Here is a 60,948-nt window from a genome sequence, read left to right on the forward strand (position 1 = left end):
ATATTTATACACGTAAGAATATTGTTGCCATTTCGAAATAAATTTTCCCGAAATCTCGCGAGACTTTGGCCTCCTCCAAATATTGATATTATTATACAAGCGAAGTGCTAATCGATTCACACCAGCTCTATCGTATGTGTACGGTTCCGCGATAATATAATTTACGCAACCCACCTGTTTATTATATCAGATGATTATATATGAGCTATAATGCACATAGTCCTCGTCCGTCACCGTTTTTCTCGAGCATAATACGATGTAACGTTGTTATGATATTGTATTATGTTATTTAATAATAATGCTATTATACTTTAATATAATATGTTATCTCCCTCGTCAGTGACAGTCTTAAGGGATTTAGCTCGGCCGGGTCTCCGAGGAAATCCTTCGTTTCTTTTCGTATTCCTCTATTTTTTTCTTTCTTTATAGGTCTTACGCGGACACTTGACACTTTGCAAAATCTCAAATGTCTCGTCTGATTTTTACACCGACGTAAAACTGTTCAACACTTGTTACACGTAGTCTCGTCGACCCTGTGTCCGTGAATAATACCAATGTTATATTTATATGCAGTGGCGGCTCGTGATTTGGACGACGGGACAATCGCAACCCCTACTAAAATTAATTGAATGAAGAAAATTAATTGTATAATATTATTAATTTTACATTTTTAAAAAATATTGCAAATTTTTAAATAGTGAAATAGTTATAAATTACCCACTAGTTACTACCTACTCTACCTACTCTATTTTTCTATTACATTTGTCGTGTGCGAACATTAAATTTGTTTCTCTGGTTATTTCTCTCAGATACCAGGAGCATATTATGGGTACGCATGTACACACGAGCAGTGTTTGGACGACCGGCAGCGGGTACGTTTAGGCTGGTTAGTGGTTACACACGGAGCGATCCGAACGCGCGCGTACGTGATTTTCAAATCGCGGCAAATATATAAACGCGTAGGCGTACGCTTACACACGAACGTTTAAGCGATATTATAAATACGGGTTTGGACGACCGGCAGCGTCGTCCATTCAGTAAAATATTTATATATTACTATATTGGGTAATTTATTTTTAAAATTAACAGCGTTGTCGGTTGCTAATCGCTATTATTATTATTTTAATTACTTTTTTCTACTGCGACCTGCGACTATATGAAAAGTAAGATGCATGACAAAATACATTTCTTTTGTCATGGTAAGATGTATATTTTCGTATATTTAAATAATTTGTTATACCTATGGCTACCGATATTATATTTAAAATCGCACCCCAACCACCAGCACCCACGAGCCGCCGCTGAATAAACAGGTTACAGGTATTGCAATTTGCGAGCGCACTACTCGTAATTTACATTTTGGATCATTGTTGGTCAGTATCAGTAACTATATTCCATGACCTAAAAATAGTGAAATGTATTGGTAATCACTAATCAGTGGATCATAGATCAAACGTTCTACTTACAACATTTTATTTTAGATAGCTGTTTGTTATTTTTTTTTTTTATTGCTAAAAACAAAAATTAGTTTTTTTTATAAAAATATTAATATTATTTAATTTTCTTTCTTTTAAGTCTTATCTACTACAACGTATTTTGTAAGCATTATTCCATATTTTTTTTGATCTTGGAAAACATATAATAATAAAATAAACAGAAAATTCTAAATAAAATATTATTGTTATATTATTATTTATTGATATTAGAATCATGGAGGTATAATTGTTTTCATTTATTTTTTTTTTCATAAATATTAGAAATATAATAAACTTTAATAATACATTTATATTTACAATCAAAACTTGATTGGTATACTTTTGATTGTAAGACGTTGTTGGCATATATAATGCATGATTTATTATGATTTATTATAAATAAATATTATAATATTATGTTTTATAATATCCAACTTGCTTTCCATAAGAGCTGTATAGTAGTTTAATTATTAGGATTAGGGGACGTAAAGCGAACGCAGCCCCCCCTCCGGTTCTCGAAACCACAAAAAAAAAATTATTAGGACTAAAATATAGACGTAATATTCTAAAATTATACATGGATAAAATTACTATAAATAATAAATAGTGACCAGGATACCATGCCACAGCAATATTGACAGGAATGAAAAAGTAGATGTAATGACAAAAGAAACAGCATTTTGCGACCAAATGGATGAAATATCAATTTAATAGGTAGGTACACAGCGCGTAAGAGGATATCACAAGCCACATTAATATTAAAATTGATACTCAATGATTATCCGAATGGTAGAGAAAATAAACCAAACTCAGTGAAATAAAATGGTCTACTGAATGTTGGCCAAAACCGGAATATTTAAAAAGAAAAGAAGAAAGTCATCCTTATGTGACTAAGAATAGGACATACCACTCGATACTCTTACGGCTTCCTCCTGAGCAAAGAAGATCCAATTCAATGTGGGAATTTGTGTAAGTCAACTAACAGTCTTTAATATCTCCTCGTTGAATACAGACAGATGAAAGCTGCTATATAAAATAAAAATGTTCCTGATGACCCTAAATCCCTCAATCCAGCATTATGGTAAAATTTAATGGCTGACAAGGAAGTCCTGGAATTCTTACAATACATTAGCTTAGATAATTCACTATAACCTGTGTTGTAAACATTTCTAATATCATTATTTCATTGGGTCACCATTATTATTATTATTATAAATATATAAAAAAACCAAAATAAACAGTAACATCATAGTCGTCAACATCAAAAAAGTAAAACGTTATTTTATTTAGCATGTATATATTAATAGGTACATGCGGAATTTAGATTATACTAACGTCTGAAAATCCGCTGTCTTAACATTGTCATTGTGAAGGGTATGAAAAACATGTTATAATATTATAGCTTGATTCGGAATAATATTCCAAAAATGAGGTGTGAACGTTTTGCAGACGAACGCGGGCGCCCGATGTTATATTATTTTCTTAAGTGTCTATGATAATAATAATAATAGTATAAACACTTTTCGTTAAAAACTAAATTATACGACAATTTATTGATCAATCGATAACAACTCTCCCCCCTCCTCTCACCATTTATACAATAATTATAAATTTTAGATTCTGAGCGAAGCGATGAATGTATTGATTTTACAATGATGTGTGTTTTTTTTTATTTTTGTGTCTGTCATCACCTTTTAGGACAGTAAAAGTGCTTGGATTTTCTTCAATAGTAACTTTTCTGATAGGAAAGTGAATCTAGTTGGTACTTTGGGGAGTCAAAAGTAAAAATTTCCTAGTAGTTTTCACAAGCGACGTGAAAAACAAAAGAAAAATTAAGAAAAAACAGGAATTTTTACGCAAAATCTGTTTTCGAGAAAATTGATTTTGGTTTTTGGTGTAACTCTAAAAAAAATGACCGTAGGGACATGAAATTTTGACTGAATGTTTATATTAGCATTTTCTATACACCATAAAATTTACAAAATATTTTGACGCTTTTTGAGCTGTTTACGGCCATTGTCAGTTTTCAATATTTTTAGTTTTTTTTCTATAAATATCAATAAAAATTTAACTGTTGAGTAAAAGAGCTTGAACATTTAATAGAAGGCTCATAGGTTATTGTTTCAAAGGCAGATGAAAAAAATTAAAAATCCTTAGTCACCGTTTTTATTTATAAGCATTTAAAGTTCAAATTTTGACAAAATACGGAAAAATCACGAAAAATAGCAAATTATTTTGAGTTGAGAATTCATAAAAATTTTCTTTTTAAATCTAAGATTTGAAAATGTAATATAAGATTACTCATAAGTTTGTCTACCTTTATCAAAAAAAAATGTCTAGAAGAAACTTAAATTAAATTTTTATGAGCGTCTGAAATTTATATTTTTACAACATTTGATATTTACTCGATTTCTCATGTAACAATTTTCTTATTTTATTGTAATTAAAAAACAAATGACTGTAGATACTTGAAAATTTCACTGAATGTTTATATTAGCATTTTATTATACACCATAAAATGTTGAAAATATTTTGTCTTTTTTTGAGCTGTTTACGGACATTGTCAGTTTTCAATTTTTTTAGTTTTTTTTTCTATAAATATCAATAAAGTTTTATTTGTTGGGTAAAAAAGCGTGAAAATTTAATATAATGCTCCTGATATATCGTTCTAATAGCAGTTGAAAAATATTAAAAATACAGATGCACAATTTTTTTTTATAAGCATTTAAATTCAAATTTTGACAACATTTATCAAATTTATAATTTATAAATTATTTTGTGTAATACTTTTATGGTTAAGGATTGAAAATTTAAAACAAGGCTCCACGTAAATAGGTTATATATAAATTACTTTATTCACAATAATATCATCAAATTACTTGGTAATATCATAGGCTGACTGACTGTTTTCGCTCAGAATCGTTTTTCTTATACAATGATATTATATCATTGAATTCAAATTAAACACCATCCATTACAGTGACTCACTTGTAACCTACTGTACAGCAGAGCGACATCCACTTATCCACCTTTTTTATATTTGGATATAGTAATTTATAATATGCATTTATATACAATATACAATATATACATATACCTAACTAAAGTATAATATTATTTTATGCATAATATTAATAATTAGTAGTAGTATAATTAGGACATAATTAGGACAAAATAATTGAAGATTTATTGTAATTTCCGATATTATTTCCATCTGAAGGACTACGAATAAAATTACTCAACATTACACTATTTCCAATACAAAAATATTGTAAAGGAAGTTATCAAGTATCAAAAAATATAAACATTGTTTGCGATCACTTGCGTATGAATGTATAAAAATAATTTTGATATTATAAGTAGGTATATAGCTGTAAAACTAAATTATACTAAATTTCAGACAAAAACTTAAGTTTATGAATTAACTGGTGAAAATAAATAATTATTTTACAACAAGAGTTGACATCAATATTTCCTGATGTATATATCGGTATAATAATTTTTTTGACTATACCAGTGACATCTGCTTACGGAACTGAATCGGCCAAGAAAGACTTTCAAGTATAGCTTTGCTCAATATTGAAAGACACCAAACAAATTATATTAACATAAGAAATATAATTGACAATTTTTCAAACAAAAAGGCAAGAAAAATGATTTTTTTAAAGTGAGTACAGTATTTATTTATGAGTTTCTAACTGACTGTATGGTATGTTCAATTTATTTGTTATTTTATAATTTTTTATATTTAAAATAAATAAAAAGGCTACAAATTATTACATTTATTTATTTGTAAATACATAGGTAACTACGTGTTTTAATTATGTTAACCTTATTTTGAATAGTCGTCAACATCAAAACAGTAAAACGTTATTTTATTTAGCATGTATATATTAATAGGTACATGCGGAATTTAGAATATACTAACGTCTGAAAATCCGCTGTCTTAACGTCGTCATCGTGAAGTGTATGAAAAACATATTAAAATATTATAGCTTGATTCGGAATTCCAAAAATGAGGTGTGAACGTTTTGCAGACGGACGCGGGCGCCCGATGTTATATTATTTTCTTAAGTGTCTATAATAATAATAATAGTATAAACACTTTTCGTTAAAAACTAAATTATACGACAATTTATTAATCAATCGATAACAACTCTCCCCCCTCCTCTCACCATTTTTACAAAAATTATAAATTTTTATATTTGGATATAGTAATTTATATATACATTTATATACAATATACAATATACATATACCTAACTAAAGTATAATATTATTTTACGCGTAATATTAATAATTAGTAGTAGTATAATTAGGACAGTTCAGACCACACACCCCCACATCCCACACCCACACCCCACACCACCACACCCCACACCCCCACACCCACACCACCACGGGTTATAAATACCCTGAATATTGTAATTATTAGGCCATTCCGTTGCAAGGCGTGTAAGATTATTAAGATATTTTAGGCAAATTTAACAGTATAGTGTAAACTAATAATATTATACATGAATCACACACGTATACTATACACACGTGTATTATAATTCTAGTCGATATGAATCTTTTATTTTTGTTTTTACTCTCTCATACCACGCAAATACCCTATATAGATGACCGGCCTTCGTACGATTTCCTGCTTCCTGTATCTAGGTTGGTATCTATTTCAATATGTGAATCATATAATGCGTAGTGGGCTATTAATTAGTACAATTATTATTCCATAACCACATTTCAGGATGTTGTGCAAATAATTCATTGAAGTTTTTTTTAAAAAATATATACAGTATATACATATAAATATTTCACAAAACATTTTTTTGCTAATTATACACACATTTTTAAAGTAGGTAATTTAGGTTGATATAATATCAAAACACAGCGTATAAAAAAATTAAATGCATTGAATGAATACACTGATTTCACGGCAACCAATAATTATTATTATAATAGTTTTAAAACCCATGGCAACCATTTATAAACAAAAATTTCTAAATAACTGTTTGAGCACATCCCCTGGTTAGACCTAGGGGGATGATTTGCAGCGGTGCAACACGATTGCGCACTTTTTACCTTTTTACCTGAAAAAAACACAACACGATTGCGCACTTTTTACCATTTTATATTTATGAACTTATAATTTTTTTTTTTGTTTGACGTGCGATCAATATTTCCTACTAGGTATACCTTACTAAATTATTATTATTTTTAATATCATTATGAGTAAATCTTATTTCTTTATTTTTCTAGACGAATACCGAAGATTATTCCTTTTTTTAACGCGTAATAATTGTGATGTATTATAATATTATAATTATTTATTTTTGACTTTACGTTATTGTTAATGTTGGGAAATTTTTTGAATTTTTATTGCGTATTATTTGTATATTATATTATACTAAGTTTTAATATAGTAAGTAAATCATTAAAGATATTATAGGACAATTATTGTTAATTTCTCTAATTTATTCCAAAAAAACAAAATATTTGTTTTGCACAATCTTTGTTGCATTTGCTCAAATATTAAAGGTAAAAGGTGCGCAATCGTTTTGGGTTTTCTCAAAGATAAAAAGGTAAAAAGTGCGCAATCGTGTTGTGTTTTTTTCAGGTAAAAAGGTAAAAAGTGCGCAATCGTGTTACGCCCGATTTGCAGTGGTGGATAGGGCCCACCGGGAATTCGGGATTTTCCCTGTAGGCCCATCCTGCGTTGATGTATGGGGGCCCTAGGAGTGGCTAGGACCATGTATCAAGTAATGAACCTTGTGTAAGGAAGATTGAAAATAATTTTAATAAACATGCAAATTGACTAATTTAATATTTTTAACCACTCTACAAGAAAATACCATAAACATTAAGCTATACGGGCAGTTAAACAGTTGAAACATTCACAAATAAATAATAATTAATAATAAATTGTTGATTAGTTAACAGTAAAAATATTACGAGAATACTTTAAAAAAATTATATGAAAAGTCATCAACAGCTGTGTGATGGAGTATGGACATCGAGTACCAAAGCACCTTGTTGAAATACACAGATATACAGAAGTTAAAAGGTAAATAATAATATAATCGGATATATATAATATAATAATAAGTATAATGATACGATGTACAATAGTTTTACAAGGCGTAATATAAATCAACGACTAACTATGTATACCCGGCTACACTACGCAGGACATATATGCCGTAGTATATAAAAATGTATAGTCAGCGTCTGATGAACTACAGTGTGAATATATTACTTATACACTACATTATATAGGGTGTTTTGTTTATAATTCCAACACTTTCCCTTAAACAATATACCCTTATACATCAATATTTATAACTCCTAACATCTCCCTTAGCTCATTGAACCGCGTTCGTGGAGTTGGTTTTGTCATAATGTCCGCAATCTGCTCCTTGCTGGATATGTACTCCAATGAAAACAATCCCTCATTGAACTTTTCTCTTATATAGTGGTAGCGAACATCTATGTGCTTCGTTCTTCTATGAAACTCTGGATTTTTTACGAGTTTAATCGCACTTTGATTGTCTCCATACATTGTTGGCACCGTTTTTGGCTGGTCCAGCAATTCACCTAAAAACAATTTTAACCAAGTTAATTCTTGTACTGCTTGACTTAAAGCTATGTACTCTGATTTAGTTGTGTTAAGGCTAACACACTGTTGACGACGTGAACTCCATGCTATACTTCCAGATCCTAATGTAAATACTGACCCTGATGTTGATCTTCTTGTATCCAAGTCACCTGCATAGTCAGCATCACTGTATCCTTTTAACATGAGTTTTTGTCTAGAACTAAATACCAATCCAAAATTAATAGTTCCCTTTAAATATTTTAAAATTCGTTTCACTGCTGTCCAGTGTTGTTCCTTTGGATCCTCGATGTATCTACTAACTAGATTTACTGAAAAAATAATGTCCGGTCTTGTAATCTGACTGAGATATAATAAGCTTCTGACTGCTTCACGATATGGGACTTTACTAGTTAAATTAGTATTTTGTTGCTTGTCATCTAATGAATGTTGAGGGTCTGCTGGTATTTGAACTGATTTTGCTTCAGTCATATTGAACTTCTCCAATACTCTTTTACAATACAACCCTTGGTGCATTACAATTGATCCATCAGATTTTCGCTCAATTTCTGTACCTAAAAATTGATTCAATTCTCCTTCGGTAATATTGAAATGTTGTCTCAAATATTCCATTAATGCATCCTGACTCGATGTAGCTGCAACTAGACCATCATCAACAAATATAGCGACGATTAATACTTTGTTATTTTCTCTATTAACAAAAACACAGGGATCTGCTTTTGTTTCTAATAGATTAAAGTTAAGAAGAAATGTTTTGAACTTTATGTTCCAACATCGTGGTGACTGCTTTAGGCCATATAAACTGTGTTGAAGTCTGCACACCATTTCGATACCATCGTTGAACCCATCTGGTTGTCTCATGTAAATTTCTTCGTCCAAATCTCCATATAGAAAGGCTGTTTGAACGTCAAATTGTCGAAGTTGTAATTGTTCTGCTGCTGATATAGCTAATATAGACCGAATTGAATCGAACTTTACTACAGGACTAAAGGTTTCATTAAAATCAATACCGAACATTTGACTATACCCTTTTGCTACTAGCCTAGCCTTGTATCGATCAACATGTCCATGAACATTGTATTTTGTTTTATACACCCAACCACAATTTACAATAGTTCTGTCCTTAGGTAAACTTACGAATGACCATGTTCCGTTTTGTTCCAGAGATTCCATTTCTTTGTTCATGACTTCTATCCATTTTTCTGAATTTTGTGACTCCACAGCTTCCTTGAAATTCACTGGATCGGATTCGACTACGAAAAAGGCTGAATTATCATTACGTAATGGTTTCTTAATATTACTTCTGTCTCGCAAGTTGTACACGTTGACATTTGATCCATTTTCTTGTTCATATTCTTGTTTTTCATTGTCATCTACACTTATTGACCCAAATTTATTTTCCATGACTTCATCTCCTTCTGATTTATTGCTGTGTTCTAAAGAGCCGTCTTTGTGTAAGCTAAGAACATCAATGTTATTACTATCATTTAAATTATTAGAACATTCTACACGTTGGTCATTTACAACACTTTCATCCTTGAAAATAACGTCTCTAATAAGTGAGACCTCGTTATTTTCTTTATACCAAATACGATACCCTTTTGAAGCTTCTGAATATCCAACAAAGTATCCTTTTCGACTTTTTGCATCCCACTTCTTTCGTCGTTGTTTTGGAACTAAACGATATGCATTTATTCCAAATTCTACGAACTTTTCTATTTTAGGAAGTTTATCAAACCATAACTTATATGGAGTTTTACATACTTTCCCTGAATTACCAGTATAATTGAATGAGAACACTACTGTATTGACTGCTTCTGCCCACAGTGATTTTGGAAAATTCTTGGCATATATCATTGTTCTGGCTGCCTCACAAATAGTCCTCATTGAACGTTCAGCTCTTCCATTTTGTTCAGGAGTATAAGGTACACTTGTTTCATGCTTTATTCCAAAAATATTTAGAATTTATTGAACTTCAGAATTCTTATATTCTAATCCACAGTCACTTCTAATAGTTTTAATAACATTTTTAGTTTGAGTTTTAACCATACTCAGAAAACAATTAAGTTTTTCTTTAACCTCAGATTTATGTTTCATAAAATAAACATAAGTATATTTAGAATAATCATCTTTAAAAATAATTAAATATCTTTTACCTCCTAATGAATTCTTTTCCATGGGTCCACATACGTCGCTGTGTATTATTTGCCCTGGTTCAATAGTTATTGTTTCGCTCTGAGTGAACGTCTCCTTATGCTGTTTGCCATAGATGCATGGTTCACAGAATAACTGTCCTTGTATATCTGTAAATTGTATTGGATTGTGTTTTAAATACTCACGAACATGTTTGACATTCTGATGACATAGTATTTTGTGCCAGTGTTCTAATGTTAATTTCTTAACTGCAACGTTAGCACAGAGTCCAATTTCCTGTGAAATATCTGTTTTGATTAGCATTGAAAACAATTTATTCTCTCGAACACCGACTGCAATTACACGATTATCCATTTTAAATGTACAACCTTTACTGTCTGTTACCATTGTAATTCCTTTATCAAGGCATGCCCCACAAGAAAATAAATTTACTTTTATATCAGGTACATATAAAACATTTTCTAAGTAGCCTTTTATCCACTTATTGTTAACATAAGTATGAATATTTATGTTACCTTTTCCGACTGCCATAATGTGCTTACCATCTCCAATACGTACAGGCGAATGCACATCAACATTTTTATAATCGACGAACCACTCTTTCCGATTTGTCATGTGGTCGCTCGCACCTGAGTCCACATACCATTTGTCTGAGTCGTCGATTTCTTCAATTTTTCTTTGTACACCAATAAGCGCCAAACCGGAAGTTGATTTCTTTTCTTCTTGTTCCCTTTTGAATATCCTGCAGTCCCTTTTCCAGTGTCCTGGTTTTTTACAGTGGTAGCATTTTCCTGGTTTTGTATTATCATTTTTATTCCCGTATTTTTGACTTTTAATATAATTGCCTTTGTTTGCAGTCAAATCAATACTTTCAGCACCATCGTTACGGACCTCCTGTCCTTGCACTTGTCGTGTTTCTTCCACCATCAATCGAGTGGTTAACTGTTCTAGCGTTCTATTTGTACTATTCATTGAGTCCCATGCACTGTAGAAGTGCCTATAGCTATCAGGTAATGTCATCAACATTTTTGTAATCAACATTGATTCTGAGATAGGTTCTCCCAATTGTTTTAGTTGTCTACTTAGATTTTCTAGTTTCGAAATATGACCGGCTATATTGTCCTTAGGATCCATTGTATAACGATAGAATTTTTGTTGTACTATTGTTATGCTTGTGTCCGACATCTGTTCGTACACACTAAGTAATTTGTTCCACATACCATTTGCTGTGTCACAGTTCATAATGTATTGTAGAGGTGGTTCATCTAGCGAAGTGACGATATATTTTTGAGCCTTATTATCTGCCCTTTTCTATTTTGAAAAATCAACACTATGCCTTTTTCTCGCTTCATCTTCAGTTTCATTACCAATTTTTGCTAAAATTGGTTTCTTTGATTTTCCTGTTACTACATCAAATATTTCAGCTGCATTCATGATAACCTTAATTTGAAATTTCCACATGTCCCAATTTGATGCATCTTTGAGTTTGTTGATTTTATGTTGTTCGTTTTCCTTATTTAAACAAAACGTAGATGTACACTATCTGCACACTAAGAAACGCACGCACACTACACTGCACTTACTTCGCGAATTATTATTGCTGTACACTGTCTGTACACAAAAAACACGCAATTCGTTAATCAATTATTATTTTACTAATTATTCACGACTTTATTATAAAGACCTTACTCTGGGCCCATAACCTGTTGAAGTACACAGATATACAAAAGTTAAAAGGTAAATAATAATATAATCGGATATATATATAATATAATAATAAGTATAATGATACGATGTACAATAGTGTTACGAGGCGTAATATAAATCAACGACTAACTATGTATACCCGGCTACACTATGCAGGACATATATGCTGTAGTATATAAAAATGTATAGTCAGCGTCTGATGAACTACAGTGTGAATATATTACTTATACACTACATTATATAGGGTGTTTTGTTTATAATTCCAACACACCTAATGATTCCATTTTATTAAAAGATTGAAAGATTTTTTTCTGGGTGTATAAACAATATTTATTTTTGTTCCTTGTATCGGCTGTATCATTGGGAATATTGAGATTTATTTTTAGATTAGAGTCACGGACTAAGATATAATGGACTGGAAACGACAAGGTGTGCGGGTGACGGACATAGATAATATAAAAATGGATAGGACATGCCTATACCAGTTCCATATGGGGCCGTGTGCTTTTTTGGGGAAGAGAAAACGTAAAGAGAGAAAGACGATATGGGGCTTTTTAAGGTTATTTGCAAAACTATTTTATTAAATAATAATGATAACATGATAGTTATATTTAGATATTTGTCAGTTTGTATTTTGATTGTTGTGCCACTTGTGCCTGGAAAATTACTCTAAACTTTGTTATATAATTAAAATATTTAAAATATTTATTATTATTTATCAATTATCATATCAATATTTGCCCCATATAATCTCAGCGCTACCAATGGTTTTATTTATCGTCAAAATTTGTATCTTAGTCCGTAATTTATACAGATGGCGTCTTTTTTACATATTTTCGAGGCCACTGATAATCTGCTCGTTCAGTCCATTATATCTTAGTCCGTGATTATAGTTATAGAAAACCGTATTTAATATCGGTAGATTATAGCTGTACTATATAATGTACCATTGCAGAAGTTATACGCTTTTATAGTTTTTAAAATTTTTTAAATGTGTGGTTTTTAACGCTGATTTCGAAACTGTTTGAATTAATTGCGGAAACCATTGTTTTGGAAGTTACAGTCATCCAAAGTTTGCAATTTTACGTTTATACGCATGTACGCAACACTACTTTAATGTTGCGCGGAGGAACTCGTGTTTGGTGTTTTTTCGATTTTTTTGTCCGAGCGCAGCGCAGCGAGCAAGTGGCAACGTTGGTCGATTATGTTCTTTTTAACAACTATGTTTAATTCCGAGGCCTACCCAAGGTGGTTTTACACAGCAAAATGGGGCATATTTTTGATTTTTTTTGTCCTAGCGATACCAATTCTAAGTATTTTTTTTTTTAAAAATTAGTGTTACGAAAAAGTTTTAGTTTTTGAAGTGTTTTATCAATAACTTCAAAACGAAAAACATTCTTAAAAAGCACCCTTAAATACACATTTTGAAAAAAAAATATTTTAAAAATTGGAAAGATGCTAAACCAGAATCGTTCCCAATTCTGTACTAAGAGAACTTATATTACATATTATATAGTTGTGTATTGTATTCTTATATCAAAATAAAATTTCGCTCGCGTCTAATTTTTTGGGGGCCCCTTTTCAAATTACACCCTGGTAAAAAAATGTTAGTCTATCCGCCACTGATGATTTGTGAATCTAAACAATTTGGGTCGTCACCCAAACGAATACAAAAAAATTCATTCAAATCGGTCCAACCGTTTAGGACGAGTTCAATCATAACACACGTACAGTAGATTTTTTTTTTTTTTTTATTGATCATTAAATTACATAATTAAATTTCCGCTTCGTCAACATGGGCTATTAGCGTTACATTTTTTTTTACAGACAGAACAAAATAAATAAATAAAAAAAAAATATAGTTTATGTATAAATCAGTAATGAGTACAATATACAACTATAGATTCTACAAAATGTTGGTTATAATGTACAGTAGGCTTAATATTATTATTGTTTTGAAAAATTCTATTGTGTTGGCTTCATTTTTGGGGTTTGGACCTAGGCTTGTTCCGATGTCGTGGCTTATGTTAAGTTCTTCTCTTTGTATTTGGTATATTCTGCATTCGTCAAAAATGTGTTTAATTGTGAGTGTGACGTTACATGTTGGGCATATTGGTGGTTCGTTTTTGCCATTAAATATCCGTGAGTCAATTTTGAGTGTCCAATTCTAGCTCGATTCAGTTTTTTTTCATTGGTGGTGCAATGGTTGGTTTCTTTTCCATCTTATTACTGTTTTTTTAATTTGGTTCAATTTGTTTGTTTGGGTATTCCATATGTTTTGCCAAAGGGAAATTGTGTTTTGTTTAATCTGTTTTCTTACGTCAGTGTACCGAGAGATATTTATGTATTGTGCGTCATTTGAGCAGATAGCAAGTTTGGCTTGTTTATCAGCCCTTTCATTACCATCCATTCCTATGTGTCCAGGTATCCATATAAGAATTATAATATTGTTTCTTTTTTTAGCTTCCTCTAGTCTGTCTTGTATTTGTATTGCTTTGTCACTGGGATTACATTTGTTTTTTACGCTAATGCGGGAGCATAACGAGTCACTTAGAATAATGTATTTTTGATTCTCGTTGTTGTTAATGAACTTAATGGCCAGCAGTATGGCTACCTATCGCTTCGGCTGTATATATGGAACATGTTGGAGGTAATTTGTACGATGTTTGTAGATTTTCTTTTACTGATGATATTCCTACCCCTTCATCAGTTTTGGAGGCATCAGTAAATATTTTATGGAAATCATTTAGATGTTCAATGGTACTTTTTAAAAGATTTTTTGTATATGTTTATGTTTGTGAGAATTTTTCTAGAGTTAGAAGCCCTATTTTTGATATCTTGTTCCAATCATCCAATAACCATGGTAAATTAACACGTTTTTTAAACTTTTTATCGATTAATTACATATTTAACTAATTAATAAAAATATCGAAAATCGGACGGCTTACGATTATTAAAAAAAGTTCTCCTCCACAATTTTTATGATAGGTATTTTTACTGTAAACCACTTCAATAAGCCATATTACTTGAATTACGAAACCTCTTCAGTTGGAAAACATAAAAAAAACACTAATAGTACCTACAGTGTAATTTCTAAATTAAAATTAATTTTTTTAATAATTTACTAAAATATCTCAAAATGAATTACCTAATATTTCATATCAAATGTTTTCATTGTAGGTGTTGAATAAGGGTGTATACGAATTAGACAAAAAATGACTACCTAATTACAATTTATAAAGATAACAAAGCTTTTGAACTTCATATGAACTTCACAAATATTAATTTTATTTTTTATTTTATTAAAACTGTTAAATATATATATAAATTAAAAGGAATAAAATGCTTTTAAAATGCATGGATTTATTCTTATTACTTTGAAATTTGGTCATGATTTTTTACATAATTCATATTTTGGGTGCATAATTTAAAAATGTTAGGGCATATAAATTCATATTATCGAACTTTTTGTATATATTTTAATGCATATTTTGACAATTTTTAGTGCATGAGGTTACGAGCCCTGGACTAATATTAATCATATTGCGTGACTAATTGTAGCCACCGCTCCGAGCCAAACCACACAGATTATTATCATAATATCATACAATAATTATGAAAATTATTATGATAGAATTAAACAACAGTACCTATTAAAAAATAATATAATATACCAACAGTCATCATTTTTATTTGGACACAATTGATTATATACATTTCAAATTAAAATATTATAATATTAAAATAAACTATTAACTAGCTTGTTGAATATAATATTTATCAGAAGCACATGATATATGACTTTAACTCTGACATTACACCGTCATTCGTTTGTGAACATTTATTACATTTTCAGATCATAATTCACACTAATTAACTATGAAGTATTTTTTTATACTTTTAGCAGATTTTATGATTCTTGTCAATTCTGAATTACAAGATGTCAAGTTCCGCCCAAATTTTCCACTAGTAAGTAAAAATTGATTAATAAATAAAATATATTTTCAACTATATAGAATCATACTAAATCATTCTAAACTTCCGTAAAAACTAATATTTCAGAATAACTTTATAATATTAGATCTTCTATGTATCTATTCAATTTTTCTATCTGTTTTAAGCAAACATTCCTTATAACATAATATAATTTAATATTTTTCTCAAAAGTATTAAATTCTAACATAATCTTATGCATTATTGTTATTTTTACACAAAATGTCCTGCTTATGAATCCAGTAGTTACCCTCCATATCTGTGTAGGTGACGATATTCTAAGACATATTGTCATGTATTCGACATATTGTATTGTAAATACATTCTAAGTTTTGCTTATATTAAATAAGAAATATTCAATGCCCTTGCGTAAAATATTGTTGAAGAAAATACTTGAAACTATTCAGTAACCTATCTTTAATATCAGACATTTGGTGTTAATCATTTTCAAAATGCGTAATATATATTGTATACGTTATGTTTAGTTTTTATGAAATCATAATACGTGGGTGTATTTAGTATGATATTTACTTTAAATACTGTCGACAAGCGAATCAAGCCGGAGCAATACATATTTTAATCTATACAATTTTATATAATGTTATAAAATGTATCTTTGTATACAATTCGTCTATTGTTAATATTATTTTTTGTTTATTGAAAGTAACATCATCGGAAATTTCGGAAGTTTTTAGCAAAATAGGAATCTTACTAAACTAATTTGAAAAACATTAGGAAAAAGATATGATAATAAAAGTATGGATGAAAATTTTAAACATGATTTCAGGGAGAATATCGATTACATTTCAACTCTATTCAACGGTGTAATCAGAAATGCGCTATTCAGTTTAATTTTTATTTATTCAAGACATCTAGAACTAAAGTTGAACTAAGAGGAAATATGACGTCTGCAAATAAGGCATTTGATGATAGTTTATGGGTATGTTAGTAAAATAAAATTGACATTTGATATACAAACAATTATAGTTATCAAATTGGCATTGCTGATTTATAAGTAATATAATATAATATTTTCATATGTGATCATACAAATATTTATGATTTATAATATGTAAACCTATACGATTTTATATAAATTACAGAGTTATAAGACTTTTGAAGGACTTAAGAATTGTGAAGCATTTTAATGACACACAACACTTTAATAGTTATTAAAATGTATTCACTACCTAGTTTTTTTTTATTAACTGGTCATAATATATAGATGAATACATATTGTGTTATAGTTTAATGGTGCTATGTCAGTAAAAGATAAAATTGGTACATGGCAAAATAATGCGTACGTTTATAAATCGCCCCATGCTTACAAAACTTTAAAAAAAATTCTTGGAGGTGAATTTAAATTTTTTTCAAATAGCTTTGGACTCAATGACACAGAACAAAATTCATTTCCACCGGTAAGTGGTTTTTTTAAAAATATTTTTAAATTTTTATATGAACATAATAAAATAAATATTTTTAGGGAACATATGTCACCAAAGGTTATGATTTATCGAACTATCCATCAAATACAAATTTGCCAAAACAAATTTTTTATGGAACTTACAAATTTAATATTAATTATACGGAAAAAAATGGCGATGTAGTTGCATGTTTTATGGTTTTCATTGATGTAAAACGTCTATGGGAATCGGAATCGGAATGAATTTGTTATTTTATGCTTAGTGTTGGTAATTTGTTAGAAATATACGTTAAACATTTAAAAAAAAAAATTAAAATTAAAAAAAAGATTCAATTAAATGGTTTTTTTGATATAATTATGTTTATCTAGCTTATAATTGTTATTACAGAGATATTATAATTTCCCAAAAAATAATTATAATCGTAAATTTCATATGCCTATAAATAGATCAACGTGAGACGAAATATTTTTAAAATGTTATGGTTTATAGAAAATTCTATAATATATAATATTATGTAAAAATCCAGTGGACATTTTATGTATCTAAAATCTAAGGTAATTTTTTTTAAAGTTACACCTGAAACCAAAATTGATTTTGTTAAAAACCGGTATTGCGTGAAAACTGCCGTTTTTCCTTAGTTGTTTTTTGTTTTTTCTGGAGCATTTACAAACTAAGTCTAAATTGTTGACCTCCCAAATTTACCTAGATTCATTTTCCTACTGAAAAAAAAATACTAAAATCGAATTCGAAGCATTTTTTCGAACCTAACCTAACCTTGTAGGTAAATCGCAATGAATAATACTTTTTGTTCTGAAGTCCAGCCATTAATATGGCTTGCTTTATTGTACTTCTGGATAAATAAGTGTACACTTTCATTAAAAGCTCCCGAAAATTTGGTCGGTTTATAAAATGGTAGTCTTTTAGACATGTTCAGATTTTTGTGTATTAAGTTTTAAAATTTTTACGATGTTCATTAAGTTGTATGATACATTTTTATTTGCTATATAGATATGAAATTTAGGTTTATATTATAACATATACGTTTGTAATATTTTGATTTATTATAGAATGGATAGTATAATATGGTTTAGCGATTCAGTTATTTTAAATTGTTGCGGCTAGATTATTTATTTTTATATTTAGTTACTATTTAATTAATATTTTATTTAATTCTTTAAGTGATGTATGATTTTTAATATTATATATCATTATTTTTATTATGTTTGTGTCGAATTGAATTTTTTATAAATTATGTAGTTTTTATATTTATTGTGTTTAAATAACAGTAATTTAGTGCGTTATATGTTTAGAATTATTTTTGTTGTAAGTTTTCTGATTAGAAGAGTCTAGTGCATTTTTTAAGGAATTAAGAATATTATATTTTAAACAAATAAATTTTAATAAGATATCGATGGTCAACATTATAATTGTTTTATGGGAGTAATATTGTTGTATGATTTTTTATTTGAAACGGTTATTGTAAATATGTATAAATATATTATAAAATTAATTTAGATAATTTATGTGTGAGGATGTATAGGTATATTGTAAACATTTAATCGTAATAATAACGTTACCAGTTGGGCGCCATTTTTGTAGTAAGATAAATAAAATAATAGAGAGATGGGTAGGTCGAGAAGTGCGGAGTAAGGTGGCAAATTATAAATGACATGGAAAATTATGATGCTACGCATATCGGCACTTATATTACATTATTTTATTTCTACTTCAGAATATTATTAGTTGAGTTCGGAATTGATAATTTATCATAGAGTGTAAAATATATGTGTGTTCATTTACCTCGTATAGCTGTGAAAATTATTCGTTGATCTTTGTTAGAATGGATATATCTCTGATTGGTGTGGATCGATTTACGTTACTATTATTATTTTACGACTTACTACTTTCACGCATCTCATAGGTCTGTCCGGTCTTTTGCTCGAGATTTAAACTGCATATAAATTTTGGCAACCCAACGTCTAGGAGAGACAATGAATTGATAAGCAGTATTTGAAATTAAGTTTATGTAGAGTCTTATAAATTGAGATATATTTTATGTAGTATTTGTAATTTTGACTAGATCTTCGGGAACGTAGCGTTTGGATGTGGATTGTGGATGTATGGATACCTTCCCTACATAGCTTAATATTATTGAAGGATCATAAGGCCTATAAAGAATTGGAATAACAGTACTGTCATGGTAGAATAGTAGAGTGGATATATCAAAAGTGAATTCATACCTGCAGGTGTTAGAACAAACGCAATAGTTAAGTTAACTGCATGGAGAAAGATTAATTTCAGACTACGGTAACACGTAGTTTTGCTGTGGGTGGCGTTGTGACGACGTCATGTGAGTTGATTGCAGCAGCGTACTGCGCCGACGTGGCACATCGTATGGTTGTTGTGAGTAGCACCGTCTCAGGATGATGATTGATTGATGGCTGAGTGATGTGTGCTCTGTGCGTTGCGTTTATATAAGGAAGCTATAATTGTGTTGTGTGAACTGCGCATGTGTGTACATTTTATGTTGTATTTTGCACATTTTCGTTGGTTTTCGGCAATATATTAAATTTTAATACGAAATTGGAAAAATTCTATATTTACAAAAAAAAAATGTACGTAATTCGTATTTGATAGACGTGTAAGAAGGCCTAAACGTATATATTTCACCATTTCTACAATAAATGATTTCACAAATTAAACTATATTATAATATACATATACCTAATAATATAATTGGTAACTTAAATATCGTCTTAAAAAACCTAAGACGGACATAATATAATATTTAACTATTAATATCTTATATGTACAAAAAATAATAATAAATAATATGTTAATATAACAATTCAGTACAAACATTTGTATTTGTATTTTTTTATATGGGTTATGTAATTTGTATAATATATAATGTATAACCTATAATTAATAAATATTGAAAAATTCTCAAATAAACTACAAAAACTAAATAATGAGGACAACAAACTCTTCACATGCGTTGTATCGAAGTGATGCATCACCATATCAGAGGTTAGGTACTATTATTATTACTATTACAATGCATACCTTGGTATACTTATAGTTAAATTATGTTTAAATATATTATTTTTAATATAAACACTGCAATCGATACAAAACAGGAACAATAATTAGTTAGAAATGTCCTTATTTGGTATGAAATTGGGTATAGAATATAAATATTATAATGGATATTGGTTATACTTAAGTTTCCTTGACTGAGTCGAAATTATTTTTTTAACGTTGGACAAACAAGAACTTTTAATAAAAACTATTGTCTAATTGACATCGGTATGATTTTCCAAAATACATAGAATGTATTTAAAGTACCACCTGTATCACAATTATTTTTTTAGTAGGTATTAGGCTGTAAGTCCATTTGTTGGGTCGCAAATATTTTTTTTCCTAAAATGGCACAAGCTTAAAAATAAAAATAATAATTTTCTAATCCACAAGTGTATGGGTTTTTCTTTTAAATTTTACTTAACACATTTTAAAAACACAAATAAAGCAAAAACGAATGGAATTAATATTGTTTCGAAATTCCAAAGTGGGGGGGGGGGACATGGTGCTAAGTTATTTGAACATTTTCAATTAACTTATTAACTTAAGTTAAGTTATTTTTAATTGTTTTTAATATCTATATAAATATCCAGTAATATGGTTTAAAATAATAAAATCATAAATATTAATAAACACAGGAAATAGCCAATAGCTTATCTATACATAGAATTAAATTATTAGGTAATGAATTAATGGAAATTATATAGTAGGTACCAAAAGCATACGAATTTTAAAATGACGAAGTAAACACAATCTTTTGATTTATAAATAAATAAATAACTTATTTATGGCAAAAATATTTTATAATATGTTTTTGAGAATTGTACATTTGTGATTTGTATTTATATCAATATAATAAGATAATATTATCATATTACTTATTAGTTATTAGTATTTATTAATTAGTATTATCACAATATGCCTGTATACCGCAGTATGGTATTTATACCTATAAGAACACCTATAAGAATTTTATTTTCCACAAAAACTGCTCAATCTAATATCAATCAGTGTTATGGAGACCTTGATAAGGGTTCAGGTGGGAAATTCAATAACTGACCCGGTTACAGTGAACTCGGGGCTAAGACAAGGCGATTTGTTGTCGCTGATTCTGTTCAACTTGTTTTTGGAAAAAGTAATTAGAGAAATGAAAATTGGACTTAATGACTAATGAGGGTATTAGACTACAAGACACGTCGATAGGTTTACTTGTTAATGCAGACGATATAGTATTGATGAAACAGTCTCAGGATAGCATCAAAAGTAGGGCTATGTGTTAAAACGCTCCGTTAATATTCAAATTAAAAAAATAAATATCATTCTCAACTCCTATAATCCATAGCAACCATCGTAAATCTCAAAATTCCTGTTTGAGCACCTATTGGTGGTATAATATTATAATTTATGCAACCCACCTGTTTACCAAATCAGATGATTATATGAGCTATAATGCACATAGTCCTCGTCCGTCATCGTTTTTCTCGAGCATAATACGATGTAACGTTGTTTTGATATTGTATTATGTTATTTAATAACAATGCTATTATATTATAATATCTCCCTCATCAATGACGGTCTTAAGGGATTTAGCTCGGCCGGGTCTCCGAGGAAATCCATCGTTTCTTTTCGTATACCTCTATTTTTTCTTTCTTTATAGGTTTTACGAGGACACTTTGCAAAATCTCAAATGTCACGTCTGATTTTTACATCGACGTAAAACTGTTCAACACTTGTTACACGTAGTCTCGTCGACCCTGTGTCCGTGAATAATACCAATGTTATATTAATATGCAGGTTTCAGGTATTGCAATTTGCAAGCGCACTACTCGTAGTTTACATTTTGGGTCATTGTTGGTCAGTATCGGTAACTATATTCCACAACCTGAAACATAGTTTAAAATGGATTGGTAATTAGTGGATCGTAGATCGAACGTTCTACGTACAACAGTTTATTTTAGATAGCTATTTGTCAATTTTTTTTTATTGCTAAAAACAAACATTAGTTTTTTTCATAAAAATATTAATGTTTATTTAATTTAATTTACTGTATTTCAGTGTTATCTATTACAACGTATTTTTTAAGCATAATTCCATATTTTTTGATCTTGGAAAACATAAAATAATAAAATTAACAGCAAATTCTAAATAAAATATTATTGTTATATTATTATTTATTAATATTAGAATTATGGAGGTATAATTGGTTTTATTTATTTTATATTTCATAAATATTAGAAATATAATAAACGTTAATAATACATTTATATTTACAATCAAAACTTGATTGGTATTTTCGATTGTAAGACGTTGTTGGCCAGTACCGCAAAAACCGGGTGTATTGCAGCGTGTGTCAAACTATGTTAAAAATTTAAAAATATATACAAAGAAAAAATATAAGACCATTTTGTTATAATAATAATTATTAATAAAGCTTGAACAAGATTAAACAATAGATTTTTAGTTTTGTTTTGTACACAACATTGTCATCAGTGGCGGCTCGTGGTTAGGACGACGGGACGATCGTACCCCCTACTAAAATGAATTAAATGAAGAAAACTAATTGTATAATATTCTTAATTTTACGTTTTTAGAAAACATTCCGAATTTTTAAATAGTAAAATAGTTGTAAATTACCTACTAGTTACTACTTACTACATACTTTAAATTTGTCTATTACATTAATTGTCGTGTGCGAACTGGTTATTTCTCCCAGATACCTGCAGGAGCATATGGGTACGCCGTACGCGTGCACACACGAGCAGTGTTTGTACGACCGGTGGCAATCGTGTGCGTGCGGGTATGTTTAAGCTGCGTTCTTATATACGGATATTGGATAAAGGGCAGCGCCGAACAAGTACTGTTCAAAATTCGTATATAATAACTGGGGCTCGGATTTTGTAGCCAATGCTTCTTTTGAGGGGAGTGTGATAGAAAGATAATTCTTATATAGAAATACATTTGAATCGTTCTGATTTCAATGAAGTAAACTTTTTTTTGCTTTTTTCCACAAAACCTGATTTTTATTGCTTTTCCCCCTATTTGGTTTTTTTTTTTCTGAATTTTTACATATTTTTCTAGAGAAGTTGGCTTATTTCTATGTATATTATACGTCTTGTACTATATTATTATTACCAGAAATTATAAAACCAGTGAAAAAACCAGTAATAAATATATAACTGATAAAATAACCGTCGTAATTGTGCCGAAATAGTTTTATCTATAATTATCTATAGTTGTATTTACGACTCAAGCAAAGGGAAAATTATCTGAATTATAGCTGCGTATTTGTATAGAACGTTCTAATACTTTAATTGGCGGGTAAATATCAATCGACAATCAGTGAAGTATAGACGTATAGTATTCTAAATAATTTCTCTCATCATCAAAATGCCAAAAGTTAAAAATTAAAATTAAAAATTAAAAAAAATCGTAAGAGAATTCGGTGAAAATGTGCTTATGACTGACGGAAATATTATATTTTGTAAATTGTGTGAAGTCAAAATAAATTCAGATAAAGAATATAACGTTCAACAACATATTGGCAGAGAAACACAAGTAACTTGACTAAATATATGGTCGTAAATTCCTTTTTAGATTCTGAGCGAAGCGATGAATGTATTGATTTTACAATGATGTGTGTTTTTTTTATTTTTGTGTCTCTCATCACCTTTTAGGACAGTAAAAGTGCTTGGATTTTCTTCAACAGTAACTTCTCTGATAGGAAAGTGAATCTAATTGGTACTTTGGGGGGGTCAAAAGTAAAAATTTCCCAGTAGTTTACAAAAGCGACGTGAAAAACAAAAGAAAAATTAAGGAAAAACGGGATTTTTGAGAAAATCGATTTTGGTTTTTGGTGTAACTCTAAAATAAATGAACGTAGGGACATGAAATTTTGACTGAATGTTTATAATTGCATTTCCTATACACCATAACATTTTCCAAATATTTTGACTTATTTTGAGCTGTTTACGGACATTGTCAATTTCCATTTTTTTTAGTTTTTTTGCTATAAATATCAATAAAATTTTACCTGTTGAGTAAAAAAGCTTGAAAATTTAATAGAAGGCTTCAGGTTATTGTTTTTAAAGACAGATGAAAAAAATTAAAAATCATTTGTCACAGTTTTTATTTATGAGCATTTAAAGTTCAAATTTTGACAAAATACGGAAAAATCACGATAATTACCAAATTATTTTGAGTTGAGAATTCATAAAAATGTTTTTTTAAATCTAAGATTTGAAAATGTAGTATAAGATTACTCATAAGTTTGTCTACCTTTATCAAAAAAAAAATGTCTACAAGAAACTTGAATTAAATTTTTATGAGCGTCTGAAATTTATATTCTTACAACATTAATATTCATTCGATTTCTCATGTAACAATTTTTTTATTTTATTGTAATTAAAAACGAATGACTGTAGATACTTGAAAATTTCACTGAATGTTTATATTAGCATTTTCTATACAAGATAAAATTTTGAAAATAATTTGACTCTTTTTGAGCCGTTTACGGACATTGTCAGTTTTCAATTTCTTTAGATTTGTTTTCTATAAATATCAATAAAATTTTATTTGTTGGGTAAAAGAGCGTGAATATTTAATATAAGGCTCCTGATATATCATTCTAATAGCAGTTGAAAAATATTAAAAATACATGGCACAATTTTTTTTTATTAGCATTTAAAGTTCAAATTTTGACAACATTTATCAAATTTATAATTTATTAATTATTTTGTAGTTAAAATTGTAAAAAATGTTTATCATTTATGGCTAAGGCATGAAAATTTAAAACAAGGCTCCACGTAAATAGGTTATATATAAATTACTTTATTCACAATAATATCATCAAATATACTTGGTAATATCATAGGTTGACTGACCGTTTTCGCATAGATTCGTTTTTCTTATACAATGCTATTATATCATTGAATTCAAATTTAACACCATAAATTACAGTGACCCACTTGTAACCTACTGCACAGCAGAGCGACATCCACTTATCCACCTTTTTAATATTTAATTTTATGTGTAATTGAAATTTCGTTTTTTTAGAATTTAATTAATAAATGCTTTTCTTGCTTTTTTTGGCTACTTAAAATGCTTTTTTAAGGATTTATTTTGCTACAAAATCTGAGCCCTAATAATAACTTATAGGCAACGCACGCAATCGTATCCCTGTATCCTATACTGAGTTAGCATATAGATTTTGATGTCTATTAACATTTTTTTAACCAAAGTTATAAATTTTTTATTTCCTGTTTGAACCGTCGACGCCGTGGGGACTGCTTTCGCATTCTTCCGCGAAACCAAAGTTATAACTACTTGAATGCGTTGAATTTGTATTATATTCGTAATTTTTCTGAATTTGTGAGAAAGATATTTATTTTTTTTTCTGGTTTAATATTTTTTTTAATTTTATATTAACTGATTGGGATTTTTTAATGGGGGGGGGTTTGAGCCCCCCAAACCCCTCCCTTACCTACGCCCCTGTAAATATGTATAAATATATTACAAAATTAATTTTTCTGAATTTGTGAGAAAGATATTTATTTTTTTTTTCTGGTCTAACAATATTTTTTTTTATTATAATTTGATTTTTTAATTTGTGCAATAGGTCTTGTAACGTGAACCAATTTGTAAAATATTTATATTTATATATATTTTTTTTGAAGATAAAATAATTGAAGGTTTATTGTAATTTCCGATATTATTTCCATCTGAAGGACTACGAATAAAATTACTCAACATTACACTATTTCCAATACAAAAATATTGTAAAGGAAGTTATCAAGTATCAAAAAATATAAACATTGTTTGCGATCACTTGCGTATGAATGTATAAAAATAATTTTGATATTATAAGTAGGTATATAGCTGTAAAACTAAATTATACTAAATTTCAGACAAAAACTTAAGTTTATGAATTAACTGGTGAAAATAAATAATTATTTTACAACAAGAGTTGACATCAATATTTCCTGATGTATATATCGGTATAATAATTTTTTTGACTATACCAGTGACATCTGCTTACGGAACTGAATCGGCCAAGAAAGACTTTCAAGTATAGCTTTGCTCAATATTGAAAGACACCAAACAAATTATATTAACATAAGAAATATAATTGACAATTTTTCAAACAAAAAGGCAAGAAAAATGATTTTTTTAAAGTGAGTACAGTATTTATTTATGAGTTTCTAACTGACTGTATGGTATGTTCAATTTATTTGTTATTTTATAATTTTTTATATTTAAAATAAATAAAAAGGCTACAGATTATTACATTTATTTATTTGTAAATACATAGGTAACTACGTGTTTTAATTATGTTAACCTTATTTTGAATAGTCGTCAACATCAAAACAGTAAAACGTTATTTTATTTAGCATGTATATATTAATAGGTACATGCGGAATTTAGAATATACTAACGTCTGAAAATCCGCTGTCTTAACGTCGTCATCGTGAAGTGTATGAAAAACATATTAAAATATTATAGCTTGATTCGGAATTCCAAAAATTAGGTGTGAACGTTTTGCAGACGGACGCGGGCGCCCGATGTTATATTATTTTCTTAAATGTCTATAATAATAATAATAGTATAAACACTTTTCGTTAAAAACTAAATTATACGACAATTTATTAATCAATCGATAACAACTCTCCCCCCTCCTCTCACCATTTTTACAAAAATTATAAATTTTTATATTTGGATATAGTAATTTATATATACATTTATATACAATATACAATATACATATACCTAACTAAAGTATAATATTATTTTACGCGTAATATTAATAATTAGTAGTAGTATAATTAGGACAGTTCAGACCACACACCCCCACATCCCACACCCACACCCCACACCACCACACCCCCACACCCCCACACCCACACCACCACGGGTAATTATTAGGCCATTCCGTTGCAAGGCGTGTAAGATTATTAAGATATTTTAGGCAAATTTAACAGTATAGTGTAAACTAATAATATTATACATGAAATGTAATATTTGTTTTTTACGCTAATGAGGGAGCATAACGAGTCACTTAGAATAATGTATTTTTGATTCTCGTTGTTGTTAATGAATTTAATGGCCAGCAGTATAGCTACCTATCACTTCGGCTGTATATATGGAACATGTTGGAGGTAATTTGTACGATGTTTGTAGATTTTCTTTTACTGATGATATTCCTACCCCTTCATCATTTTTGGAGGCATCAGTAAATATTTTATGGAAATCATTTAGATGTTCAATGGTACTTTTTAAAAGATTTTTTGTATATGTTTGGTGGTGTGTTTTCCTTGGGCATAGAGTTTAGATCTGTGTTTATGTTGTATGTGCTTGTCCATGCTGACCTAATTATTTTTAATTTTTTAATTATTTGTGGTATTTTGGGGTAATCTTGGTTATTATGAAGTTCTAGTGTTATTTTGTTTTCTGATGCTGTACAGTAGAATTATAATATATATAAAGATAAGTAATAAATAGTAATACATTTAACATATTAAATTACTTTTCTCAAAAACTTATTGGTAGACAATCGGTTGTGGTTTTGTAATTTATTCAAGTAATACTGCTTATTGAAGCGTTTTACAGTATAAATACCTATTAAAACAATTTTAGAGAAGAATTTTTCTAGAGTTAGAAGCCCTATTTTTGATATCTTGTTCCAATCATCCAATAACCATGGAAAATTAACACGTTTTTTAAACTTTTTATCGATTAATTACATATTTGACTAATTAATAAAAATATCGAAAATCGGACGGCTTACGATTGTTAAAAAAAGTTCTCCTCCACAATTTTTATGATAGGTATTTTTACTGTAAACCACTTCAATAAGCCATATTACTTGAATCACTACTCAACACCAAAGTTAAAATCGAGAAACCGCACAAAAAGCTAAGCCCTCCGCAATGTCACAACTGCCAATTATACGGACACACGAAAAACGGTTGCAGTCATAAGCCTAGATGCGTCAAATGCGGTGAAAACCACCTGACGGAAGACTGTTCCAAAGACTGCAACAGCCCCGCCAAATGCGCCCTATGCAGTGGGGACCACACTGCCAACTTTAAGGGATGTCCTGTATACAAGGCAGCTTCTCAAAAACCTGCACCAAAAATTCCTCCAACTAAGCACCCTGAATTCAAAGCTCACTCCACAACAAAATCTTACGCAGAAAAGACCAAACATGTGGAAGCCACAAAAATTCAATTATCACACACGGAGAATAATATCGCCGACGCTATATCAACTTTTATTTCAAACATAAACTCATTAATTGGTCCCCTTATCTCCCACCTCACGTCAGTCCTAAACGCACTTAAAGCTTAAAGCAGTATTCCATAATCTTATCTCTTCCTTTTATCATTATATTAATAAATATCCTCATTAACTATCCAAAACGTCAAATTGTATTCCCAATAACAATCTCAATTATTATTTTACCTAAATACTAATTATTTATTATCAATATAACTTATGTTACTAATTTTAAAAATGGTTAAAATACTTGTAAAAACACCCAGTGTGTTGAAACATTTTAAGTTATAATAAATGAAAAAAAAATATTATTTTCTTAAGTGTCTATAATAATAATAATAGTATAAACACTTTTCGTTAAAAACTAAATTATACGACAATTTATTAATCTATCCATAACAACTCTCCCCCCTCCTCTCGCCATTTATATAATAATTATACATTTTTATATTTGGATATAGTAATTTATAATAATATACATTTATATACAATATACAATATACATATACCTAAATAAAGTATAATATTATTTTACGCGTAATTTAATAATTAGTATCTGTATTTTATTTTCGTAAGTATAGTGATAGTATAAATAGGTGTAGGTACGTACATGATAATGATATTATAATACCCTGAATATTGTAATTATTAGGCCATTCCGTTGCTAGGCGTGTAAGATTATTAAGATATTTTAGGCAAATTTAACAGTATAGTGTAAACTAATAATATTATACATGAATCACACACGTATACTATACACACGTGTATTATAATTCTAGTCGATATGAATCTTTTATTTTTGTTTTTACTCTCTCATATACCACGCAAATACCCTATATAGATGACCAGCCTTCGTACGATTTCCTGCTTCCTGTAGCTAGGTTGGTATCTATTTCAATATGTGAATCATATAATGCGTAGTGGGCTATAAATTAGTACAATGATTATTCCATAATCACATTTCAGGATGTTGTGCAAATATTTCATTGAAGTTTTTTTTTAAAAATGTAATACATTATATACTTGTAAATATTTCACAAAACATTTTTTTGCTAATTATACACACATTTTTAAAGTAGGTGCATATAATATCAAAACACAGCGTACAAAAAAATTAAATGCATTGAATGAATACACTGATTTCACGGCAACCAATAATTATTATAATAATAGTTTTAAAACCCATGGCAACCATTTATAAATAAAAATTTCTAAATAACTGTTTGAGCACATCCCCTGGTTAGACCTAGGGGGATGATTTGCAGTGGTGGATAGGGCCCAGCGGGTATTCGGGATTTTCCCGGTAGGCCCTCTCCTGTGTTGATATATGGGGGCCCTAGGACCATGTATCAAGTAATGAAGCTTGTGTAAGGAAGATTGAAAATAATTTTAATAAAAATGCAAATTGACTAATTTAATATTTTTAACCACTCTACAAGAAAATACCATAAACATTTAGCTATACGGGCAGTTAAACAGTTAAAACATTCACAAATAAATAATAATTAATAATAAGTTGTTGATTAGTTAACAGTAAAAATATTAAGTGGCACGAGAATACTTTAAAAAAATTATATGAAAAGTCATCAACAGCCGCGTGATGGAGTATGGACATCGAGTACCAAAGCGTGCAGACGGTGCATCGCTGTATTATCCGTTGGCGCCGTCTTGCGGATCGCCGTTATCAAAATATAAATTGTTAGTTAATAAATAGTTCGAGAAAATTCCAGTCATAAATAATAAAAATAAACTTGGGTGTTTCATTTAATGCAGATAAATGGCATAAAATAATTATACCAAATACGTAATTGTATTGATTTTAAGACAAATCTAGTGCTTACAAATAAATACTCATTTGTAAAAAAAACGGATATGATAAACTTATAAATATTTCACACTATTCTTTAAATTAATTATACTTTTTTTACATTTAAGTATATTGTGTGCATGAAACGAATCTACGGACTTGTTCTAAACAATTATTTTTCGTAAATTTAATTGAGTTATCTTTAAATTATGGATATTAATATATTGAATACGGATTTGTTTTAAAGATAAATTGATTAATTTAATACAATTCAGTATTAATTCTAGTTAAACCGCTGTACTTAAAAATAATGATTCCATTTTATTAAAACATTGAAAGATTTTTTTCTGGGTGTATAAACAATATTTATTTTTGTTCCTTGTATCGGCCGTATCATTGGGAATATTGAGATTTATTTTTAGATTAGAGTCACGGACTAAGATATAATGGACTGGAAACGACAAGGTGTGCGGGTGACGGACATAGATAATATAAAAATGGATAGGACATGCCTATACCAGTTCCATATGGGGCCGTGTGCTTTTTTGGGGAAGAGAAAACGTAAAGAGAGAAAGACGATATGGGGCTTTTTAAGGTTATTTGCAAAACTATTTTATTAAATAATAATGATAACATGATAGTTATATTTAGATATTTGTCAGTTTGTATTTTGATTGTTGTGCCACTCGTGCCTGGAAAATTACTCTAAACTTTGTTATATAATTAAAATATTTAAAATATTTATTATTAACTATCAATTATCATATCAATATTTGCCCCATATTATCTTAAAAATATTATCACTTAAGTTTCATGTGATAAGTTCTTATGTCCTATCCATTCTTGTATCATCTATGGCAGCGTTTCTCAAACTGTGCGTCGCGACCCATTGGTGGGTCGTCAGTCAATTTATGGTGGGTCGTGAAAAATTGTTTGAATTATATAGATTCCAAGAAATTTATATTAAAATAATATTAAATATACTTATATTATTATAGTAATATAGTACCAAATATTACGTGGGTAATAAATAATAATTTGTTGTATATTTATTTGATAATCTGCTCGTTCAGTCCATTATATCTTAGTCCGTGATTATAGTTATAGAAAACCGTATTTAATATCGGTAGATTATAGCTGTACTATATAATGTACCAATGCGGGGGTTATACGCTTTTATAGTTTTTAAAATTTTTTAAAAATGTGGTTTTTAACGCTGATTTCGAAACTGTTTGAATTTCTTTGCGGAAACCATTGTTTTGGAAGTTACAGTCATCCAAAGTTTGCAATTTTACGTTTATACGCATGTACGCAACACTACTTTAATGTTGCGCGGAGGAACTCGTGTTTGGTGTTTTTTCGATTTTTTTGTCCGAGCGCAGCGCAGCGAGCAAGTGGCAACGTTGGTCGATTATGTTCTTTTTAACAACTATGTTTAATTCCGAGGCCTACCCAAGGTGGTTTTACACAGCAAAATGGGGCATATTTTTGATTTTTTTGTCCTACCGATACCAATTCTAAGTATTTTTTTTTTAAAAAATTAGTGTTACGAAAAAGTTTTAGTTTTTGAAGTGTTTTATCAATAACTTCAAAACGAAAAACATTCTTAAAAAGCACCCTTAAATACACATTTTGAAAAAAAATATTTTAAAAATTGGAAAGATGCTAAACCAGAATCGTTCCCAATTCTGTACTAAGAGAACTTATATTACATATTATATAGTTGTGTATTGTATTCTTATATCAAAATAAAATTTCGCTCGCGTCTAATTTTTTGGGGGCCCCTTTTCAAATTACACCCTGGTAAAAAAATGTTAGTCTATCCGCCACTGATGATTTTTGAATCTAAACAATTTGGGTCGTCACCCAAACGAATACAAAAAAATTCATTCAAATCGGTCCAACCGTTTAGGACAAGTTCAATCATAACACACGTACAGTATGTTTGTAATTTACAGTAGGTTTAATATTTTTATTGTTTTGAAAAATTCTATTGTGTTGGCTTCATTTTCGGGGTTTGGACCTAGGCTTGTTCCGATGTCGTGGCTTATGTTAAGTTCTTCTCTTTGTATTTGGTATATTCTGCATTCGTCAAAAATGTGTTTAATTGTGAGTGTGACGTTACATGTTGGGCATATTGGTGGTTCGTTTTCTGCCATTAAATATCCGTGAGTCAATTTAGAGTGTCCAATTCTAGCTCGATTCAGTTTTTTTCATTGGTGGTGCAATGTTTAGGTTTCTTTTCCATCTTATTACTGTTTTTTTAATTTGGTTCAATTTGTTTGTTTAGGTGTTCCATATGTTTTGCCAAAGGGAAATTGTGTTTTGTTTAATCTGTTTTCTTACGTCAGTGTACCGAGAGATGTTTATGTATTGTGCGTCATTTGAGCAGATAGCAAGTTTGGCTTGTTTATCAGTCCTTTCATTACCATCGATTCCTATGTGTCCAGGTATCCATATAAGAATTATAATATTGTTTCTTTTTTTAGCTTCCTCTATAGTCTGTCTTGTATTTGTATTGCTTTGTCACTGGGATTACTTTTGTTTTTTACGCTAATGCGGGAGCATAACGAGTCACTTAGAATAATGTATTTTTGATTCTCGTTGTTGTTAATGAACTTAATGGCCAGCAGTATGGCTACCTATCGCTTCGGCTGTATATATGGAACATGTTGGAGGTAATTTGTACGATGTTTGTAGATTTTCTTTTACTGATGATATTCCTACCCCTTCATCATTTTTAGAGGCATCAGTAAATATTTTATGGAAATCATTTAGATGTTCAATGGTACTTTTTAAAAGATTTTTTGTATATGTTTATGTTTGTGAGAATTTTTCTAGAGTTAGAAGCCCTATTTTTGATATCTTGTTCCAATCATCCAATAACCATGGTAAATTAACACGTTTTTTAAACTTTTTATCGATTAATTACATATTTAACTAATTAATAAAAATATCGAAAATCGGACGGCTTACGATTATTAAAAAAAGTTCTCCTCCACAATTTTTATGATAGGTATTTTTACTGTAAACCACTTCAATAAGCCATATTACTTGAATTACGAAACCTCTTCAGTTGGAAAACTTAAAAAAAACACTAATAGTACCTACAGTGTAATTTCTAAATTAAAATTAATTTTTTTAATAATTTACTAAAATATCTCAAAATGAATTACCTAATATTTCATATCAAATGTTTTCATTGTAGGTGTTGAATAAGGGTGTATACGAATTAGACAAAAAATGACTACCTAATTACAATTTATAAAGATAACAAAGCTTTTGAACTTCATATGAACTTCACAAATATTAATTTTATTTTTTATTTTATTAAAACTGTTAAATATATATATAAATTAAAAGGAATAAAATGCTTTTAAAATGCATGGATTTATTCTTATAACTTTGAAATTTGGTCATGATTTTTTACGTAATTCATATTTTGGGTGCATAATTTAAAAATGTTAGGGCATATAAATTCATATTATCGAACTTTTTAGTATATATTTTAATGCATATTTTGACAATTTTTAGTGCATGAGGTTACGAGCCCCGGACTAATATCAATCATATTGCGTGACTAATTGTAGCCACCGCTCCGAGCCAAACCACAAAGATTATTATCATAATATCATACAATAATTATGAAAATTATTATGATATAATTAAACAACAGTACCTATTAAAAAATAATATAATATACCAACAGTCATCATTTTTATTTGGACACAATTGATTATATACATTTCAAATTAAAATATTATAATATTAAAATAAACTATTAACTAGCTTGTTGAATATAATATTTATCGGAAGCACATGATAAATGACTTTAACTCTGACACAACACCGTCATTCGTTTGCGAAAATTTATTACATTTTCAGATCATAATTCACACTAATTAACTATGAAGTACTTTTTTATACTTTTAGCAGATTTTATGATTCTTGTCAATTCTGAATTACAAGATGTCAAGTTCCGCCCAAATTTGCCACTAGTAAGTAAAAATTGATTAATAAATAAAATATATTTTCAACTATATAGAATCATACTAAATCATTCTAAACTTCCGTAAAAACTAATATTTCAGAATAACTTTATAATATTAGATCTTCTATGTATCTATTCAATTTTTCTATCTGTTTTAAGCAAACATTCCTTATAACATAATATAATTTAATATTTTTCTCAAAAGTATTAAATTCTAACATAATCTTATGCATTATTGTTATTTTTACACAAAATGTCCTGCTTATGAATCCAGTAGTTACCCTCCATATCTGTGTAGGTGACGATATTCTAAGACATATTGTCATGTATTCGACATATTGTATTGTAAATACATTCTAAGTTTTGCTTATATTAAATAAGAAATATTCAATGCCCTTGCGTAAAATATTGTTGAAGAAAATACTTGAAACTATTCAGTAACCTATCTTTAATATCAGACATTTGGTGTTAATCATTTTCAAAATGCGTAATATATATTGTATACGTTATGTTTAGTTTTTATGAAATCATAATACGTGGGTGTATTTAGTATGATATTTACTTTAAATACTGTCGACAAGCGAATCAAGCCGGAGCAATACATATTTTAATCTATACAATTTTATATAATGTTATAAAATGTATCTTTGTATACAATTCGTCTATTGTTAATATTATTTTTTGTTTATTGAAAGTAACATCATCGGAAATTTCGGAAGTTTTTAGCAAAATAGGAATCTTACTAAACTAATTTGAAAAACATTAGGAAAAAGATATGATAATAAAAGTATGGATGAAAATTTTAAACATGATTTCAGGGAGAATATCGATTACATTTCAACTCTATTCAACGGTGTAATCAGAAATGCGCTATTCAGTTTAATTTTTATTTATTCAAGACATCTAGAACTAAAGTTGAACTAAGAGGAAATATGACGTCTGCAAATAAGGCATTTGATGATAGTTTATGGGTATGTTAGTAAAATAAAATTGACATTTGATATACAAACAATTCTAGTTATCAAATTGGCATTGCTGATTTATAAATAATATAATATAATATTTTCATATGTGATCATACAAATATTTATGATTTATAATATGTAAACCTATACGATTTTATATAAATTACAGAGTTATAAGACTTTTGAAGGACTTAAGAATTGTGAAGCATTTTAATGACACACAACACTTTAATAGTTATTAAAATGTATTCACTACCTAGTTTTTTTTTATTAACTGGTCATAATATATAGATGAATACATATTGTGTTATAGTTTAATGGTGCTATGTCAGTAAAAGATAAAATTGGTACATGGCAAAATAATGCGTACGTTTATAAATCACCCCATGCTTACAAAACTTTAAAAAAAATTCTTGGAGGTGAATTTAAATTTTTTTCAAATAGCTTTGGACTCAATGACACAGAACAAAATTCATTTCCACCGGTAAGTGGTTTTTTTAAAAATATTTTTAAATTTTTATATGAACATAATAAAATAAATATTTTTAGGGAACATATGTCACCAAAGGTTATGATTTATCGAACTATCCATCAAATACAAATTTGCCAAAACAAATTTTTTATGGAACTTACAAATTTAATATTAATTATACGGAAAAAAATGGCGATGTAGTTGCATGTTTTATGGTTTTCATTGATGTAAAACGTCTATGGGAATCGGAATCGGAATGAATTTGTTATTTCATGCTTAGTGTTGGTAATTTGTTAGAAATATACGTTAAACATTTAAAAAAAAAAATTAAAATTAAAAAAAAGATTCAATTAAATGGTTTTTTTTGATATAATTATGTTTATCTAGCTTATAATTGTTATTACAGAGATATTATAATTTCCCAAAAAATAATTATAATCGTAAATTTCATATGCCTATAAATAGATCAACGTGAGACGAAATATTTTTAAAATGTTATGGTTTATAGAAAATTCTATAATATATAATATTATGTAAAAATCCAGTGGACATTTTATGTATCTAAAATCCAAGGTAATTTTTTTTAAAGTTACACCTGAAACCAAAATTGATTTTGTTAAAAACCGGTATTGCGTGAAAACTGCCGTTTTTCCTTAGTTGTTTTTTGTTTTTTCTGGAGCATTTACAAACTAAGTCTAAATTGTTGACCTCCCAAATTTACCTAGATTCATTTTCCTACTGAAAAAAAAATACTAAAATCGAATTCGAAGCATTTTTTCGAACCTAACCTAACCTTGTAGGTAAATCGCAATGAATAATACTTTTTGTTCTGAAGTCCAGCCATTAATATGGCTTGCTTTATTGTACTTCTGGATAAATAAGTGTACACTTTCATTAAAAGCTCCCGAAAATTTGGTCGGTTTATAAAATGGTAGTCTTTTAGACATGTTCAGATTTTTGTGTATTAAGTTTTAAAATTTTTACGATGTTCATTAAGTTGTATGATACATTTTTATTTGCTATATAGATATGAAATTTAGGTTTATATTATAACATATACGTTTGTAATATTTTGATTTATTATAGAATGGATAGTATAATATGGTTTAGCGATTCAGTTATTTTAAATTGTTGCGGCTAGATTATTTATTTTTATATTTAGTTACTATTTAATTAATATTTTATTTAATTCTTTAAGTGATGTATGATTTTTAATATTATATATCATTATTTTTATTATGTTTGTGTCGAATTGAATTTTTTATAAATTATGTAGTTTTTATATTTATTGTGTTTAAATAACAGTAATTTAGTGCGTTATATGTTTAGAATTATTTTTGTTGTAAGTTTTCTGATTAGAAGAGTCTAGTGCATTTTTTAAGGAATTAAGAATATTATATTTTAAACAAATAAATTTTAATAAGATATCGATGGTCAACATTATAATTGTTTTATGGGAGTAATATTGTTGTATGATTTTTTATTTGAAACGGTTATTGTAAATATGTATAAATATATTATAAAATTAATTTAGATAATTTATGTGTGAGGATGTATAGGTATATTGTAAACATTTAATCGTAATAATAACGTTACCAGTTGGGCGCCATTTTTGTAGTAAGATAAATAAAATAATAGAGAGATGGGTAGGTCGAGAAGTGCGGAGTAAGGTGGCAAATTATAAATGACATGGAAAATTATGATGCTACGCATATCGGCACTTATATTACATTATTTTATTTCTACTTCAGAATATTATTAGTTGAGTTCGGAATTGATAATTTATCATAGAGTGTAAAATATATGTGTGTTCATTTACCTCGTATAGCTGTGAAAATTATTCGTTGATCTTTGTTAGAATGGATATATCTCTGATTGGTGTGGATCGATTTACGTTACTATTATTATTTTACGACTTACTACTTTCACGCATCTCATAGGTCTGTCCGGTCTTTTGCTCGAGATTTAAACTGCATATAAATTTTGGCAACCCAACGTCTAGGAGAGACAATGAATTGATAAGCAGTATTTGAAATTAAGTTTATGTAGAGTCTTATAAATTGAGATATATTTTATGTAGTATTTGTAATTTTGACTAGATCTTCGGGAACGTAGCGTTTGGATGTGGATTGTGGATGTATGGATACCTTCCCTACATAGCTTAATATTATTGAAGGATCATAAGGCCTATAAAGAATTGGAATAACAGTACTGTCATGGTAGAATAGTAGAGTGGATATATCAAAAGTGAATTCATACCTGCAGGTGTTAGAACAAACGCAATAGTTAAGTTAACTGCATGGAGAAAGATTAATTTCAGACTACGGTAACACGTAGTTTTGCTGTGGGTGGCGTTGTGACGACGTCATGTGAGTTGATTGCAGCAGCGTACTGCGCCGACGTGGCACATCGTATGGTTGTTGTGAGTAGCACCGTCTCAGGATGATGATTGATTGATGGCTGAGTGATGTGTGCTCTGTGCGTTGCGTTTATATAAGGAAGCTATAATTGTGTTGTGTGAACTGCGCATGTGTGTACATTTTATGTTGTATTTTGCACATTTTCGTTGGTTTTCGGCAATATATTAAATTTTAATACGAAATTGGAAAAATTCTATATTTACAAAAAAAAAATGTACGTAATTCGTATTTGATAGACGTGTAAGAAGGCCTAAACGTATATATTTCACCATTTCTACAATAAATGATTTCACAAATTAAACTATATTATAATATACATATACCTAATAATATAATTGGTAACTTAAATATCGTCTTAAAAAACCTAAGACGGACATAATATAATATTTAACTATTAATATCTTATATGTACAAAAAATAATAATAAATAATATGTTAATATAACAATTCAGTACAAACATTTGTATTTGTATTTTTTTATATGGGTTATGTAATTTGTATAATATATAATGTATAACCTATAATTAATAAATATTGAAAAATTCTCAAATAAACTACAAAAACTAAATAATGAGGACAACAAACTCTTCACATGCGTTGTATCGGAGTGATGCATCACTATATCAGAGTATTACTATTACAATGCATACCTAGGTATACTTATTAGGGGGGTCCTTATTTTTTAACTTCCAAAATTTAGATTCAGGTACCCGCCATTTTGTTCATTATAATGAGTAAGTTATTTGGGCTAAATTTGGTCATGATGACTCACCCCCTTCCCGTGCCTCAAGAGGGTTGAAAATTTGCCATAGAGGGTAGTTTTGTAGTTTTTTTAGTTTAACTCAAAAACTATAGTACTTAGCGCAAAAATGTATAGAGGGTTGATTATATATTTTAGTATTCCTCATAAAAAATATATTTACAAAATTTGTGGTAAGTCTGTTATTTTCCAAGAAAAATAGTAAAGTATGAAATATTTTATTTATGTTGCAAAATAGATTTTTTACATTTATTCAAGTGTATTTGATAAAATATTAAAAAAAACAATACAATTAGGTGATTGCTAAATTTGCAGTGAAGTGACCATTGTATTGTAGTAATATTTGAATTATATAATATTGTAATAATAATTTCGGAAATAATTATCTTTAGCAAATCGATAGAAGATATAGGTAGTAGATTTGTTATCATTTTCAGTAATAAAGATACTTGTTTGCGATATCTATGTGTTGAAAACGATTTATGACCAGACCACTTAACTTTATCGTCATCAATATCGGTGTCTTAAATACCTATTAGGTATTACCTAAATGAAATTAGCCTACATGTTTAATTTTTCGTTATTCACTGAGTGTACAGCGGTGTGGTTAAACGTATAGTGATTGTAGTAATGTTATTCTAAAATATTGTTTAATATTGTTTTACATTTAGTATAAATTTTAATTTACATATTTAATTATGTCAAGACAGTTAATTTTTTTGGTTGGTGTTATGAAAAATCAAATAACCGGTAGTAAGCTTCCATCAAAAAGAGATATTTTGAGTGTTCTTTTTTACAATATGCGTACAGTCAAACTAACATTACACGATAGCGCTAGTCTTGTGTTTGATGAATGTCAAATTTTTTGGATAAAAGCACGTATACCTATTCAAGATCGATCAAATTGCGTAACAAAAATTAAAAAACTATATGACGAATGGAGACAATTAGATAAAAATAAAAATAGAAAAACGGATACACAAAAAAAAAATATGAATACATTTGAAGACAATTTAGATGACTTATTTGACATTGCGCATAGTAATGCATTAAATATTATAAAAATTCACGAAGATAAGCTATTTTTAATAAAACAACGTGAAAAAGGACGTCACGGATGCATGATGGGTAAAGACTCAAAATTAACCAGTCTTGAATTTCGAAAATTGTCTTTAGAAAAACAAAAGGCCAAATAGAAAGAAAAACACGAAATTACATCGACATCAACAGGTAGTTTATATATTAATTTTAATTTATAATTATATTTTTAAAATTAATGTAAATTAATAATTTTAAATAATGACTTTCAAAAACAATGTTTCTAAGGACTTTTTATGTTACAGTTATGTCTATGGACTATGTATCAGATGAAAACTTAACTGATGAAGAGGAAATTATGAATTTGGAAAGTCCTGGCCCATCAAAAATCAAGCGAGCAAGAAAAGAAATTATAAACCACCGCTTATCGGCTGCATTAGACAAATGCAAAATAAGTGACCGAGATGCTGTGCATTTACTTACAGCTGCAGCTGAATCGTTTAATGTCAATACTAGTGAGTACATAATTAATAGATCTTCAATTAAAAGAGCTCGAGAAAAATGTCGTGAAAAATTGACGAACAAGAAAAAGACTCTCCAAAAAAAATTGTTTTACAATTCGATGACGTTCAACATTTTGTATGTAAGGATCTTCCATTTGAATTAATATCAAATAAATCGATACAGTTTTTTCAAAGATTTCGGATTTCTTCGGACTTTTTACATAAGGATCCAAGTTTATGGGAAATAACCACCGAATATAAAGAAGCAAAGGATATTATAGCTACAATAAAAGTTGTCAATGATAGTGCAGAAAGAGGTGTCAAATTGATGGAGGAGTTCAATGACAAATTTACAAAACAAGAGGAACAGAAACAATACGTGTTACAGGTAATTTTTTAGTATTTTTTTGCTCGTGGAATAATTAGGAATTTATTAAAATTTATTATTTATTATTTTAGATTGTTCAATATTATAGGAAGCAATACCCGGGATTCAGTCGTGAAGTTTTAAAACAAACTTATAATAAAATGGAATAATTAAAATACAATTTTATAATAACTTCTATATAATTTGTCTAATTTATAAATGTAAAAAATCTATTTTGCAAAATAAATAAAATATTTCATACTTTACTATTTTTCTTGGAAAATAACAGACTTACCACAAATGTTGTAAATATATTTTTTATGAGGAATACTAAAATATATAATCAACCCTCTATACATTTTTGGGCTAAGTACTATAGTTTTTGAGTTAAACTAAAAAAACTACAAAACTATCCTCTATGGCAAATTTTCAACCCTCTTGAGGCACGGGAAGGGGGTGAGTCATCATGACCAAATTTAGCCCAAATAACTTACTCATAGTAATGAACGGGTACCTGGCTAAAAAATATTTAAAAAAAAATTCTTCTCCTACTATAACTAAGGTCCACCCTAATACTTATAGTTAAATTATGTTTAAATATATTATTTTTAATATAAACACTGCAATCGATACAAAACAGGAACAATAATTAGTTAGAAATGTCCTTATTTGGTATGAAATTGGGTATAGAATATAAATATTATAATGGATATTGGTTATACTTAAACTTCCTTGACTGAGTCGAAATTATTTTTTTAACGTTGGACAAACAAGAACTTTTAATAAAAACTATTGTCTAATTGACATCGGTATGATTTTCCAAAATACATAGAATGTATTTTTAAAGTACCACCTGTATCACAATTATATTTTTAGTAGGTATTAGGCTGTAAGTCCATTTGTTGGGTCACAAATATTTTTTTTCATAAAATGGCACAAGCTTAAAAATAAATAAAATAATTTTCTAATCCACAAGTGTATGGGTTTTTCTGGTAAACCATATGTTATACGACTAACGACCATAGAGGTAAAAATGATTATATGGGCAGTTTTGATCAGATTCGCAGGACAAAGAGGAGTAGCTGGGATTACATTATAACCCCCAACTTTCAAAGGTGGATAACTATGGAAGGTGTCGAGCACAAACGACGGGGTTAAAAGCACAAACCAGCACAAACGAATGGAGTTAATTTTGTTTTGAAATTCCAATGTGGGGGGGCTAGCATATCCCAAGCCCCCCACTTTGAAAGTTGAATAACTTTGGAAGGAGTTGAGCACAAACGACGGGATTAAAAACACAAATAAAGCAAAAACGAATGGAATTAATATTGTTTCGAAATTCCAAAGTGGGGGGGGGGGGACATGGTGCTAAGTTATTTGAACATTTTCAATTAACTTATTAACTTAAGTTAAGTTATTTTTAATTGTTTTTAATATCTATATAAATATCCAGTAATATGGTTTAAAATAATAAAATCATAAATATTAATAAACACAGGAAATAGCCAATAGCTTATCTATACATAGAATTAAATTATTAGGTAATGAATTAATGGAAATTCAATTTATATCAATATAATAAGATAATATTATCATATTACTTATTAGTTATTAGTATTTATTAATTAGTATTATCACAATATGCCTGTATACCGCAGTATGGTATTTATACCTATAAGAACACCTATAAGAATTTTATTTTCCACAAAAACTGCTCAATCTAATATCAATCAGTGTTATGGAGACCTTGATAAGGGTTCAGGTGGGAAATTCAATAACTGACCCGGTTACAGTGAACTCGGGGCTAAGATAAGGCGATTTGTTGTCGCTGATTCTGTTCAACTTGTTTTTGGAAAAAGTAATTAGAGAAATGAAAATTGGACTTAATGACTAATGAGGGTATTAGACTACAATACACGTCGATAGGTTTACTTGCTTATGCAGACGATATAGTATTGATGGAACAGTCTCAGGATAGCATCAAAAGTAGGGCTATGTGTAAACAAAGGAAAAACGGAGTATATGTTTTTGAGTATACGGGGGCTACCGTTTTGTTAGTCCATAAAATAGATAACTATGAATTTAATAGGGTAGAACAGTTCAAATAAATCGGTACCTTTTTGACTGAAAAAAATAATGTAGCAAACGAGGTAGCAACAAGAATCCAAGCTGGGAATAAATGTTACTATGGACTTACTAAGGTACTAAGCTTACGAGCAATATGGCGAAGAATGAAAGAACAATTATATACGTCCCTGATACGACCGGTTATATTGTATGGATCAGAAACATGGCCACTTAGAAAAATGGACGAGCACAGATTCATGCTCCCGTTGCAATAAATTCGCGATTGAATGTATCATGCGTAGTTTGAGTAGCTGAGAGAATGGTCAAACGACCAATGTTGGCCGCAGCGGCACCGATGGTGTCACGCAAGTGGATGTACTCGTCTGATCGTAACTTCGACTGATTGAAACGAATGAGATTAAGACGCTCCGTTAATATTCAAATTAAAAAAATAAATATCATTCTCAACTCCTATAATCTATAGCAACCATCGTAAATCTCAAAATTCCTGTTTGAGCACCTACTGGTGGTATAATATTATAATTTATGCAACCCACCTGTTTACTAAATCAGATGATTATATGAGCTATAATGCACATAGTCCTCGTCCGTCACCGTTTTTCTCGAGCATAATACGATGTAACGTTGTTTTGATATTGTATTATGTTATTTAATAACAATGCTATTATATTATAATATCTCCCTCGTCAATGACGGTCTTAAGGGATTTAGCTCGGCCGGGTCTCCGAGGAAATCCATCGTTTCTTTTCGTATACCTCTATTTTTTCTTTCTTTATAGGTTTTACGAGGACACTTTGCAAAATCTCAAATGTCACGTCTGATTTTTACATCGACGTAAAACTGTTCAACACTTGTTACACGTAGTCTCGTCGACCCTGTGTCCGTGAATAATACCAATGTTATATTAATATGCAAGTTTCAGGTATTGCAATTTGCAAGCGCACTACTCGTAGCTTACATTTTGGGTAATTGTTGGCAGTGGCGGTTTTCCCGGGGAGGCAAGGGAGGCAGTGCCTCCCTTGAAAGTAAAAGAAACTACACGGTTAATGTTATTTAAATTATTAAATATGTTTTGCTTATAATTTCAAGCATAGACACTTTAATAAAAGGGAAATTAATAAAAATAAATATAAATATAAATTTAAATTATGTATTGAACGGACTATGGACTATGGAGTATACCGTGCATGGTCTCGATCTTTCAAGTCCGTGGTGCTAATCAGCTCTTGAGTCATGGGTAAGAGAATGCCCAAGTACCTGTGCGGCGTGCCGCACTGCCGCGTGCACAACAGACGAATATAATATTGTTTATAGTAATATAGTAATAATTTGACATACTGTATTACTATACAATAAACTAGGCTACGGCTGCCCCTCCATACATCCCGTGTCGGTGGTTCCCCACTTTCTCAGGAGGCAATCGCAGCCACAGTTATAGATACGTTACATGTGTACACAAATTTACACACACAAACGCACATAAAATATGCTAATAGCGCATGCGCGATTCTCCGCGGAGCTGCACACTACCGTTGCCTCCGTCAGAAAACGTCACAGGCTGTGACTCACAGCGGCTGACCGATTATTATTATAACTTTTGGGTACAAGTTATATTATTTAATCCCTACTTTATTCCACGTTATCACTAAATGAGTTATTATCAAGTTATTATAAGTTCGTACTGTGGGTTGTGTCTTCTGAGAACAAAATAAAGCATTCTAATTTCAAATTAAAGTTATTAAAGTGATCAGTATTTTTTTGTTTCAAGTTGTTTTTTCATATTTTTTAAAAATGAATCCAATTTATGATCCGATTGTATTGCTTTTAGAACATCCTTACAGACGTTGGAGTACATGTGACAAAAACGATTTACTTAGGCAAGGTAAATCAACTCCTTCTCTGACGTATTTGTCTGCAGACAAAAATGGCTCAAAAGTATTTTGTAGGTCTTTCAATTCCAACGTTTATACTAAACATCCTTGGGTATGTGGAAGTTTTTATTTACAGAGGTTATTCTGTTGGCCATGCATTTTATTGCCAAATTGTAACTTAGTAGTTAGCATTTAATTATGTGTTATAGTGAAAATGAAACCGTTCTCTGGCAGATTTTTAAAGAAAAAAATTGTATTTAAACAAAATAAATGAGTTTTTAGGACTGTGCGATTCGCTTTAATAAGTCCAGATGGGTAGGAACAAAATTGTTGCCTCCTCAAAATTTTAATGCCAGAACCGCCACTGATTGTTGGTCAGTATCGGTAACTATATTCCACAACCTGAAACATAGTGTAAAATGGATTGGTAATCAGTAGATCGTAGATCGAACGTTCTACGTACAACAGTTTATTTTAGATAACTATTTGTCATTTTTTTTTTATTGCTAAAAACAAACATTAGTTTTTTTCATAAAAATATTAATGTTTATTTAATTTAATTTACTGTATTTCAGTGTTATCTATTACAACGTATTTTTTAAGCATAATTCCATATTTTTTGATCCTGTAAAACATAAAATAATAAAATTAACAACAAATTCTAAATAAAATATTATTGTTATATTATTATTTATTAATATTAGAATTATGGAGGTATAATTGGTTTTATTTATTTTATATTTCATAAATATTAGAAATATAATAAACGTTAATAATACATTTATATTTACAATCAAAACTTGATTGGTATTTTCGATTGTAAGACGTTGTTGGCCAGTACCGCAATAACCGGGTGTGTTGCAGCGTGTGTCAAACTATGGTAAAAATTTAAAAATATATATAAAGAAAAAAAATAAGACCATTTTGTTATAATAATAATTATTAATAAAGATTGAACAAGATTAAACAATAGATTTTTAGTTTTGTTTTGTACACAACATTATTGTCATCAGTGGCGGCTCGTGGTTTGGACGACGGGACGATCGTACCCCCTACTAAAATTAATTAAATGAAGAAAACTAATTGTATAATATTCTTAATTTTACATTTTTAGAAGACATTCCGAATTTTTAAATAGTAAAATAGTTGTAAATTACCTACTACTTACTACCTACTTTACATTTGTCTATTACATTAATTGTCGTGTGCGAACTGGTTATTTCTCCCAGATACCTGCAGGAGCATATGGGTACGCCGTACGCGTGCACACACGAGCAGTGTTTGTACGACCGGTGGCAATCGTGTGCGTGCGGGTATGTTTAAGCTGCATTCTTATATACGGATATTGGATAATAAGCCAGCGCCGAACAAGTACTGTTCAAAATTCGTATATAATAACTGGGGCTCGGATTTTGTAGCCAATGCTTCTTTTGAGGGGAGTGTGATAGAAAGATAATTCTTATATAGAAATACATTTGAATCGTTCTGATTTCAATGAAGTAAACTTTTTTTTGCTTTTTTCCACAAAACCTGATTTTTATTGCTTTTACCCCTATTTGGTTTTTTTTTTTCTGAATTTTTACATATTTTTCTAGAAAAGTTGGCTTATTTCTATGTATATTATACGTCTTGTACTATATTATTATTACCAGAAATTATAAAACCAGTGAAAAAACCAGTAATAAATATATGACTGATAAAATAACCGTCGTAATTGTGCCGAAATAGTTTTATCTACAATTATCTATAGTTGTATTTACGACTCAAGCAAAGGGAAAATTATCTGAATTATACCTGCGTATTTGTATAGAACGTTCTAATACTTTAATTGGCTGGTAAATATCAATCGACAATCAGTGAAGTATAGACGTATAGTATTCTAAATAATTTCTCTCATCGTCAAAATGCCAAAAGTTAAAAATTAAAATTAAAAATTAAAAAAAATCGTAAGAGAATTCGGTGAAAATGTGCTTATGACTGACGGAAATATTATATTTTGTAAATTGTGTGAAGTCAAAATAAATTCAGATAAAGAATATAACGTTCAAAAACATATTGGCAGAGAAACACAAGTAACTTGACTAAATATATGGTCGTAAATTCCTTTTTAGATTCTGAGCGAAGCGATGAATGTATTGATTTTACAAAGATGTGTGTTTTTTTTTTATTTTTTTTTTTTATTTTTGTGTCTCTCATCACCTTTTAGGACAGTAAAAGTGCTTGGATTTTCTTCAACAGTAACTTTTCTGATAGGAAAGTGAATCTAGTTGGTACTTTGGGGGGTCAAAAGTAAAAATTTCCCAGTAGTTTACAAAAGCGACGTGAAAAACAAAAGAAAAATTAAGGAAAAACGGGATTTTTTACGCAAAATCTGTTTTCGAGAAAATCGATTTTGGTTTTTGGTGTAACTCTAAAACAAATGACCGTAGGGACATGACATTTTGACTGAATGTTTATAATTGAATTTCCTATACACCATAACATTTTCCAAATATTTTGACTTATTTTGAGCTGTTTACGGACATTGTCAATTTTCATTTTTTTTAGTTATTTTTGCTATAAATATCAATAAAATTTTACCTGTTGAGTAAAAAAGCTTGAAAATTTAATAGAAGGCTCCTAGGTTATTGTTTTTAAAGGCAGATGAAAAAAATTAAAAAACATTTGTCACAGTTTTTATTTATGAGCATTTAAAGTTCAAATTTTGACAAAATACGGAAAAATCACGAAAATTACCAAATTATTTTGAGTTGAGAATTCATAAAAATTTTTTTTTTAAATCTAAGATTTGTTAATGTAATATAAGATTACTCATAAGTTTGTCTACCTTTATCAAAAAAAAAAATGTCTACAAGAAACTTAAATTAAATTTTTATGAGGGTCTGATATTTATATTCTTACAACATTTGATATTTACTCGATTTCTGATGTAACAATTTTCTTATTTTATTGTAATTAAAAAACGAATGACTGTAGATACTTGAAAATTTCACTGAATGTTTATATTAGCATTTTCTATACACCATATAATTTTGAAAATAATTTGACTCTTTTTGAGCTGTTTACGAATATTGTCAGTTTTCAATTTTTTTAGATTTGTTTTCTATAAATATCAATAAAATTTTATTTGTCGGGTAAAAAAACGTGAATATTTAATATAAAGCTCCTGATATATCATTCTAATAGCAGTTCAAAAATATTAAAAATACATGGCACAATTTTTTTTTATAAGCATTTAAAGTTCAAATTTTGACAACATTTATCAAATTTATAATTTATTAATTATTATGTAATTAAAATTATAAAAAATGTTTAACATTTATGGCTAAGGATTGAAAATTTAAAACAAGGCTCCACGTAAATAGGTTATATATAAATTACTTTATTCACAATAATATCATCAAATATACTTGGTAATATCATAGGTTGACTGACCTTTTTCGCACAGATTCGTTTTTCTTATACAAATCATTGAATTCAAATTTAACACCATCCATTACAGTGACCCACTTGTAACCTACTGCACACCAGAGCGACATCCACTTATCCACCTTTTTAATATTTAATTTTACGTGTAGTTGAAATTTCGTTTTTTTAGAATTAAATTATTAAATGCTTTTCTTGCTTTTTTTGGCTACTTAGAATGCTTTTTTAAGGATTTATTTTGCTACAAAATCCGAGCCCTAATAATAACTTATAGGCAAAGCACGCAATCGTATCCCTGTATCCTATACTGAGTTAGCATATAGATTTTGATGTCTACAAAAATTTTTTTAACCACAGTTATAAATTTTTTATTTCCTGTTTGAACCGTCGACGCCGTGGGGACAGCTTTCGCATTCTTCCGCGAAACCAAAGTTATAACTACTTGAATGCGTTGAATTTGTATTATATTCGTAATTTTTCTGAATTTGTGAGAAAGATATTTATTTTTTTTTCTGGTTCAACAATATTTTTTTTAATTTTATATTTGATTTTTTAATTTGTGCAATAGGTCTTGTAACGTGAACCAATTCGTAAAATATTTATATTTATATATATTTTTTTTGAAGATAAAATAATTGAAGATTTATTGTAATTTCTGATATTATTTCCATCTGAAGGACTACGAATAAAAATTACTCAACATTACACTATTTCCAATACAAAAATATTGTAAAGGAAGTTATCAAGTATCAAAAAATATAAACATTGTTTGCGATCACTTGCGTATGAATGTATAAAAATAATTTTGATATTATAAGTTGGTATATAGCTGTAAAACTAAATTATACTAAATTTCAGACAAAAACTTAAGTTTATGAATTAACTTGGTGAAAATAAATAATTATTTTACAACAAGAGTTGACATCAATATTTCCTGATGTATTTATCGGTATAATAATTTTTTTGACTATACCAGTGACATCTGCTTACGGAAGTCCAGGGACTGGAACCGTACCGAAAAGAACCGGTTTTGGAACCGGAACCCTTTGAATAATGGGAACCGGAACTTCACCGAAACCCTAATTTAAATTAATTTGAAAACCGGAACCCCACCGGAACCTTTATTTGAATTAATTTAAAAACCGTAACTTTACCGGAACCGGTACTTTTTTTTAAAGGTTTCTTACGATTAATTTCGGTTTTGTAATAATTCTATTATTTTTATTTTTATTTTTCATTATTATTACGACGATTAATAATATTCAAAAATAATCATTCAATTACCTACAGAGTACAGAGTTCAAGCGTCTGAGACATCGAGACGTGTCACTAAGACTAAACAGTAAACACTTGATTATAAGCACTATAAGCCATAAATATTTCTACGTAACAACTGATAATGTAATAATAGCAATTTCCAGCAAAAATAAAAGTCGTTATTTACTGCACAATATACACCAGGTCCTGTAGGTCTGCCACTTCCAGTTACCACAATAATAACTAATAAGAAATTCATAAAATATGTTTATAAATAACTACGAATGTTATGATGTTTACATTTACTATGCTTATAGTTTTATTATAGTATCGTTATTCGTTATCAGATTATCTGATGCGTATAGCACGCCTAACGCGTTTCTTTGATTCTTAGATTCTGTCTTTCATTGCTAGTGTTGTGATTTGTTACTGTTTATTTCATTATACTCATTATAGTGTCTTGTGGCTGTAGGTACCTGTAGCTCTGTAGGTGGTGTCTAACTTCGTTATTTTAAACTTAGTATTATATATCATAATGGGTCGTATACTTTCGTCAATAATACATTCATATTATAAATATGATTGCAATGAACGTGAATCGTCGTGTAAGCATTGCACTTGCAAAATTAAAGTAAGTAATAAGTAAATTATTAACAAATATTAACATTATTATCTAGGTATTTGAAATTTTAGATTTAAGCCCTCAATTTATTTTTAGTTTTAGTTAAATAGTTAAATAATATTATATTATAACTTATCTACATAATTAATTATAATTGGTAATAATCAAAATAATGGTGTGAATTGTGTGTATAGAAAAATCATGAATTTAAACCTAATTTTAATTTTCAAATGTTCTCATAATCCCACATTGATTTTCAACTTCTTCAAAGTAATATATTTAATACAAAATATTTATTGTTTTAACTTTTAAAATTTTAAATCAATAATCACCATGAGAACAAACCATTTAAAGATAAATGTCATTTCATAAATCATAGATTCATTTTTGTGTAGTAATATAATAACATAATACCGATAATATAATATTGTATATTTATAATTGTTTTAATTTAAAATGTTTTTAAGAATTATTTATTTCAATTAATTTTCTTCATTAAACTTAGAGTACCTATATACTTTTTAATTATTTTTTTAAATTTTTGTGATGTAATAATTATAAATAAAAATGAATACCTAATCTATATATTATATTAAGTAGGTACCTATTAATCTTTATTTCATTGTTTGCATATTTATGTTTGAAGATTTGTTTACTATGAAATAGTATATTTTTATTTTTATATTTTATGATTAATAAATATTTATTTATCATTATTTTGTTTTTACTTTTTACCCAGGTATTTTTATAACTTGATAATATATAATATATTATAGGTAATATGTATAATAATAGTAAAAAAAAATGTTTGACTGCCTCAAATTAAAGTCTTATTTTTATAGGGTAATCATGGTACAAATTTAAAAAAACATCTTGCAAGCCATCATAATGAATTGTATGAAGAATTTCTGGAAAAAGGATCTAAAAAAGATAAAAAAACAGTTGGTGTTTCTAAGGTCAAAGCACATCAACAATTTTTTCATTTTAATGAATCAAAATATGTTAAAGTTAATTTAAGTGAAAAAACAATTATTGATGCTTGTGTTGATCTCGTAACCATTAATGGACGACCATTCAGCATGTTGAACGATTAAGAATACTCGATCCAGTTTTGAATGGGTTTCAGAAGAAACTAAAAATTAATTCAAACTCCATTAAGTAAAAATATTGTTTTTTTTTTTTATCCTAGATCAATTTAGCATATCGTATAATAATTGATAATATATATTTTTCTTCTAAGGAGCATGTATACAAAGAGTCCCTTCTTATTAAACAAGAAATGATTACTGAAGCTAGTTCTAAACTCATTTCTCTCAAGTTAGATGCAGTTACTCGACTAAATAGGTCATTTTTAGGCGTGAACATGCAGTATATAGTAGATGATTCTATTAAACTCAGAACACTGGGATTAATAGAATTAACTGAATCGCATACTGGTAAATTGTAATTTTAAAATTTTACATTTTATGCATTACCTATTCTCATCCACTTTACAGGTATTTATTTAAAAGAGACAATTTTAAATATACTAAAAAAATTTAAAATTGAACCAAAGCAATTATATACAATTACATCTGACAACGGTGCAAACATGCTTAAAGCGATCAATTTAGTTGAAAAAGATATATCAACAGCACTTAATGAATCTCACACTGGTCAAGATGATGCAATTATTCTAAATGAGACGGCTGAGATCCACTCAAATTTATCAAGTTCAGTCAACTCAGATGATGAATGTAGTGATAGGTAAATTGATAAATAATGATTTTTTTTTTATAAACTATTGTTTGATTACCTATGTAATATTGAAGTTAATTTTATATTTTGAAAGTTAAGACAAAGACATAAGTTAAACTATTATATACCTACTTTAATGTAGATATGTGATGGTTATTATAATTACTCATCTATAATTAAAATTGTGTACTTTTTTTGTAATACCTAGTGAAACTGGTGCAGATTGTTTGATACTTGATGACGAACAAATAGAAAATATACTTAATGAAGACATTGAATGTGTTGATTCAACGTATGAACACACAGAACAAATCCTGAATGATATTCAATTACACAATTTAGGGGATGGTTCAATTTTTACAGGTAATAGTAATAGTATAATAGTATATTATTACATAAGTAATAATATATTCATAATTTCTTTCAATATTATTTATTTTAAGATAAATTAAATTAAAATTGATTACATTTTTAATAAAAATTTCTACTAATAAGCTATTAAATTCAAAAATCCTTATGAATTTTTCTGGTTTAATACAATTAGGTTATTAGGAGTATTACTAATCATTAATGTTTATTAAATAACAAAATATAAATAAAACATTTTGTTTATTACAGGTATTCGTTGTGTAGCGCATACTCTACAACTAGCAGTTATAGACAGCTTAAAAGATGGCGGTGTGGATAAATTGTTAAATAAAGTTCGCATATTAGTTCGAAAACTGCGTAATCAAACCTATATATATTTGATAAAAAAAGAAAAACTTAAATTACCAATTTTGGACTGTTTGACTCGTTGGCATTCAACATATGATATGATAGAGAGGATACAATATTTAAAAGAGTTTATACAAATTATGATTGCAAATGACCCCAAATTAAAAAAAATTAGTTTGAATAATTCTGATTGGCAGCAAGTTGAAATTCTTGCAAAAACTTTATTACCGGCTAAACTTTGTACAAAAAAACTTCAAAGTGAACAATTGACATTGTCAGATTTTTATAGTACATGGATTTCGTGCAAAATTGAAACACGTACACTAGAGAATCCATTTTTTAATAAATTAGTAAAATGTATGGAATATAGGGAACAATTTATCATGAATAATAAGGTGTTATTGGCAGCAATATTTCTAGATCCCCGTTTCAAGGTAACATTAAGTGAAATACAGTATGATATAGCCATTAGTCATTTAATTTCTATTTGGGTTTATTTAAAAGATAATAAAATAAACTCAAAAGATAATCATGAAAGTATGGAAGACCAAATAGCTGAAAGTGATAATTTCGAATTTAATCAAAATTCTGATCCTCTTGAACAATTTTTGCAAGAAAGAGAAAGCGTCGAAGTAGTATCATGTTCAAGCCAAAATTCTACTTCAACAGTTATTGAAAATTTACTTAAAACGTATTATTTAAACCAAAAAAGGTTAAGTTATAAAATCAACATATTACAGTTTTGGAAATCAATGGAAGACACATACCCAGAATTGTATATACTTGCTAAAATAGTGTTTGCTGTGCCTTCCACACAAGTTAGCGTTGAGCGGCTATTTTCAGGACTTAAGTTTATTTTATCGCCTTACAGGAGTAATATAACGTCCAAAAATTTAGAAAACCAACTAATAGTTCGAACAAATAGATTGTTTGAGAAGAAAATTATAACAAAAGAGTAAAGTTTATTATATAACTTACATTTTTATAAATTTTATTTTATTTTAAATATTATATTTTTTTGTATAAGTTACACACAACTTATAATTATAAAGGTTATTTTTTATTTTAAAACTTACACACTATTTTATTATTATTTATGATGTTGTTTAAGTTAAGCTTTCTATTAAATATTCAAATGTCTTGTTTTATTTTAATTATTATCTTAAATATTATTATTTTTGTTACATTGATTTTATGGAGGAGTCAACATAAATTAATAAAATAGTTTTAATAGTTTGTAGTTTGTATTATACTATTATTATTAAATATTAAGATGTATCCATAAATATTTTAATATTCATCTAGGTATCACAGATTATTTTAAGATAAAGAACATATTATAATTATTATATATCTATGTCATGAAGTTAAGTCCTGATTCAAATTAAAATCATGTGAAATTAGAACAGATTTTCCAATCTACTATCTACTAGAAACTAGAACCCTCGACTGCAGAGTGCAGAGCTCTGGCCTAAGCAAATATAGACAATATAGTTTGTAGTAAATATAAAAAAAAAAAATAGTGATATGTATTTTAAAATTTAAAATACTGAATTTTGATACAATAAGTGGTAATGAGTAAGTGCAATCAAAGTATAAACTAGGTATAAAAAAAAAAAATATAAAAAGGGTTATTCCCCCGTTCAATGACAGTAGTAAAATTTTTTTTAATCATTTAGTCTTCTCATTAGTTTTAAGCAACTGGTAAAATATCTGGTTGAAAATTGTTATTCACCTGCCATAATTGATATCAATTATTAAGTAATGAAAATACTAATATTTTTCTAAAGAATCGAAATTGAATAAAATTTTTTAAGTATAAAACTAAAAACCTTAAACAGGAAACGTAATTTTCATTTTATAAGAACCGAAAAGAACCGAAACCTAAATTTAAAAACCGAAAAGGAACCGAAACCGAAATTATAGTTTTTTTTTAAAACCGAAAAAAACCGAAACCGAAATTTTAGTTTTTTTTAAAACCGAAAAGAAACCGAAACCGAAATTTTAGGTTTTCTAGGAACCGAACCGGAACCGGAACCGTAAAAATCATCAAGGTTCCAGTTCCTGTACGGAACTCAATCGGCCAAGAAAGACTTTCAAGTATAGCTTTGCTCAATATTGAAAGACACCAAACAAATTATATTAACATAGGAAATATAATTGACAATTTTTCAAACAAAAAGGCAAGAAAAATGAATTTTTTTAAGTGAGTACAGTATTTATTTATGAGTTTCTAACTGACTGTATGGTATGTTCAATTTATTTGTTATTTTATAATTTTTATATTTAAAATAAATAAAAAAAGGCTACAAATTATTACATTTATTTATTTATAAATACATAGGTAACTACGTGTTTTAATTATGTTAACTTAACGTCGTCATCGAGAAGTGTATGAAAAACATATTAAAATATTATAGCTTGATTCGGAATTCCAAAAATAAGGTATGAACGTTTTGCAGACGAACGCGGGCGCCCGATGTTATATTATTTTCTTAAGTGTCTATAATAATAATAATAGTATAAACACTTTTCGTTAAAAACTAGATTATACGACAATTTATTAATCAATCGATAACAACTCTCCCCCCTCCTCTCGCCATTTATACAATAATTATAAATTTTTATATTTGGATATAGTTATTTATAATATACATTTATATACACTATACAATATACATATACCTAATTAAAGTATAATATTATTTTACGCGTAATATTAATAATTAGTATCTGTATTTTATTTTCGTAAGTATAGTTATAGTATAAATAGGTGTAGGTACGTACATGATAATGATATTATAATACCCTGAATATTGTAATTATTAGCCAAGGGAGAATAAGTGACGGTGGTGTGTTTAAAAATACCGCTTTGAACAAAAGTATAGAACAAAATGAGATTATGTTTCCACCTGATGAACCATTACCTTTAAGAGAATTGCATGTCCCGTACTTGCTTGTTGCGGATGATGCATTTGCATTTACTCCGCGTATAATGAAACCGTACTCCGGAGTGTATGAAAAAGGTAGTAAAGAAAGAGTATTCAACTATCGGCTATCTCGTGCCCGACGTGTTGTTGAGAATGTGTTTGGGATAATGTCCTCAGTATTTCGAGTAATGAGAAAACCAATGTTACTCGAACCCGAAAAAGTAACAAATATTACCTTAACCTGTACATTGTTACATAATTTTTTAAGAAGAAGTAAAACTTCCTCTTCTAAATATTCACCAAATGGGATATTTGATATAGAAAATGAAGAAGGGCAGATTATTCCTGGTACGTGGAGACAAGAACAGAATAGCATGGCATCATTACTACCCATTCGCAACATACCCAGAAGACCCGGAGCGGAAGCTAAAATAATAAGAGATGAATACGCAACATATTTTTCAACAAACGGAAAAGTACCATGGCAAGATAAATATTAATATATTAATGTAATTTTAAATACCATCTTAGTTAGGAATTTTTAATAATTTAATTTATATATTACCTATCGACTATCAAATTATATTATTTGCATATAATAATACACTGTCTACGTACAATCTACATCCGTACATTATAATACATAATAATAACAGTATGATTTATTTTATAGTACCTATATTATAACAACGTTATAGCTAGGTAAATAAATAAGGACATTTTTTATTTTAAGACTGTATAACAAAATATTCTGAATATTTTATTTTATAATAAATTATATTACAGTACCTAAAAATAAGTTTTGTTTTATATTTATTGTACTTTTATCTAGGTATTTATTTAGGGGTGTGTTTCATTTTTATATTTTATTATTAATCGACATTCGAGTGGTTAAGTTCCTATTGATAGTTAAATAAATATACCTGTGTGCTTATTGTTGACCTAGGCTGACATGATCCAAATAAAAATTTCGCCATTGTTTCATAAGCGAACCAATTTGGTTTGTAAACGTCTTCGGCACTTGACCCTGTTCCCATACTACCCTTGACTTTATTCAACAGTGGTCGATAGGTAGACATGAGTGACTCCTTTTTCTTTTTTAGCTCTTGTATTGTACATTGAAGGCTGAAAGATTTTTGTATATTTGACCACGCATCGGAGACTGCATTTCGGTCTCTGTGTTTTAAATGTTTTGCATTCCAAATAACAGATTCTTGTTCATATAGTCTTAAAAATTCAAGCACGGATTCGTTTGACCACTCCATATTATTATTCGATTTAACAATGTGAAGTACTAAAATGAGTTGTTCCTTACACACCGGAAAACTGATGACTGATATTAAATACTAATATAACACGGTCCCAAATTCCAAATATGGAAACATGAACGTTTAGGTCATAATATTTTTCTAAAAATAACTGGATTATTCTGATCATTATAAATAAAATCACTTATTAAAATTAAAATTAAAATTAAATTAACTCCGCATTCACTCACAAAAACAAACAATAAATCTAATTTAATTTATGAAACTAAAATAGACAATGAACGAAGAACTTGTAATATTAATTAAATAAAAATATTTATTATTATCTAACCACAACAATTGATTTTGAATACCTATATTTTAATAAAAAAAAAAACGTAAGTATGGGTGAGTGGGTATCATATTATAAAGTATATAGGTAGCATAGAAAAATGCTAATCTATCAACTATCGATCTCAAATGTGTGCATATAAATTATAAACATTGCAAATTTTTTAAAACAAAAAAAAATAATAACATTGTACATTAAAAAAATTATTATATTATTAATACCTATAAACTTTGGCGCCACTGGACCAAAGTTATCATGCTGCTGTTTTTCCTGGTCAACACGAACCGGTCGTGGGATCAGTAGTACAAGTATATTGGCCGTTCCTTTGACTTGTGTCACATTTACCGACAATCGTCGGGAACGACACCAGTGACAAATAATTGTACAAGTATGCCGATCCGACGGCATGGCAAGTAACCACCAGTACCAAATATTGGCCAAGTACACCAGTCGTGGGAATGCGGCTTTAGGCCATTCCGTTGCAAGGCGTGTAAGATTATTAAGATATTTTAGGCAAATTTAACAGTATAGTGTAAACTAAAAATATTATACATGAATCACACACGTATACTATACACACGTGTATTATAATAAATTCTAGTCGATATGAATCTTTTATTTTTGTTTTTACTCTCTCATACCACGCAAATACCCTATATAGATGACCAGCCTTCGTACAATTTCCTGCTTCCTGTAACTAGGTTGGTATCTATTTCAATATGTGAATCATATAATGCGTAGTGGGCTATAAATTAGTACAATTATTATTCCATAACCACATTTCAGGATGTTGTGCAAATATTTAATTGAAGTTTTTTTTTAAAAATGTAATACATTATATACTTATAAATATTTCACAAAACATTTTTTTGCTAATGATACACACATTTTTAAAGTAGGTACATATAATATCAAAACACAGCGTACAAAAAAATTAAATGCATTGAACGAATACACTGATTTTACGGCAACCAATAATTATTATTATAATAGTTTTAAAACCCATGGCAACCATTTATAAACAAAAATTTCTAAATAATTGTTTGAGCACATCCCCTGGTTAGACCTAGGGGGATGATTTGCAGTGGTGGATAGGGCCCACCGGGAATGGCTGCATCCGAATTGCATGCCAAAAAAAAAAAATGTCCAAATTGCATGCCGTCTCTTGTAGGGGTTTGTCCGAATTGCGTGCCATCTCTTGGAGGGGTCTGTCCGAATTGCATGCCATCTCTTAGAGGACTTTGTCCGGATTGCATGCCGTACACCACACGTTTATTTACTATGCACTCAAACAACTTAAACTTTTTTTTGGACAAAAAATGCATGTATAGAAACGCTCTTTTATGTATGGTTGTTACATCTGTTTAATGATTAGTTTCTGGATTGAAATATTTTTATATCCGTATAAATATTTTCCCAAACAGTATATCTATATTGGAGTAATGTAGTGTATTGTGGTCTCGGTATGTTTCACAGACATACATATATCGTATCGGTCACTTAAGTGTTTGTAGCTGTCAAATGTTCAATATTGATCTGAAATAATATTAAGATAAGAAAGGTATAGAGCTACGCCACTACGACCATAAAATATAATAGTAATAATAATAATTTATATATATAATTTAGATCAAAAGGAGATATCACCTGTGTGTTTTTATGTGTCTTATAATATTAGTACGTCTTGGAACGTTAACGAAGTGTGTTAACTGTAGTGTGATCATGGAACATATGTTGAGTGAAAAAAACAAAAAACTTTATGTAATTGATGATTTTAAATTTTATTTTCAAAAGTTATTGTGCAATGATATTGAAAGGTGGGCTTGTTGTAAACGTTCGTGTACGTCTTACATAAAATTATCGTATATAAACAGTGAATATAAAGTTATATTCCGCGAGATAGATCATAATCACAATAAAGATGACGAGCAAAAATTAAATAGACAACGGGTATGTAATAATTTAAAACGTAAGGCTGTAGATGATACTTTTGAAAAACCAAGTAAAATACTGCATCGTGAGCTATTAAAGGGAGATATTAGTACATGGACGACAAATGACACTACACGAGTTCGAAAAAATTTACATTATGCCCGATCAAGCATTTATCCTAAACTGCCAGAAACTTTGATTGATTTACATACAGCTTTAGATAATTTAAACATCAAAACTAATAGAGACGAAGATTTTTTATTTATTAATAATCATGAAAAAAATATTGTAGCTTTTACATCACACGCAAATTTAAAATATTTAAGTGAGTGCGAAATATTATTTGTTGACGGTACATTTAAAAGTTGCCCTAAGATGTTTTATCAGTTATTCACAATTCACGGAGTTAAAAATCACAACTATACGCCACTAATTTTTTTTTTATTAACGGGAAAAACAAAACAAATTTATGAAGATGCTTTGACTAATTTATTACTGAAGATGAACGATTTAAACTTAAATTTATCGCCAAAAATAATTTACGCTGACTTTGAACTAGCTATTCATTCTGCACTTCTAGTTGTTTTTCCAAATACAATAAGAAAAGGATGTCGTTTCCACCTAGGACAGAGCATATGGAGAAAAATTCAATCAGTAGGTTTATGTACAAATTTAAAAAAAAAAAACAGAAATCGGATTATTTTTAAAATTATTTTTTGGACTGTCATTTTTAAATCCAAATGATGTAGACGACTGTTTTACGAACGAAATCATGGCAATTCAACCCAACGATGATCGTATACATGCATTTTGTGACTACTTCTTAGAAACGTATGTGATGGCTGACAGTTTATTTCCACCAACTATTTGGGCTGAATTTTCTAATTCTACAATGCGTACAACTAATGTTTGTGAATCATTCCATTCCAAGCTAAATAGCACGTTTTACTCCCCAAGTCCTAATATTTTTCAATTAGTTGATGTCTTAAAGCAAGTACAATGTGATATATATGTAAAATTGCGTAGTTCAAATTTAAGTAATAGACGCCGGGAAATATAAGAAAAAGAAAAAAGTATAAGTTTAGTGATGACGGAATTTCAAAATAATGAAATTAATAGACTTTTTTTTTTTTTTTTTTTTATTGGGTAACCCGCGGCAACATAGGCCATTGTGTGTGGGGAGGGCACTGTAGGTTTTATATTGGGTAGGTTTGGTAGGTTTTATATTGGGTAGGTTGGTACACGTGTGTGTTGTGTTTGGCAGAATTTCTAATGGGGCACCCGTAGGTTTCTGCCGTGCCCCGGGGTGGGGGGATGGCGGCACTTGTTCTCCGGACACCGTGACTTGCACGGAGAAAAATGCCGCCCAGTGGTCGAGGATCGAACTCGGACCGGCTGTGCCGAATCCGTCGCGTTAGACCACTCGGCCACCTCGTCCCCCTAATAGACTTTTATATGTAGAAAAGTAGGCATACATGTCATTGCCGACAACGAAATAGACAAAACTAAATTTTTGTAAAGAGTTTTATTTTATGATTCTTATTCACAGTGTCACCTTCTACAATATTTATATGTTTTATTGTAATGTAACAAAATCACGATCCTCCTGTTGAAAAGTAAGTTATTTATTCGGATATACCCCTCTAAGAGATGGCATGCAATTCGGACAGACCCCTCCAAGAGACGGCATGCAATTCGGACGACCCGATATATATTTATTTTTTTGGC

General features: G+C 28.9%; 3 protein-coding genes across 3 annotated transcripts; all 3 read left to right on the top strand.

Moving 5' to 3' along the window:
* Positions 1-15,794: 15,794 nt before the first annotated feature.
* Positions 15,795-18,473, top strand: LOC132939912 (uncharacterized). Its single transcript, XM_061007341.1, has 4 exons — positions 15,795-15,918; positions 16,730-16,882; positions 17,190-17,360; positions 17,426-18,473. The coding sequence occupies exons 1-4, from the start codon at positions 15,829-15,831 to the stop codon at positions 17,606-17,608; spliced, it is 597 nt and encodes a 198-aa protein (XP_060863324.1). The 5' UTR covers positions 15,795-15,828; the 3' UTR covers positions 17,609-18,473.
* Positions 18,474-34,399: 15,926 nt separating this feature from the next.
* LOC132938153 (uncharacterized) lies at positions 34,400-36,213 on the top strand. The gene is made up of 4 exons (XM_061004840.1): positions 34,400-34,523; positions 35,335-35,487; positions 35,795-35,965; positions 36,031-36,213. The coding sequence occupies exons 1-4, from the start codon at positions 34,434-34,436 to the stop codon at positions 36,211-36,213; spliced, it is 597 nt and encodes a 198-aa protein (XP_060860823.1). The 5' UTR covers positions 34,400-34,433.
* A 15,424-nt stretch (positions 36,214-51,637) lies between these two features.
* LOC132938154 (uncharacterized) lies at positions 51,638-53,954 on the top strand. Its single transcript, XM_061004841.1, has 4 exons — positions 51,638-51,741; positions 51,802-52,051; positions 52,251-52,405; positions 52,661-53,954. The coding sequence occupies exons 1-4, from the start codon at positions 51,669-51,671 to the stop codon at positions 53,716-53,718; spliced, it is 1,536 nt and encodes a 511-aa protein (XP_060860824.1). The 5' UTR covers positions 51,638-51,668; the 3' UTR covers positions 53,719-53,954.
* The last annotated feature ends 6,994 nt before the right edge of the window (positions 53,955-60,948 follow it).

This window comes from Metopolophium dirhodum, chromosome 2 (assembly GCF_019925205.1).
Source record: "Metopolophium dirhodum isolate CAU chromosome 2, ASM1992520v1, whole genome shotgun sequence".
Lineage (NCBI taxonomy): Eukaryota > Metazoa > Arthropoda > Insecta > Hemiptera > Aphididae > Metopolophium > Metopolophium dirhodum.

What these genes read in the sequence shown, in the direction of transcription:
- LOC132939912 (XM_061007341.1), top strand. Translation starts at nt 15,829, where the DNA reads ATGAAGTATTTTTTTATACTTTTAGCAGATTTTATGATTCTTGTCAAT. An exon ending in CATTTGATGATAGTTTATGG is followed by an intron (nt 16,883 to 17,189) that starts GTATGTTAGTAA and finishes ATTGTGTTATAG; the next exon opens with TTTAATGGTGCTATGTCAGT. An exon ending in AACAAAATTCATTTCCACCG is followed by an intron (nt 17,361 to 17,425) that starts GTAAGTGGTTTT and finishes AAATATTTTTAG; the next exon opens with GGAACATATGTCACCAAAGG.
- LOC132938153 (XM_061004840.1), top strand. Translation starts at nt 34,434, where the DNA reads ATGAAGTACTTTTTTATACTTTTAGCAGATTTTATGATTCTTGTCAAT. An exon ending in TCCGCCCAAATTTGCCACTA is followed by an intron (nt 34,524 to 35,334) that starts GTAAGTAAAAAT and finishes ACATGATTTCAG; the next exon opens with GGAGAATATCGATTACATTT. An exon ending in AACAAAATTCATTTCCACCG is followed by an intron (nt 35,966 to 36,030) that starts GTAAGTGGTTTT and finishes AAATATTTTTAG; the next exon opens with GGAACATATGTCACCAAAGG.
- LOC132938154 (XM_061004841.1), top strand. Translation starts at nt 51,669, where the DNA reads ATGCAGTATATAGTAGATGATTCTATTAAACTCAGAACACTGGGATTA. An exon ending in ATTAACTGAATCGCATACTG is followed by an intron (nt 51,742 to 51,801) that starts GTAAATTGTAAT and finishes TCCACTTTACAG; the next exon opens with GTATTTATTTAAAAGAGACA. An exon ending in GGATGGTTCAATTTTTACAG is followed by an intron (nt 52,406 to 52,660) that starts GTAATAGTAATA and finishes TGTTTATTACAG; the next exon opens with GTATTCGTTGTGTAGCGCAT.